General features: G+C 42.1%; 2 protein-coding genes across 3 annotated transcripts in view; both read left to right on the forward strand.

Annotated features, from left to right (window-relative positions):
- The first annotated feature begins 6,686 nt into the window (after positions 1-6,686).
- Positions 6,687-44,888, forward strand: pamr1b (peptidase domain containing associated with muscle regeneration 1b). The gene is made up of 14 exons (XM_084396379.1): positions 6,687-7,081; positions 15,806-15,982; positions 16,956-17,081; positions 18,995-19,109; positions 23,424-23,641; positions 33,279-33,386; positions 33,617-33,787; positions 33,962-34,150; positions 35,113-35,934; positions 37,974-38,159; positions 40,602-40,668; positions 40,855-41,087; positions 43,164-43,507; positions 43,744-44,888. The coding sequence occupies exons 1-14, from the start codon at positions 6,958-6,960 to the stop codon at positions 44,296-44,298; spliced, it is 3,435 nt and encodes a 1,144-aa protein (XP_084252505.1). The 5' UTR covers positions 6,687-6,957; the 3' UTR covers positions 44,299-44,888.
- A 25,128-nt stretch (positions 44,889-70,016) lies between these two features.
- Positions 70,017-71,865, forward strand: part of slc1a2b (solute carrier family 1 member 2b) — a 58,010-nt gene continuing 56,161 nt past the window's right edge. For both annotated transcript variants that reach the window (XM_084397303.1, XM_084397302.1), the window contains exon 1: positions 70,017-70,257. The gene's annotated coding sequence lies outside the window, so the exon portion shown is untranslated. The remainder of the gene's footprint in view (positions 70,258-71,865) is intronic.

Here is a 71,865-nt window from a genome sequence, read left to right on the forward strand (position 1 = left end):
TCGGGGGCTGAAGATAATTTTATGGACGCTAGATTTGCTCACCAACTTCAGCTCCCCATCTCACCACTCACGCACAAGATATCCGTCACTGCTCTTAATGGCCAGGAACTTCCCAGGATTTCTCACATTACTGAATCCATTTCACTCATTACATCTGGCAACCATACTGAGACTATAACCTTTCTCCTCATGGACTCACCGCTCGCACCTATAGTACTTGGCCATCCCTGGCTCGCTCAACACAACCCCAGAGTCGACTGGGGTCACAATTCTGTATCTGCTTGGAGTAATACGTGTCACGAGTCATGTCTAGTGTCTGCCTGTTCGTCTGTACCTGTTTCTGTGTTCCAGGAGGAGGCAGTGAATTTGTCTAACGTGCCCGAGGAGTACCAGGACCTGAAGGAGGTGTTCAGTAAGTCCCGCGCTGCTTCTCTCCCTCCGCATCGTCCCTATGACTGTGCCATAGATTTAGTGCCAGGTGAGTCTCCGCCTAACGGCAAGTTATATTCGCTTTCTGTTCCAGAAAAGGAGGTTAAGGAGAAATATATTTCTTATTCTCTAGCTTCCAAATTCATTCTCCCTTCCTCATCTCCAGCGGGGGCGGGGTTCTTTTTTGTGGGGAAAAAGGATGGGTCTCTGCGACCGTGTATTGATTATCGGGGGTTGAACAACATCACGGTAAAGAATACTCATCCTTTGCCGTTGATGTCTTCAGCCTTCGAGCGGTTACAGGGAGCATCCATCTTCACAAAATTGGATTTATGTAACGCTTATCATTTGGTCCGCATAAGGAAGGGTGATGAATGGAAGACCGCGTTCAATACCCCCAGGGGGCATTTTGAATACTTGGTCATGCCTTTCGGGCTGTCCAACTCCCCAGCGGTCTTCCAGGCACTCGTCAATGACGTGCTGAGAGACATGGTTGATCAGTTCATATATGTTTACCTGGATGAGAGATTGATTTTTTCATCTTCTCTCCAAGAACACGTTCAGCACGTCAGACGAGTGCTTCAGAGGTTTCAAAGCAGCTTTAAAGAAAATGCATGTCTACATTACAATTTAGAGTGATCTGTTATCAGAGGTGACTATCTAAGTTATGTATTTCAGAAATGTATGTATACAAATCACACAGTTAACTAAAATTTATTAATTTAAACAATGTATTAATTTAAGGCAGAAACAATAAGCTGATTGAAGTAATGAATACATGTTTGTTAACAAATGATTAGGATATATAGAAAAATTTTATCAGGAAGGCTAATGTAACCCAGGCTCAAAAACATTCGTAGTCCGAGTTTTATGAATACAGTTAGACTAAACAACCAAGAAATATGAAGCAAATAATAAATAAGATTAAAAGTTGAAATACAAACTATTTCACATTAGATATGGTTTATTATATATTATAATATAAGGCAATGTAAATAATTGCAATAAAATATTATTCTATTTTGAGCTCTTTGTCTGTGCTGCGCAGGTGAGCAGCCAATCGACTGTAATTAGGTCAAGCTGACTCCGCCCCCCTGGGGAAGAGAAGAAAGCACATCAAATTTTTGAAGAGGTTATTGTGGCAGCAATATATGTTACAATTTTAAAATATGTAGGCTAGGCTATTATAGTTTGGATTATTTTTTATAATATCCAATAGTCCTAATAAATGTAATTTCAACTATTTCTGAAGTGCTTCTTTAATAAAGATCACCGCTTTCTCACATAAACAGCCCCTGCACGAGAGAATAATTGATTCTCGAGCCATCGATATCAACAAATTCAGCACCATCGCCACGGACAGTACCCAGTAACGTCGCACGTAAGAAGGTATATCTTAAGCAGCTTTCTAAGGTATAGTTCGGGGAACACACTTAGAAGCATAAACAACTTTGGTAAGGTATATCTTTCGAGTCTTCTTAGCGCGCTAAGAGTGAGCGTTATCGGGGAACCAGGCCCAGGTCTTTAACTGTAGAGGATGAAGTTACAGTACATCCTTCTAAATTCAAATTATATTCTAAGAGATTCTGTGTACAGGTTTTTGGTCCAATAAGTAATATCTCAGTCTTATCTGAATTTAATAGAAGAAAATGAAAGGTCATCCAATATTTTATATCTTTAACACACTCTGTCAACTTGGATAATTTAGAGATTTCAACTGGTAGTGATGAAATATATAATTGAGTATCATTGGCATAATATTGGAAACTAATTCCATGTTTTCTTATAATATCACCAAGTGGCTATATTGAAAATAGCAGAGGGCCTAACACAGATCCTTGCAGCACTCCATAATTTACTGACGTTATCTTAGATTTTTTTCCCCGTTTAAATAGACAAAATGTTAACGGTCTGATAGGTACGATCTAAACCAGCTTAATGCCTGTCCCTGAATACCAGTGTAATTGTGTAGTCAATCTAAGAGTATTTTATGATTTATAATGTCGAACACAGCACTCAAGATCAAGTAAAACTAGTACTGAAATACAGCCTTGGATACAGCTATAGAAGTCATTTCTAAATCATTTGTAATTTTAATGAGCACGGTTTCTGTGCTATAGTTGTAAAGCACTACAATTGTTCTTGAGGGGCGATAATTAAGGCTGAATCATAAAGTGCTGTCAAAGGTTGTACATTTACAATTGTATTTCTGATGCTTTTGATTTTCTTAGTGAAGAAATTCATAAAGTCATCACTACTAAACTGTGATGGAATATTTTGTTCAGGTGATGTCTGTTTATTTTTTAAATTAGCCACTGTACTAAATAAAATAATTTTCTATTAGTTTGCTGAGATGCTCGGCCCTGGCTGCTTTTAGAGCCTTTTTATAATGGGATATAATATATAGTGCTGTCTTTCCACGTGATTCTAAAGACCTCTAAATGAGTTTGTTTCCATTAATGCTCTAGATTATGAGTTTCTCTCTTGATAGCATGTATAGCACTGTTGTACCATGGTGCATTACCTTTGTCTCTATCCTTTTTTAATCTGACCCTTGGCTTTTGGGGCCCAAGGTGGTCGCCTACCTTTGCCTAATGTTGAGTCCGCCTCGGGTTTGCTCACTACCACAGTGTTTGTGGCAGAACAACTGACCAAAACCAAAGTCCCTGTCAAGGAAAGTTGATTCACATGGCGGCCATATTTGCAACACCTCCGGGCAGCTATTTTGGGCATCCAAGACCTAGTACTATGTATTTCAATGGGGGATCCCTGAAATCTCAAAAGATGCTTGCCGGACAGTTAAATGACATTTCAAATGTTACAGCAACAAAATCTGACATGAACTATACCATAAATGTTGTTTCTTATGCTTGAATGGCGTTAAAAGGGCTTATTTTTCAGGCTAAACCAGCCAATGCACATGTGAAGTCCTAAGCATGTGTCTCAGGTTTCTATGGGAACCGGAGCTTCTAACGGCAGCTGCAGTGATGCAAGGACTTTACAAATCAGCGACTGGCTCTTTTACCTAGAAGACGGGACGTATTCCACCATATTGTGAGTCAAAGTTTCTCCCATTCATAAGTAATAGGAGTGAAGCATCCTTCTATATCTATAGTGTTTGCCAAAACCGAAACGGAGAAGTACTGTTTTCTCCAAAATGGCTGGATGCTGGAGGAATATATGGAGGGCTTCCTAGAGCTCTACAACGAGACATGCTGGGATGATGAAACACTCAACCAGCTCTTCTGGAAAGGGATATCCTTGGTGCTGTTGTGGGAGGATCACTGTCCTTTGACCGAGTTCGCTGATTACACCTTGCAATCCTCCCTCACAATAGTTGTTGAGGACAGTAACAACATCTCCAACTCCACAGCACATGTTCCTTTGATAGAAGTAATCTCTCTGCCTTCTCCAGACAGGACTCTTCGTTCCAGCACCCCAGACCTGACCTCATCGCCTGAGCCCACCACGGATATTGAGCCCAAGCCAACTCCTGGCATGGACCAAGTTCGAGAGCTGCCTCCCACAATGGAGCCAGAACCTGCCAACGCATCCGTCCAGGAGCTAGAGCCGGAAGGCAACTCTTTGGCCAGAGCAAGTCACCTTCATTCTGCGCTCCCTCAGTTCTGTCGTGGTTCGAAATTACTCTGGCTCCCATGGGCTCCCTCGTCCCTCCAGCCCCACCTTGGGCACTCTTAATCCTGGTTCCCCAGCGGATATCCCGGCCTCCTGCTGCGCCTCAGCCCTTCACCCCTTCAGCTCCACCGGGTTCTTCCTTTCCTTACAGTCTCACCCCGCTCTGCCAGGCAACTATCTTCGCCTCAGTCGCCCAACCCGGTGGTGTTCCCTTCCGGTCTGTGACTTTGCGATGGGCAGTCGTCCTCACGCATTTGCAGGGTCTCCACTGTCGTTTGCTCCGTCTCCGTTGGTTGGCCCCAGGCTCCGTTCAAGAGACCTATCAGGGCTCTGCCTTGGCCTCTGTCAGTGCTGCTATCGTGTTCACATTGACTGACTCCTCCTATTTCGTGTCCCACGCCTGCCCCTCATCCTCCTCCGAAATCCACTCCCTCCCTCCCTCCCTCCCTCCCTCCCTCCCTCCCTCCCTCCATCCATCATTGTACTGTTAGATTCAGCACCTTATGGGAGGGAGGAGAACTGTTAGGGTTCTGTCTTGTTTAATTGTTTTTTGTTCATGTGTCTTGGTTTACTGTAACCCTTTCAGTTTAGTCTGCATTGTGCCTTAGTTTATTTTCTGATTACGTTTACCTGTTTTTCATTTGGTTCCTTTGTTTACTTGTGTATACATACTCCATGTTCTGTTTAGTCCTTTGTCGGTTCTCATTTTTGATAAATGAGGTTTGTGTATGTCTTCTCTGTGTATATTCCTGATTCTACTCTCTGAGTTCATTAAAGTTTGAGTTTTCCTGCAACATGCATTTGCTCACTGCCACAACTGTACGGACCGTACAGAGAACACTACAATAATATGAAATTATTTGTATATCTATTTTGGCTTTACTTAAACTTCAAAGCAGCACTTTAACTTTAACAGCACTTTAACACCCTCAAACATGCACTATTTATCTTGCGGAGTGCACTGAATAATATTTTTGCAATCAGGCTTTGTGAGTGTGACCGTTTATGCCTAGAATACAATAGACTAGACTAGAATAGAATAGAACAGAATAAAATAAAATGCAATGCAAAAAATATATTTCCTTAATCAGTTATTTTTGTTTTATTTTTTTATCTTAAATATCTGAACATCCTAAAAACAAGATACATTTACTTAATTACAAAATTAGAACTCATTGACAAATTTATTTTTCTTCTTTTATGCACAAAACTACACATGACTACACATTGTTTGATTCCTGTTTACCGTTTTTCTTAATTGCTAAAACACTAAAACCCATTGACTGAACAAAGTTCTCAGTTGCCTGAACTCATTTAGCTAATTGTGCAGTCTGTTGTCAATACCTTAAACCATTGCACATGGTAAAACACAATTTGCAGATCTCACTTAGACTTTTCAGCAAAACTCTAAACACGTTCTCATTCTCAGAACACATTCTGCACTCTAATGCACATGCCATCCATACTGGCAAACACAAGTGGCAACAATCAAATACAAATAGAGAATACACGTCATTGATTGAACACAACCACTCAAAATTGATTTAACCTGTTTCAAATGATGCCCAAAGACAAGAAGAAGCACACTGATCACATGTTTACTCCTTTGGTTTTTGTCCCTGTTAGTATTGTATACTGTACAATGAACAAATTGTATGGCCCTGAACATTGTGCTTTTCATTTGTTAACAGCACTGACTGCTCAATAGATTTTCACTGGTTGCAGGTTCATATCAACAAAGAACAAGAATTACAGTATCACAGAGAGAAAGGACACGTTTGTGAGATGCAGGGTACAGTACTGTAGAAATAGGGGTACAAGGAGGAAGAACAAAAAATAAAATTGCAAAGAGCAAAGCAGAGTAGTAATTTCTGATCAATTTTGAGCTACTATGATAGAACATGTTTTCGTTCATCAAAAGACAATGACGGAAAAATATGAAATTTGTTTTGAGATTAAAAATGTACTTCTCCCTGAGAACTATATGTTTTGAACAGCGTGTTTTCTATTTTTTGGTGTATTGTTTACTGACTGCTTGATAGTGTATATCATTTTGATCACTTTGTTTATGATTTGAGAGCAGTGTTTGATTTTGAACACAGCTAAAACTGTTTTGAGGCGAAAGTTTCATTTTGCAAGAGGAGTCAGAGGTTTTGTAAATAGTGCTTGAAGATTAAGTTTTGTGTTTAATGTTTTCAGAAAATGGAGCAAAGTTTCAGAAATTGTGTTTTAGCTATTGAGAAAAACTGTAAAACAAGTTTATTTTTCTTTATTTTACTTATTTTTCTTAAACATTCCTAATTAATTTTTTTGTAGCATAGCATATAAGAGAAATATGTGTGTCTGTATGTGTGTCCGTGTGTGTGTGGTTCAGGGGACACAAAGATGGCAATAGGCCTATCCAAAATCCTTTTCGTTGTGGGGACATTTTATGAGGAAAACAGTTTATAAATCATACTGATGTTTTTTAAAACATGAAAACCCAACGTCTGTCTGTGTGTGTGAGTGTGTGTACTTTTATTCTGTAACAGTGAGTGTGTTCTAACAGCAGAGCTGATGATTAGTGGAGACTCTTACAAAGCTGGACTCTGAAACCTGAAACCAAGGGAGGGGAGAGAAACAGAGAAGGAAAAATCACAGAAAAAGAGACACAGAGATAGGAACTTTCACTTTTGAGTATAGCAGATTTAAAGAGACAAAGAAGATGTGGTTTGGGACCGAGAGAAACTGAGGGGAGTATGCAGGGCGAGAGAGAGAGAGAGAGAGAGAGAGAGAGAGAGAGAGAGAGAGAGAGAGAGAGGGAAAATGTGAGTCAAGAGGGAGGGAAGTACAGAGTAGAGGTGATGTCAAAGCAGCTGAGCTCAAAGAGTAAACAGAGCTTCAGACGGCAGCATGTGTTTATCTGTACCGCTGCAGGGCCGCAGCCAGCGGAGCCGTCACAATCTTCTCTCTCTGCCCGGCTTCACCCTACTCATCATCTTCCTCCTGTTGGCCCAGGGGACGGCCTGGCCATATGGTGAGTCTAATTTAACTGCTTTTAAAGAGTCATGGAGAGTCACACTCTTTTGTCGTCTGAGAGTCAAGGTCATGAACTGTTCCTCTCTATTTGTGTGTGTCTCTTTCTCTCTTTTTTTATGAGGTATAGAAACTGTTCCAGTCTGTCTTTGTGATTGAAAACCCTGTAAAATGTTACAGTTATTTGTTGTTTTGCATTACCTTAATGAATTATATTCTCTTTGTTGATGCTTTAAAAAAATCTCCCATCCGATTTAATGTAATGAAAAACTTATTGTCAAATTCCAAAGTGGGAAAAAGGCACATGTGTAAAAGTGATTTGTCTACTCATATTAATTAAACCTTTAGATAGAACAGACAAAATTTATTGGTGTTGCTCTGTATGTGGTTCAAATCTAGTAATGTAAGCTGAGGCCATGAACTTCACTATTCCCATTCAAGGGATTTTCCTGGATTGATTTTACAGACCCCAAGATGCTGTTTCTGGCTCAGATAAAGACACAGATCATTGCCTTTGTATTCCGATGCACATCACCCTTTGGAACCAATCAGCCAAAAAAATTAATAATAATAATTCAATGGAACTTTTCACATTCACATCCTCAACTCACATTTGAAAACAAGTAGTTCAATTAAAGGTTATGCCTTACTGTAACTCAAGGATACACTGTGAGTGCTAGATTTGCACAAAACATTCCCCAGTAGAGGCTAGTTAGGCAACAAAGACATTCATATTGCACTGTGGTTTCCTCTTTGCGTGGGTGAAAGTATATAGAGCTTAGCGGTGGTTATTCGGAGTGAGAGTTTTTTGTTCCATGGCTGCTAATACATTCAGGCCTGAGGAATATCACTAATAACACTAACATGTCAAGAAACACTGATAGCAATAGATGCTGCAGTCACACTGTATTAAACTCAATCAGGGATAATTCACTTTGAATTATTACGCTTGCTAAAAGCACAGTTTGTTTGCGCACATTATCTCTAATTCCTTAAATGATGTAGATCAGGGCATAGATCTTAAGGAAAGGGTTTCTCAGCCCTGTTCCTTGAGCCCCAGCATTGCACATTTTCTATGTTTCCCTAATCAAACACACCTGATTCAGGTCATCAGGTCATTGGTAAAGATCCAATGACAAAAATTAGACGTTCAAAATACTCCAGGAACAGGGTTGAGAGCCAGTGCTTTAGGAAAACCTTGGGCAACTTCTGGGCCGTATTCAGAAAGTTGCTAGTTCTCTCCAAGTACTACCCCAGAACTGCCAAAAACAATCCAATTATATATTTTTTTATCAAGGAAATATGGAGTAATGAAGAAAATGGTTTTTGCAGTGAGGGAACTGAACCTATTATTTTGAAGGTATGCCTAAATGTAGTTTTGTAACTTTATAGCTTTGAACCTTAACTAGAAATTGGACACGAACCTACTTCGGCTAGACTGTCGGCATTACAATTCAGTATATCAATGCTTTGAAATGTATAACTATAATAAGATCATTACATGTAATTCTCTCCATGAGATAAACTGTACATCCTAAGCTCTGAAACTCCTGTGGTCTTCTTGCTAACACACTGAAACGGTTACAGACACCTCCCACACTACTGTTCCCTGTGTTTCTGCAGTACGCAAATACACGCAAACACGAGGTCATCCGGCGATTAGATCACAGCGCTGGAATATTTTCTCTCTTCCATGTCTAATGTGTATAAAAGTGTATTTTGCATTTACTCAACCTTGCAGGCTAAACTAATCCTGGACGTTTTGTTGTCGTTGTTTTTCCCTGGTCTGTGTGGGTGTTACAGTTTGTCATGTAAACCCACAAAAATGTTGTTGTTCAGAAAGTTTTGGGGGGGAGTTATGGGTTGTGAAAGACTATAGTCAGCTGAGCAATGTTTTCATCCAGCTTGAGGAACACAGAACTTGATTTATTGGTAAAGAAATTATTGGAAATCATTTCAACAACAAAACACCTCAAGAAACTACATTTAAAGACTAAACAGCAACTGTTAATTTCATTGTGTTCTCCAAAAGAATTCCAATTCATTCCTGAGACATCCAAAGCAAATCTGGCAAAGTTGTCTCAAAGCAACACCCAGCCTCTTCACTAAAGGCTTCACTTTACTGGTTCTCAAGAGGAGAATGAATCAACCATAACACAACAAACAGCTGTTACCATGGAAAAATACCACAGTGTGTACAAGAGACAAAGCTCACAACTGCACACACAACCTGACATCATACAGTATAAAGCAGGAGTGGCCAGCCTGGAGGCTTCTCTCCGTCCAAAATCTTTCTGCAAAAATTCGGTTGCAACCCTGCTCCAACATTACCATCCACATAATCCAGAATGCCTCGATTATAATTGTGTTTTATTAGGCTTGGAGCTGAACTCTGCAGTGTGGCGGCCCTCCAGGAGCTGGGTTGATATAAAGAAAGATCCTGCTATAAAGCAAATACTGTAAATACTATAAAGTTATCTAAACTATGGTAAACAACAAGGACAATTAGTCTTCTTGTAAAGTGTTGCCATTTAATTTACCTTACAAACACCTTTTGATGATGCTTTGTGCTTTGCTGAACTAACCTGTGCTTCTGAGTTGTTGGCACCTATATTTTCCACTGACAGAAGTGGCAGCTTTTGCACGTCAGACATTCTGCTTCGAATGAAAACCAACTGGGACAGAAAGGGTCGGCACTAGCAGTCGGCAGAGTTGGCAGGGGTGTCAAGCTCAGTTCCTGCAGAGTTTACTTCCAACCCTAGTAGGTAGTAGTTTTCGAATAAGCCTGAAGGACTTGATTAGCTGGATCAGGTCAGTTTAATGAGGGGTAGAGCTGAACTCTGCTGGGATGTGGCCCTCCAGTTGGCCTCCACATTAGGGAGGGCCTTCATTAATATTTGGTAACCCACCAACTAAGACAGGTGGCAAAAGATGGGTTCTTGAACAAGTCCAACCCTATCCAAGCAAAAACTATTTACTTTATATGATGTGCCTAAACGCACACATACTTCAGGTGCAAAATATGGAGGACCAAATCTGCAGAAATTAAAAACAAACACATACATAAATAAATAAATAACTTTAAAAATAGGAAAATAAATAAAGGAATAAATTAAATTAATTAAATAAAATGAATCCTGAATATATTTATGTATCACATTTTTCTTTCATATATTATTTTCTGTATTTTTTTCTGTATTTACTTTTATTTTTAACTGTTATAAATGTATTCTTTTTTTATGCATTCATTTATTTTTAACCCTCTATGGGACTAATTATGAAATTACAGGTGTTGTGCTACTATATTTCAGTTGGAAATGCAGATGCAATTTCGCTGCCTAGAAAGTAATGAAACCATGTCTTAGTGTTTCAAAATGCATTAAAAACATTTGTTTCTTTCTTGGAATTCCAAAGCAATGATTGTAGCACAAGTGAAAATCAGTCTTTTTCAGTGCATTTTGACCTATTTAGTCATAGTTTTTGGAGCATTTGCTTGTCAGTGTACAAGGCCAATAGGCAGTGGCATCTTTCCTGACCTCTGGTTGTAGTATGGATGATATTTTCCAAACTGGTATAGGATAATGTACCCAAATGTCTGTCTTCAACAACAATCTATGACGTATATTCTTCCTCTCTGCCATCACTATCCCTGCTTCCAGGGCTGTCCCAAGCATGGGGTCTAATACGGCCCAGTGCGAGGTGGCGGATGCGTGCAGTAAAAATGACCAAAAACTTTACCATTTGGATGTACAATGATTTTTTTATTATTATTTTTTTTTTTTTTTTTTTTTTTACATGCATTTCCTTGTCTAATATGAACTCAAAATGGAGCCTAGACAGCATGTAACCTGACATGTGCTAATGTCTCCTTCACTTCCTTGTCAAGCATGTGATGTAATATGATAATAAAACTTATTTTGGTTGAATATTATTATTCTTTTTTTTATGCAATTTTCTCTGTGTCATTTATAAATGATGATACACCATAGAGAGTAAAATGTATTTATTGCTATGTATATGTATTTATTTCCAGATTGATTTATCTATTCTTTTACTTAATGAGGTTTGCTACAGGATGAGCCAGATCAATTGGATAGTTATTTTTATCGATTCTCATTATTATGTACAATAATTTTGTAGCAACCACAGTTTTCCAGAAAAAGAAACACAAAGCTGAATCCAGCATTTTATGTGCTCCTTCCTCACGGCATCATCATCAAGCCTGGAACCATCAGGACCGTCGTCAGATTTTAGATTGATGACACCCAGTGGACGGCTGGTTTCTACTGGAATGCCTGTTTATGTTATAATCACAGAGAAAATCTTGCAATCTCTGCAATAACTGAAAGTTATTTGGGTTACGTTTACCAACCAACGACTTCTACAAAGAACAGAATAATCTAGGGCCGTGTTTCCCAAAAGTATCATGAGCCCAGGAGACTGTATTGACCTTTGGTGCAAGTGGTTTACTATTACCTGAGGCTCACAATGCGTTTGGGAGTCAAGATTTTCTCAGTGATTAATAAAATAAACAGGCATTAGACTAGAACCTTTGCTACCGCCCACTGGGTGTCTAGGCGTCATCAACCTAGAATCTGACGTCGTCGATGGTTCGGGGATTGATGACGATGCTGTGAGGAAGGTTAACCTCCACATAAGCAGCTGGATGCGGACACGTCAAAATAATTTGATAATGTGAATTGGTGAAAATTTGGAACTCTTCAGTTTATCTGACTCAACCCGTAGCAAACTCTGATCTTTATCGCTCATGCTGGGTACACACCAAAAGATTTTTTACATCTTATAAGATTTTTAAAATGTGATAGACCACAAACATGAGGACAAAAAATCCTAGATTTAACCGTTTTGCTCCTATAGTGTGTGGTGTGCCATGATGTGACAAAGACAGCAACAGATTCTCAACCAGAGTCTCGACTGTGAACACAGGAAATCTCGCAAAATCTCGCAAGACTTCAGAATAAGCATGGCGGACGATATGCAGGAAGAAACTGCGATGTTAGTGTTTGGAATGATTTTCACAGAAAATTCACGGAAACAAAAGAAAAGGGATCAACAAGCTGATCCTCCATCTCTGCTGTCCACATCAATTTCAATTTGTGCTGCGCCATGACTGCGTTTGTTATGCTTCCGTCTTCCATCATCTCGCTTTCTGATTGGATATTGTTTCGTTTCACGTGATAATCTCCAGAGCGTGCGCGCGTTTGTCCTCGGGGCTCTGTCCTTCTGATCGTAAATATTTAACATGTGTCCGACGTTCTTCCGAGCAGGTTCGGACACTCTTAACACACCTCACACCAAGGGAAAACCTGATAAAATAATCTGTAGAACCATCAAGATAATCTGGACATAGCTAGGATTGTCGGAAGGGGGGAAATTCGGCCCAAAATCAGCCCGATTATCTTTTGGTGTCTACCAAGCATTAGTTAGATCTGACACTTAACACTTCTATACTTGACCTCTCAATCAATGATGCACTGGAGCTACGCTAGGACCGCCTCCCTCATGTTTATCAAATACATGTTTTCTTTACTTTCCTATTTGTTCATTTATTTATTTATCTATCTTTGGGCTCCTTACTAACCTGATTTACCTTTAATAAAGTATTTATTATGTATATTTGTGAAACTTATTGTAAAGTGTGACATTTCTACATTACTTGGTGTGTTAATAATGTTTGTAGTGTAACATAGCTGACGAGGCCAATGATGAGCTTGCAAGCAGACGAAGACAATGACGTAGCGAACCCAAGTGCAGTTTATTTACAGTGAAAATCCAAAATCCAAGAACATGAAACATAGACTATGTACAAAATCCAATAGGCTATGTGAAACAAACCATAAACTGGAACAAAAACTTAACTTGGCAATGGACAAAGACCTGGCACATAGTTACTTCAATAAACGACCAAGTAACAGGGCAAACATGAGGGCTTAATTAAGACAATTACCCAATGACAACATAGGACACATGACATGGCAAAACCAGGAACATGACAATGGGAAAACTTCTAAATAAAGGACATGAAACAAAACTCAAAACAAGACATGACATGTAGGCTCTTTACTAACATTATTTAAAATAAAAGAGCATATTGAGGGGAAACGCTGGACTTTTTATTGTAAAGCAAAAATTGCTAAACATTTATTAAAACCATACAAACATGTCAACATTTTCTGAGCCAAATCTTTAATACATAATGGGAAGACTGCCAAGCCATCATTGCAGCCTGTTTTGCACAGACAAATGGCGAAATTGTACATACAAAGTCCTTAATTTGTTCCACATTGGTCGTCTCTTGAAAAACCGTTCAGTGAGGAAGGAAAAATTCCATTCATTTCTTCCATGATAAATTGATTTTTAGCAATGACATATAAAACATTCAAGGCAAAAATGTTCCTAATCTTCAAGGCGGATAGCATACATGTCTGTAGAAGTCATCAGTAAGTGTGACTTTATATTCACACAAAAATCTACATCAACAGCTGATTTCTGACAGATTATATTTCCCATGATCCTCCCTGGCACCCGGTCACACACAGACTCACTTAACTGGATCTTTGCTTTGTGAGATTGATAATGTTTTGTCTTCAGTATCAATTCCAAGTCATCTCCTTGTCTCTTCCAGGTAATCTCCTCTGTGCTTCTCATCTCATCTGCTGTGTGTGTGTGTGTGTGTGTGTGTGTGTGTGTGTGTATCACTCTCTGCCTGATAGATAAGATTAAAGCTATCACTCAGTTTGTTCACTCCATGGTCTGTCATCAAAGTCATTACTAACCTGCCATGTGTTAATCCTGCTGTTGGTTTAATAAACTTACTATTGCTGCAGTGTCCCTGCTCTCTGTAAACCTGTGGAAACCCTGACAGAAGGCCATACCCAACCGAAATGAACCCAGCAGGATTTTACATTCACTCCCACAAAGACATTCTCCTCTCCCTTGCACAATATGGCCATCCACTGAAAGACTACGAGAAGGAGTTCCTCGAGTCAGCCACCTGGTATCCTGGAGCGATAGCACCTTAAAATGTCATGAACAAATGACATACGTCAGTTTAACCAAAAGAATAAAGGCATAGTTACTTTGTTGCACTCCATATATGAACGATATGATCCGCGTTGTTGAACTCATCGCTGTGCTTCCGCGCAGTAACCGCTCTCATGCGCACCCAGAGCCAAAGCCGAGTCTGACCAGGTGTGTGAGCCGGCCCATTGTCCACCCTAGAGCCATTGTCTGTCCCGGAGCCTGAACCTGCCTTCCAAATACCCCCGGATACTAAGCATGAGCCCACTGCAGACACGGAGCCAGAGCCTGTTGGCATGTCTGATCAAGTGCAAGAACTGGCACCCATGTCCATCCCTATAGGGCTTTCAGTGGAGCCAGATGGCACCGAGAGGTTTCCCATCAATCCTCCTTGATTTCCCCATGGTTGGACTATTGGATTCCCTGGTCACCTCCTGTTCCCAAGCCTTACCTCCTCTGTTACCTCCTTTGTTGCCGCTGGATTTGCCCAGCCCCAAGTCTCCTTCGTCGCTGCCGGTTCTGCCCAGTCTCCCGCTCCCCCCTCCTCTGACTACGCCTTCAAGCTCCTTGGCCCTGCCTTCGCTGGTCCCATCAAGCACTCCTCCTCTGGTTCTGCCCAGCTCTGCCTCCTTGCCTCCAGCTCCACCATTGTCCTCACTCCCACTGGCTTCACCCAGATCCCGTGAACCAGGGGTTCTGCTTTGGCCCTCCAGCCCAGCGGTGTCATCCTGGGTCTTTGTCTCCTTGGCTCTGCCGGGGTCTCCACCTCTCCCACCTCCACTTCAGTCGGTTGGGCTCCTGACTCCTCTCTCCGTCTGTTCTGCCATGGGTCTTCGTCCTGATGACTCTGCTCTGGGTCTCCTCCCTCCCTCCACTCCCTCATGGACTGTTCTGCCAAAAGTGCATAATAAACACTTAATAAAAATCATGTTAGTGAAGAGCCCACAAACATTAGAAACACATTAACTGATGTTCAAATGGTTTCCACTTCAAGCTCATAAAATTCTTAATTGCTTTCAGGTAACTTTAATAAAGTGCTGCTCATTGTCTATAAGTGTTGTTAATTGTTAGTTCATGGTAACTAATGCATTAACAGATGATAAAAATGTAAGATATTAATATTTAGAAATGCATTAGTATATGTGCTATAAGTGTCATGGTTAGTTCAGATGAAGATGACGAAAAAGGTCCAAACAGGTTTCTACAAACAAAATATACTTTAAATAAACCAAACTCAGGCAATCCAAACGCGAGAAGGCAACGTAACAGTGTGTCTACACACAAACAATACCAGACACTGAAGTGAGCAAGAAGAGGAACTTAAATACACAGTGATGATGAGACAATGACAAACAGCTGTGATGATTAATGAGTGTCCATGACAACTAACGATTAGCGGGAATCTAGGAACAATGGAAACGTAGGAAACAGGCGACTAACGAATGCAAACTAAAAGTCCATGAAAACAAAACTAAGCACACAGAACGTCACAGAAAGTTAACATTAACAAAGATTAACTAATGCTGTATACTGATCTTGTTCCTTCTTAAACTTCTTGTTAACTAATGCAACAATTACCATTAACAATTGCAACTTTAGTGTAAAGTTAAAAGGGTATATTCATTTTGATTATAATGTGTGCCATCAGTATGTACTGCCTATGATATTGTGTGTTGCTTGTTAGATTACAGGTTCCTGTACAGCTACTGTCCAGGGCCCGAGTGGAGCGTGATGTGCAGGGGATGCTGTGAATATGACGTCATCCACTGTAAATGCCCTCTTCAGGGGTATCCCGTAGGTTACGCAGTGCCATGCTGTCGTAATGCTGCAAATGAATGCGATCCCTGCATCATACATCCAGGTGAGCAGATAACACACAAACACGTTTGCAGATATTTCTCAATTTTCTCTTCTTGTGATGCATGTCTTGGTTTGTTCATGGTTTTTCACTTTTAATCGCTTCAGTTGATCCTATATTTTTAATAATTCTGCAGCTCAAAAGCAATCAAACACCTGGCAGAAATATAAATGTCATATATGTCCTTCAGTCCGTCCTGGTTTATGATTTGTTGATTTTGCTAACATTTTTCTCTGGACCCTTGTAAACAAAGAAAAGAGTCAGTGCATTCCTTCCATTTGGATTTAATGGTTAAAGGATTTTTTTTTTTCCTGAGCAATAATGTTTGTCACATTCTTGACTGTGTGATGTCTATAAAGAATTTTACAGCAACAGGAAAATTAAATGGTCTGGTCTTAAAAAAAATGTCTGTACATGCGAACAGCCAGATGTTTGTAATCTAAAAAAATTCCTGAATTGCTGTTTACAGTCAGAAATGTGGATTCAGGCTCTGTCTCAGAACTTTCCCAGACTGTATCAGTAGGTATCATAGGTACTCCTGTCTCAAAGTGTCAGATTTTGCTGTATTCTGAAATGTCTTTGCCAAAACGTGAGGCAGCAGTGCATGTATCATTCATACAAGAAAATCTCATAATTTAGTATGGCGAGTTCAATGAAAAACTTTGCAATTTTGCAGATAATGCTGATTTGAAGAATAATTCCAGTTCATTACAGCCTAATAAGACTAGATACAACGTCAGTACTCTCACCCTACAATTCCACCATGGAGTGTATTAAAGGTCACACCACATGGAGAACACATTCTGTATGTTCTGGTAATATTACTGGCCATCTCCCAAATGACGAACGGTGGTGGCATCTTTGTGTCATAGAAAACACGCAAGCTCTTTGCATCTTCTTCGCTAGTTCATTAGAACTAAATCCCAATCTTCAATGCCTCTTTCTAAATCTAGGGCTTTTGCTTTTTCCACTTCAGGCTGCAGCATATTTGAGAACTGCAAGCGCTGTAACAACGGCACATGGGGCCCAAGGGATGATTTCTTTATAAAAGGGCAGTACTGTGCAGAGTGTCGCCCAGGATGGTCCGGTGGGGATTGTTTAAGTAAGTTCCTTACAATCTGCAGTGTTCATGCATTCAGAGTAATGACAGATTTAAAAGTCATCTGGGAATTTCTTTCTCTGGATCATGACTGTGAAATATTCAGTCTTTGCTTGCTTGCTTAAAGATGACTTGTGAAATGCTTGTATTTTAATGCAGTTTTTCCTGTATCAATAATCAGCCAGCTTACCCAGATAAGTAAGGGATAATATACATCCAGCCGGTTGTTATCTCAGAATAAACCCCGACAGGGTGATCAGGATCAGGTCTTGCATCAGCCTGAAGGGGGTTTATTCTGAGATAACAACCGGCTAGATGTAGCCTGGAAATCCAGACCTAAATCTAAAAGATTAATGGTCTGGTGTCGACTAATGAAAATCGCCCAGCTCGAGGGGCGGCACCAAGCGTGCATTTGAAAATCTCGCTGCACGCAATTGGATAACACTACGACCAATCACAACAATAAACCACAGCTACCAGCGGAGCTGACCTTATTAGACATTCTCTGATTATACTCTTACCGTATCCGGTCGGTGAAACAGCAAAAACATCCTTCTTGCAAAGGAACGATTCGAGCGGCGTCTTCTGTTCCTGTTTTAGATAAAAAGCCAAGTCTAACTCGTTCATTGTAGCGGCCAAAGCCGTTTCAAACAACTGGTATTCATCCATAGCCATCTTGCAAAGTTTACTAATGACTTCGCCGTCACAGCGCTGTGGTCATCTCGCCTCTGGCCCGCCTAGATCAGATAACCCGATGTGATTGGTGCAGCTCAGATCGAGGGGCATATTTAATGAGCATCATTATTCGACACCAGAGTAACTCGCTGAGCAAATTCAACTTGTGCTCTCACGAGAACTATGGATTACCAGGGTAGGCAAGATGTACATTATCCCGATTATTAAACGGATACTTGCCATGTAAGTAAACAATTAGACCACGGACTGAGCAGTTGCAGCGCCGCAAGATCAAACAAGTGTAGAAAACAGTAGTCACAAAATGGCAGCAGCTGCATTTGTATAAAACAAGAGAGAGCGAGTCCACGATACTGGATGGCATAGTTAAATAACTGCACACAAAATATTGATTTGACTGAGTTTTAATATTTTATTAGCTCACCAAATGCAAAACTTGCACGAAGAAAAAACATTCCTAGCAAGCGCATAGCGCTGCTAACTTCAGTGACCCGGATGAGCCTGCGTTTCTGTTTTCAGCAGTTGTTATCTGAACATACAGATCTTCCATATGGAGCAGCTTTAAGGCTAATCCACACGCACCGACAGAAGCCGACCAATGCTGCCAATCACCAGATTAGTATGTCACTTCTCATACATTCCACAACCCAACGAACACGGACTGAACATGTTTAGTTGGCGAAAAACAAGCGTCGAGCAATGCCGACAGGAGCAACACATTGATTTGACAAAACTTGATAAACGTCCCCTCCAAAGGGAGTCAATCTCTCCAACAGAAAACACCTTGTTTGTAGTCCTGCCATTATTTCAGCACTACAACCTTTTGTTGAGCTCTCATCACTTTTCTAACTACTGAACTACTGCTTTCTGAACCCTGCAAATGACACGGTTATAACATCACTTCTGAAATGTAAGAGAGGTAGAAAATGATGAATTAGCACTGTACTGTGCAAGTCATGGTTGTGAAGGTGGCTCGAGTCAGTCAGCATGTTCTTTTTGACTTGTTATCAAAAAGTTTGCAATGCCTCCGGATACTCGCTGGTAAGGGGTGTTATGTTATGTTAAGTGGTAGACCAATCACAACAGACTGGGGGCAGCTGACCAATCAGATCAGAGTTTTAAATGTGTAATGTTTTTGTAACTGGACAATTCACAAAGTTGGGTATTTTGCATTTAATGTGTACATTTGACATCAATTTGACTGACTATGTCTCCTTTTTGAGCATGTGGAGGGATGATTCATAAGAGGCAGGGTCACCTGGTGCTGGAGAGTTACCCAAACAATGCCCGCTGCGAGTGGACGCTAAAAGTGGACCGGCCTTATACCATTGATCTGAGGTGAGATGAGAACTAATATTATGCACACATGCTGGGTTTCCATGTTTTATGGGACTTTCCATAGACATAATGATTTTTATACTGTACAAACTATCCCTCTGGTGCTCTTTGGTCATTTTTTAATGAAAGATTTTACATTTTTTTTTGTTTTTGTTTTTTGTTTTTCTTCATCGGAATGGTACAAAACTTGGTAAAGGTTTTGCCACTTGCTGTGTGAAAAAAAAAAAAAAAACATGGACATGATTCGAACAGGTTAAATGGTCCTGAAAATAAATAGTCACTATTGTACTCTTTGCGGTCAAAAATGACCACATAGGAAATGAATGGGAGACGAATTTCACCTAGTGAAAACTTTTGGTACTGCGGCCAAATAAAATCTTACTTAAAGCTAATTTTTTGAGATATCAGGCTCAAATTTTGAACACAACTTGTTTAGATTTATGGCTTTGATTTTCTCACAGTTTTAGAGTAAAACATGTTTTTGAAAATATATATTTCATATCATTTTGTTTTTTCATAACAATAAACATAACATTCTGTAATTTTTTATGTTCACGTCTGTGCTCTAAAGAATTCAAGATTTACGACAGTTTAAGTGGGAAATTTAATTTTCAGGTCTATGCTCAAAAAAGTGAATAAATGGATTATAAATACAGCGAAAATATAATTTAGTTCCATTAAAAACCCCTAAAATACCCCCAAAAATACAAAATATTGCATAAAAAACTCAAAGCGAACTAAAATATAGTAGATTTGTTTCATTAAAAAAAAAAAAAAAAAAATCTGTCATTTTTGACCGACATGTGAAGAGGACCAGAGGGCTATATATATTTTAACCCTAAACCCACCCATTATAGAATACTTGTTGGGACATTTTGTCCACAGCTTACAGTTTTAGGTTTGAGGTAGGAACACACACACACACTCACACACACACACACGCAAACACCAAAAACATGGGGAAACAATTTACCCGGTCTTACTCCTATCTTTCTAGTGAGTTAAATATAGAGAAACACTGTTAGAGAGCTGTTTAGTTACACTTTGTTTTATGGTGACGTAGTTACAATGTACTTACCCAGATAAGTATTGAGTAATATTAATTAACTACATGTATTTACTATAGAGTTAGGGTTTGGTTAAAGGTTAGTTACTTGTAATTGTGCATAATTTACTGTTTTACTATGATAAGTACATGTAGTAACCTGTAACTACCTAACTTTAAATTAAAATGCTATCGCTGTTTTTTTAAATGAATAATTTTTTAATGAGGTTTCTTTTTCTTTTTCTTAAAAATTTTCTTTAAGTTCAAAACATTATGTCATAAACGAATTGTCTTTGACAGATTTATGGAACATAGCAGCCTCTGACATGCACAGACAAGACTTCACTGCCAGGAAACCTTATGTTTTCAGTGCAAATGACAGTTTACAATCCTAATGATTATCCCATCTCGGATTCTGCCTGCACTGGGAGCCTATAGCTCTTACTGAACCAAACCAGCATCTGTGTATAATGCAAATGAACAAAGAATTTACAAAAACGTACATATTTGTAAGTGTAGACAGATGTAGAAATGTACAATATGGACTTATTGACAGCATCGGAAGCATAAACAGTTTGATGTATTTACAGCTGTAAAAGTGAAAAAATTGTCCATACCTTTAAATACAACACACCTGCATATAGATATTTTTGAGCCGCTTATCCCTCTCCTATATCTAAACCCAACCCTAACCATTTTATTTTTTACAATATGAAAGTCTTATCCTGATCCACTCTTTTCTCTTTGAGCATATATCACCCGAAATATGATGTGTTGCAGTTTCTTGTAAGTCTCCACTCAGAGGAGTATGGTAAGCTACACAACTTATCGTTCCTTATTCATGGAACCAAAGTTACATACAAAATACATTCTGAAGACACTCGAGCCCAAGCCTTAGAGGAACTCGAAGGGCACCTCATAGACCTTCGAAACAGCTTCTCTTACCCAATGTAACATTCTTTGCTTGGTAGACACAAAACCTTTGCTACAACCACCAAAACAAACAAACAATTAGCAAAACTTGTGCAATCTTTCACTCTTCTGTGACACAAAGGTTGGAGGAGAAGAACTGCATTGTGGTTTTTCAACAACTTGAGCAACCTTGACTACATCGGGAGCAAAAAAAAAAAAAAAGGAGCTCACGGATAAAGCCTGTAAATCTCCAATTTTCTAAACCGGGCTTGGCAACTCTGGCCCTCGAGACCCATATCTGTGGCTCTACTGGAGCCTGACCATCTGGAGCGGAGCCCTGAAATGACACAACAGCAGGGGATATCCGACCCATGGTCTGGTCTAACACAAGCAACAGGAGCACCACCTGTCATAATTACAGTGCCATAAACACCCATGTGGATTGAGAACATATACATGGAATGTGAACTACTCGAGTTAAGACATTTAAGCATCCTGAACATAATGAAATAAAAGAGAGCAAAGGATTGCTGTTAGTCCCATGTTTTACTACATTTCCAACTAGTGAAGTTAGAGGCAGCCAAGAGAGATTGGAAGAGAGCAAGATAAATCTGTAGGCTTGCTTATCATAGCTTCATGTTCCAACATCGGATCCCCAAAGTCCTAACCCATGTGGTGTCTCGACAGCTGCAGTGCTGGAGTGACCGGGGAGAACTGAAGCCAAGAACAAAGCCCTTTCATCCTGAAATCCTCAGACAGTATGATAGCCTACACTAGTAAGAGTGGGCTGAACACCCAAGCACTTATCACACTTATCATGTGTGTCTTCACTCATAATAAAGCGAGTACAAGAAACCACAAACGTACAGAATTGCATCGTGTTCACCCTGAAGAGTAATAATCCACTTGATGTGGCTCGCTGAACATGATGAATCCGGAGAATAAGAAAATAGAAAATAGAAACGTGCAGATAGATCGCCTTCTCGAGAAGATGAATCTGAAGAAAAGCTGAGTGGAGATGGCTGTCACGGGTTGCTTTTGAAGAGTAGCCAATGGAAAATGCGTGATGCAGACTGAATGAGTGATATAGACTTAAAACACACAAAGAGAAACCACAAGCAATACACAAATCTATGTAATGTTAACACGAGACAATGAACAGAAGGGGCAGAGGGCTTCAATCATCATTAGAGCGCCACCCTCAGGATGAATAATGCAAGGACATTAGGACTCTGCCATAAGTGTGTCTGATGTGTTCAGCGATTAGAATATAAAGCTTACAAAATGTTTATTATAAACTAGCGCTAAGACCCAGAATTCCTACTGGCGAATTCAGAACTAGTTGAACTGGTCTTGGCTATTGGACTGCCTGTGCCTACTGGTTCCCGACCTGCATCCGCGCCGCAAATTAATATTAGTCCACTTGTTAAATCATATATTAGTGGTTCATCTACAGGATTTTGGACTCTGCCTCCCCAGACAGAACCATCTTGTGCCTGGATTGTCCCAAAAGTCCTCTGCAGGTGTTGTCTGGATATCCTCACTTTTGATCTCCAACACAGTTCTTATGGAGTTGTAGTGAGTGTCACGGAGTCTGGCAGGAGTTAATTACTCGCCTGCTGAGAGGAAAGAAGTCATGTCAGTGTTCCAGTGTTTGAGAGCCAGGAAAACATTACCTCTCCATTCTAGAGAAAAACAAGACAGCTTTTGTCTCGAAACCTGAATTTGGATTATTTACAGACAAGAACTATTTTTTTTTTAAATATACTGTATATGTTCTCTATTTATATTCTATCAAGAAGTCATACATTTAAACATTTGTTTAAGAAAATAAATATATATTTATGGGAAATAACATATTTATGAGAGTTGATAAAATGGTCAGGAAACTAGTGGGACAATTCTATTTGAGGGGGGAATTCACCAAGAATGAATTGAGCCATAGTTTATTTGCATGTGCTTTCTGTTATTCCCTCAGATTTATCCGCTTCAAATGCACAGGTACCCTAAAGCCACCGGGATGGGGGTGGCGTTGGCGCAGCGGCTTGGCCCGTCATGGCTGCTTGCAGTTATATTTTTATAACACCCAGGACCATCCACATCCATAATTCCCACTAGGGGAGCTAGAGATATATATGCACCTGATTTACTGATGGAAATTTAAAAAAAATTCAAACCTTCCCAAAAAAAATCTGTGTTACTGAACTTGCAGGTTATTCTGAAAGCTTGGTTGTAGAGAATGCAGCAGACTTCTCCAGTGTGCAATACTATACCAGTACATCGTCACACAATCACTGCATGTCCAGGTACCTGAATCATGTCCTTATCACCTGAACACTTTATTCTCTGTGTCTCAGGTTCATGATGCTCAGCTTGGAGTTTGAGCACAGCTGTCAGTATGACTATGTTGAAGTGAGGGATGGAGACAGCTTGAACTCGCGTGTGATTGGTCGTTATTGTGGAAATGAACGACCTCCTCCAATCAAAAGCACTGGCAGTTCCCTGCACATTCTCTTCATCTCAGATGGATACAAGAACTTTGATGGGTTTTTTGCCACCTTCCAGGAGAGCTCAGGTAAGACAGATTAAAGACAATGGGCCTCATTCACCAACCGTTCTTACGAAGAAATGTGTTCTTTAGTCCCACTTACGCACTTTTTACGAAGATTCTGACATTCACTAATGTTTCCTTATGTTGTATTTGTTCTTAGCTAAGAACAAAATCTACACACACTCAAGAGCACTCTTACGCACATTTGAGTGATGACAGTTTGCTCCAAATAATTGGTTACTGCATTTTATTTAATTCTGCAGTCGTTGTTTGGCATTTACCTGTTGCAGTAGAATTTCTATATCAGAATTACTGAAGTTCTTTTTTCATTTGGTGATCGTAGTAGCTTGAGGCGGGGTGCAGGTATCTTTCGGCTCCTTCTCATCTAACTCTATAGTGCTGTGCTTTGCATGCAGATGTTTTCTTAAATTTGAAGTGGTGTTTTTTGCAGTTGACAAGAGTTTTTCACCTATACATAATCTACACTTAACGACAATTTCCTTCTCCTTCGATGATTTCAAAATAATGAGAATACTTCCATCGCAGAAATATAAAGCTACGGCCTGCCATCTCCGTTTCTGACTAGCGCCTGTTCCCGCGCACACATTGAGTGCGTGATTCTACGTGACTATGTTCATTTTAATTCAGTACTTTAATTAAACTGAAAAGTAACTCGCATATTAATATGTAAATTTATAAAGTAATGCGTTACTTTACTCGTTACTTCAGAAAAGTAATCTAATTACGTAATGCACGTTACTTGTAACGCGTTACCCCCAACACTGCAACTAACAATGTGCCACTCTGCAAATATAAGTTGTATAAGTTGCTTGTTTGTGCAGTCGTGGTTGCAGCTGTGCACTGAATGAATTTCAAGAAGGCTCAAATCTCTCAGTCACGGTCCAGCGTGTCACCAAGGCAACAACTATAACACAGGTGTTAATAAATTAACAGACTAAACCCTAACCATAATGGTGCAATACAATAGGGAAGCTAATCGACAGTTACAGAATGTGGAATTTTATAGACCGCTGGATAAATCAATATTCAGTGAGTCTAGAGAAATTAGAGGAACTGGATAGATTTTGCCAGCAACTGGAAGGCAAGCACAGTATGTGAGAAGTCAGGATACACCAAGAGCTACTGTAGGAGATTTTGCATACTACCAAAAATACACAAAGACAAGGCATCATGGCCTTTCCCAGATGTTCCCTCATGTAGGTCTCGGACTGTGGAAGCGAAAGACATGGAGTGGCTGAATGGATACATTTTTATATGAAACCACTTTTCACTAGACACAAGAGCTATTTAAAAGACAAAAATTTTTATTTATTTTTTGCAGGAACCGGTAGAAGTAGTAGTAGAGAATCATGGGTGAGTATAACAGCAGTCTGATAGTTTGATGATGACTTAGCTGGATGATAATGGGGATCTTAATATTGGAGATGCAGATGGATAACGGAGTCCCAGGGGAACCGGAGGATGGACATTGACGACTGAAGATGGCGATCACGGGTAAGTAGTACAGGTATGTAATTCAGGTAGGAAGTCATGCTTGTGAACGTATGCAATGTATGCAACAACGAGACCAGACAAGTGTGGTGTGAATGGTGACTGATCATATAGGGTGATGTAATGAGGGTCAAGTCAAGTCATCTTCATTTATATAGCGCTTTTAACAATGTAGATTGTTTCAAAGCAGCTTTACAGAGGTAAACGTATAATTTAAGGTAACAGAGAATGTTTTGGCTTTATAGCGGTTCTTTAATAAAGTTATTTTACAGCTAAAGTTAGTTTTGATTGATTCGCTTCCGTCGCAATGATCTTTTGTTATTAAATTAGGGGCCGCTAAGACGACACCATTCTCTCTACACAGACTCTAGCCCTTGTATGGTGTTCGGGTCTGTTGGACCCGTTTTCATTTTTTATCAAAAGAAAAATGATACAATTAATTATTTTTTCAAACTGAGACTCATTGGCCTTGGCTCATTTTCTGTGAGGAATATATATCACAACACATTTTTAATGAAAACACACTGTACACCCCCCCTACACATTTATATTACACACAGGATGTTCGGGTCCACTGGACCCGGGGCAAATAAAAGTGTGGAAATTGTAGGTCCTGTGTACCTTTACTCTGTCCTCCTCCTGTCAGGGCCTGCTGTTAGTGTGTGTATGTTCTTGTATATGGTTTATGAGGACACAAATGTGTATAATGACATGGGTATTACAACGTAAACATGGTTTATGACGACATCTGTGTCCTCATACTAAAACATACTAAATGGTGTTTTTTGAAATTCAAAAAATGCCACAATTACATGGTGATTGGTAGGTTTAGTGGTAGGGTTAGTGTAGGGGGATAGATTATACAGTTTGTACATTAGAAAAACCATTATGCCTATGGAGAGTGACCATACACCACATATCCAAGTGAGTGTGTGTGTGTGTGTGTGTGTGTGTGTGTGTGTGTGTGTGTGTGTGTGTGTGTGTGTGTATGTGTGTGTGTGTGGGGAGGGGGGGTGTGTGTTTTGTGTGTGTCTGTGTGTGTGTTGTGGGTGTGTGTGTTATGGGTGTGTGTATGTGTGTGCATGAGTGTGTGTGTGCGTGCGTGTGAGAGAGATTGTGTGTAAGTGTGAAAGAGTGCAAGAGTGAGTTTTGTGCTTCTACTCCTGCCATTCCCACACAAGGTTGCAATTCTTAAATGTGATCTAACAAAGGTAAAGAGAAAATATTGACCATATATGCTGTTTATATTGCTTGTAATTGGGATGAAATAAACATCTGTTGAGTATTTTAACATAACATTTTTGATTGTGTTGAATTAAAAACCCAAAAATGCAGCGGGTCCACCAGACCCACGAACACTGGCTGAGTAACAAGAATATGAACACCACACAAGGGTTAAACGCGAACCTGTGAGAAACACTGATGGCGGTCACATGCGCATTAAGAATTGGTTCTATAGTTATGTGCGTTTGAATATATGTGCGCAGGTTTGTTATTCCCTACAAACCAAGCCTAAACAAATTACTGGTGTTTCCTTATAGTTTTGATTCAGAATTTTATTTTATTTTATCAATTCGGGGTAGATACGCAAATTGAGTTTTCCCGACGACGCTTTATCTGTAGAGTGGGAAAGGGATCCTCCATAGGGAGAGTTGCAGGGTAGTTGCTGGCAGGTGCGGGTGATGGTGGAGTGTGTGCTGGTGGTGAGCAGGGGGGATTCTGGGCATGGTGAATGGAGCTGGTGAGAGTACTCTCCCCTCCCGGAAGGTGCGATCTCGCACAAAAAATGGATTCCAGCCAGAATGGTAGGGTATGTGTCCTGGAGCTGTGTCAGGTGATAGGCAGGTGACTTTGGATACCTCCAGGACGGCACCGGCAACCCAGGGAGGTGCCGACAGCTCAGGAAGCCATGGAGGTACAGGTAGCTCAGTGGACCATGGTGGTGCAGACAGCTCAGGGGACCATGGCAGTTAGGCCTCCGTAGCCTTGACTCCTGGCTCGGCCACGATGGCTGGAGACATGTACCCCCCCACTGGACTCTGGGAAGGGGCTGGAGGCTTCACTGGACTCTTGTCAGGGGCTGGAGCCTTCACTGGACTCTGGTCAGGGGCTGGAGCCTTCACTGGACTCTGGTTAGAGGCTGGAGCCTTCACTGGACTCTGGTCAGAGGCTTGAGAATTCACTGGACTCTGGTCAGGGGCTGGAGCCTTCACTGGACTCTGGTCAGGGGCTGGAGCCTTCACTGGACTCTGGTCAGGGGCTGGAGCCTTCACTGGACTCTGGTCAGGGGCTGGAGCCTTCACTGGACTCTGGTCAGAAGCTGGAGCCTTCACTGGACTCTGGTCAGGGGCTGGAGCCTTCACTGGACTCTGGTCAGGGGCTGGAGCCTTCACTGGACTCTGGTCAGGGGCTGGAGCCTTCACTGGACTCTGGTCAGGGGCTGGAGCCTTCACTGGACTCTGGTCAGAAGCTGGAGCCTTCACTGGACTCTGGTCAGGGGCTGGAGCCTTCACTGGACTCTGGTCAGGAGCTGGAGCCTTCACTGGACTCTGGTCAGGAGCTGGAGCCTTCACTGGACTCTGGTCAGGGGCTGGAGGCTTCACTGGACTCTGGTCAGGGGCTGGAGCCTTCACTGGACTCTGGTCAGGGGCTGGAGCCTTCACTGGACTCTGGTTAGAGGCTGGAGCCTTCACTGGACTCTGGTCAGAGGCTTGAGAATTCACTGGACTCTGGTCAGGGGCTGGAGCCTTCACTGGACTCTGGTCAGGGGCTGGAGCCTTCACTGGACTCTGGTCAGGGGCTGGAGCCTTCACTGGACTCTGGTCAGGGGCTGGAGCCTTCACTGGACTCTGGTCAGAAGCTGGAGCCTTCACTGGACTCTGGTCAGGGGCTGGAGCCTTCACTGGACTCTGGTCAGGGGCTGGAGCCTTCACTGGACTCTGGTCAGAAGCTGGAGCCTTCACTGGACTCTGGTCAGGGGCTGGAGCCTTCACTGGACTCTGGTCAGAGGCTGGAGCCTTCACTGGACTCTGGTCAGAGGCTGGAGCCTTCACTGGACTCTGGTCAGAGGCTGGAGCCTTCACTGGACTCTGGTCAGAGGCTGGAGCCTTCATTGGACTCTGGTCAGGGGCTGGAGCCTTCACTGGACTCTGGTCAGGAGCTGGAGCCTTCACTGGACTCTGGTCAGGGGCTGGAGCCTTCACTGGACTCTGGTCAGGGGCTGGAGCCAGCTGGACTGAAGGGCCGCTGTCCTGCTTCACTTCACAGATGCTGAGTGTAAGGAGAATTATAGGATGTCTGGACACTCATTTATATGACACTTTATTCAACAGGAAGAACACTCGTTCCACGCGTCATACGTCATTATGCTATTTAAACTTCATTGCACATGCGCGGTTTTCGAAAAGGAATAAACCACCCCTTTCAATCCGATTGAAATTTCATTCAGATTGAGCTCAATCGGATCGATTAAGGTGTTTACATGAAGGCTTTTTAATCCGATTGAGCCGTCAATCCGATTACTAATGGATTATTTGGTTGCATGTAAACGTAGCCACAGACTTCCAAAGCTTTGTTCGATCACATGCTTTTTCTGCTCTGCTGTGATTTGTTAGATATGGTGGAGAAAACAAGTCTGACCACCAGATGTCGCTAATGTGCATTGTGTTAAAAGCTTCGAGTAATGAACCGTTTTTTGGCACAATTTGATGAAAGCCTCAAACGCTTCAAAAAGGCTTGGTTTCCCATCACTAAGTACAGGTAGGTAATTCAGGTAGGAAGACAGGCTTGTTACCGTACACAACGACGAGACCAGACAAGCGTGGTGTGGATGGTGACTGCTGATACAGGGTGAGGTAATGAGGGTAATTGCTGGCAGCTGCAGGTGATGGTGGAGTGTGTGCAGGTGGTGAGCAGGGAGGATTCTGGATAGTGTAGTGCTGAAGAGACAGGCATGGTGAATGGAGCTGGTAAGAGTAGGGAGGGAGGTCAAACTTTTTTTCAATGGACATTGAAAGCCTCTACACCAGGGGTGTCCAAACTCAGTCCTGGGGGTCCACTGAGTTTAGCTCCTGCCTGCCCCAACACACCTACCTGGAAGTTTCTAGCATGCCTAGTAAGACCTTGATTATCTGGTTCAGGTGTGTTTAATTGGGGTTGGAGCTAAACTCTGCAGGACAGTGACCCTCCAGGAGCAGGATTGGACATCCCTGCTCTACACAAATGTAGAAACTGAGAGAGACTTGGTGGCGGTGAAGAAATGTTTTGAAAGGTATCCGGACAAAGAAAGACCTAAGGAACTATTTTGAGACTATTAGAGCTGCGTCTCACTAAAAATGACTTTAAAAATTATTGTAATTGATGATACGATCTAAAAACTAAAGGTACCACCATGGGAAAGACATTTGCACCAGCTTATGCAAATATATTTATATATCGCGGAGTGGGCCACTGCGCCGTCATATTGGTATTCTCTAGTATTCCCTCACATTCTATTGAATTAATAGGAAATCATCTGATTTTAATGAGAAAACATAACCTAACGAGTCAGCGTTTTTATATCTGAATTCTCCCTGCACATTCTTACAATGCGTCCTAAACATTTACTTGGTTATTTATTTAAAGGCTGGAATTTACCCTGCTTATTAAAAGTTACATTAATCTTCATCACAGTAGCAAATATCAGATCAGCTGTAGTTATGTAATTATGTTGTTACATAACATAATTGTATTATTTGGACAGTAACTGTAAATGATTCAACAGTGTTTTCATTAATATCATGTATTTTGAAGCAGCTTCACAGCTTATTCAGAGAAATGATGCCGAATGTGTATAGATTTAAAGACACGACGCTTTATATCCAAGCATTTATACTGTCGCACCGAGATGATGAATGGTAAACCTTGGGTCAGTAAGTATTATGTAATAGTGCAATATAGTAATAGGGGATGGTATGTGCTGTAATACATTTATTGTATATTCAAATCAATTTCTGCTAATAATCCCAGATATATGCATAATGATGTACTTCAAAATTATATTTTGTGTTAGTTCAGATACCCGTGTTGGCAGTGTGCCATTGACACACCCTTAACAATTTCTATATATCGCTTATCCTGCCCGAAAAGAACATAAACAATCAATTTACATAAATATATCCTAAAAACTAATCCTGTTCCACTGATGTTGCAAATCAGGTGATTTTAGGTTAATGTTTTGGCTGTAAGTCAATGGTGCCATACTTTCTTTCCTAAAAAAAAAATACAAAATTAAAATTGTGCACACTGAAGATGAGGATGATCACCATCCTTTCCATGATAAAATCCACATTTCCATGATATATTCCTGGGGAAAGAATGAAAAACAGTTAAGCTTAAACTTAAACTTCTTTAGAACCTTTAAAGGGGTAATTCCATGCTTTAACCACTAGATGGAAGTAAGTTTTAAGTCTACATTTTAAACAGGTACAAATCTTAAATTGTTTTTAAGGTTTCTTTGAATTGCATCAGTAGACGTTCAAAACGTCACTGTTTTGAAGCAATTCATTTTATTTTATATTGTTTTATTTATTATTATTATTATTATTTTCTTCTGCTCAACCTTATCTAACCTTCACCAGTGTAAATGCTCTTGCCCCCTCTTGCATTTAGGAAACTGGTGTTCTGAACAACATGCCTATAATACTACTCCGCTGTCTAGATCTGTTAAACAGTTTAGGCTAAACACTTTTGCTGGGGCTGTTAAGAGGGGAAAGGAGAAATGAACAGAGGATTTAGGGCTGCCTTTATCCATAGTGCAGAATGTAAAAAAGGATTGGAGAAACTGCAAGACACTTTGTTGAAGTCTGTGTTTTTACCGGATGATAGAAGCAAGTGTTTTCAGAAGTGGAACCTACCAATCCGAATTTGCTCCCCATGGTCGTTTGAGAGAATCTTGGGAATTAAAAAAATCACTATGAAATACAACAATATAAGTGTCCAAATAATGATATGATTACTTTTGTCCTCTCGTATTAAGTGTCGGGTCCCGTAGAGGTGGAGGAGCATATCCCTAACACACCCCACACATCGGGGAGGGGTAGGGTGACCAGATCTCTCAGAGTCGTATACGGGACGGACAGGCACCTTTACCCCCACCCCACATATGCTCATGACAATAACGTTACCCATTTAAGAAATGTATATAGTCTTACCTAAAAATGCAGAGAACAAGAGGGTGCATCAGCGTCAGTTTCGTACTTTTCGCTGAAAGCAATTTTTGCCAGTGTGCCATTGCCTTTCAAGAGTCTATCGTAAAACGCAGAGTAGTCCAGTCCAAAATGAATCTCCACGGCCAGAGATAAGACTCCAAAGGAGCACAAAGGAAATCATCATCTCGCATGCCACCAGCTTCAGCGAGGATGTCCATCTGCTTTTTAATGTCGGAGGGAATAAATGATTCATCCAGCCTGGCCTGCGAGATCTCTTTCAGGTCATGAATGTGCGAAGCCTCCTCTGTGGCAGATATATTGTCTTGCTGTACTGTCTCCAGTGCGAAGTGAAACGTTCCTGCTTGCCTAAGTGCAAATCCAAGCCAAAGGTTTGTTCAAGGGTTGCTGAATGTGTCTCTTAGAAACTTTGGGCATTTTCTTGAGAAAGAAAGAATGCGCGCAGACCATCGAAAAGGTGCAGAATTCGTTCAAGAGAGAGGAAACGCATGTGACTGTACTGCAGTGATAGTCCAGCGGCACAAAGTCTCAAAAGCCTTTGAGCTCCTCTACACGCACTGTGTAGATATGCAATTATTGTGGATGATGTGTGCATTACAGCCGATGCCCAAAATCTCCCTTCCTAGCTTCAGCTGCAGATTTCTCCAGTCTGGCCTTTACAAGCTCTCTTAACACCGCCAACGGTTTTGTTAGTGTTATCAGCACAGAGAGCAACTACTTTTTGATCGAGGCCATATTTTTCAATGACATGGGAAATATATTTTTATGTTTCCAAATCTGGTCTCACCTGGCAGCGATGAGCATTAAATTATCTTGACTTTTACACCCTCTAGTGGATTAAAGCACGGGGAACAATTTAATGTCTTCGTGTTTGGACACATCCACAGTTAATGTGAGAAAGGAGCACTTGTCCAAATCACGCTGAACTGAACAGATTCGCAAACTTGCTTCACAAAAAAAATAAAAAATAATCACTGACACTTAGATTAGAATACTTACTTTTAGCAGCGCCCACATGCTTTTGTGTGTGCATACAGTATGCTGCATAATGTCGCCGCGGCCTCAGTGAGAAATAGAAAAACGAGTCCAAAAAAGGCTTTTTGAATTGAGTCCAAATCTTAGTGACCTCGGAGTCTACAAGGGGTCTTGGGTCCGTCCATTTGCTGGGAACTGACCAGACACAGGAGAACAAATAGGAGAATCTAATATCTATATTAATAGTAGATAAAAATATACTACAGTTGATCAAAAAACACTAAAGAAAATCATAAAAAAAGTCAATATTGCAAATTAAATTGTTGTGTTGTACAGAAACACATGGCCCAGTTTGTCAGGAATTTGGGTTGAATGAAGAGTGAGGACTCAAGAATGCGGAGTAATGGGCTTTATTAAATAGCAAGATAAACTAAATGAACATAAGCCACCCTATAGGGAAAGAAAACGTGGGAGCTGAACTAGATAATACTGGGGAGGATTAAATAGGGAGCATGTAAACAGAAAATAGGGAAGGATGGGGCAAATAAAGCAATAGCAGCAAGAAGGGTAAGATAATAAACAGTGGAGCACATGGTGTTTGTTTCTTAGTGCCACACAAAACAACACGAACACGCAGACAATGAGAGCTCTCACCGACTGCAAGTCCACACTAAACATGACAGCATGTAAGCAAAAACCCGACCTGTGTGCTACACAGCCGGTTAGAAACAGGAAAGCATGGTGCATGTTGGGACCCTCATGTTTTGGACGACTATATTTCTACTGTGCTTCTGAATAGCAGTTTTCTTGCTAATGATCAATGCAATTTTGTCTTTCAAGAAAACTTATTTTGGTATCCTGTACACATTAATGTATATACTGTTGAGGATGTTTTTGTGTGTCTACAGTATACAATGTATTAATGATGGAACAGAATGACTGACATGTAACTGTATCTATTTGTGTAGAATGCTCTTCCTCTCCATGTATGCATGATGGCACCTGCATCTTACACTCCTCTCACTCCTTCCACTGCGCCTGTCTGGCTGGATATACCGGAAAGAGATGTGAACATGGTGAGAACACTCTGTTCAAAAGAGAAATGTGACATTTAAGAGGATGCTTATCCATATGTAACAGGGTTTAGGTATAGACTCGGATTGCAGCTGATTTGTTGTTGTTTTGTTTAAAATGCATTAACTCTCTATGGTCTCTACCCTTACAGGACAAATTCATGCCATGTATTTTATAAGGTGGCACTTTTTATACCATAACATGTAACGTTTGTATGTGCATGATCTCTCAGTGCTTGAATGCGGAAGGCCTTTGATTCCGGCCCACGGGACTGCAGTGCATCTGGATGTAAGGGTTGGAGGACATGTTCTGTTCCAGTGTGACCCTGGATACACATTAAATGGTTCCCCGATGACCGCCTGTCTGCTGGATGGGTCATGGAGTACACCAACTCCACAGTGTGGTGAGCAACTGAAAACTCATTATAAGGTATAGATCGGGCTGCAAGGCAATAATAATAATGATGATAATTCAATTCCAATTTGTTTTAATCAATTTCTCTTAAAAAGTGTCATCATATGCAGCCTTTAATCGATATGTTTAAAAAAATGTAAGCATGACTGTATCTTTTCACTAGTGCCTTACCACAACTGCGGCATTCCTCCAAAGCCAGAGCATGGTGATCACTTCCTTGTTTATGGACCAAATGATGTACTTATTGCTATACAGTATTTTTGCTATAATCAATACAAACTGAATGGAGCCCCTCAGAGAACATGCCTGGGCAACAACACTTGGAGTGGGACGGCACCAACCTGTGTCAAAGGTACCTGGACTCAGATTTTAGCTAGAAATGTATTTATTGTATGTTAATTAATATTGTCAATTAAGTTGTTATTGTTGTTGTTTCTTCAGAAGCTCTTGGTCCTGAGATGTTTAAAGACAAAAATAAGTTCTTTAAAGTGTTCTTCTGGCGGCACTGAACTACTAAATCATGCTTTAATTTATCTTTATGACTGAAATTAAAACCATTTCTTTGGGCATTTTTTGGCAAATCCGTGGGTGACCAGATGGCCATTAGTCACTGCTTATTACCAGATTATTACCAGTACTTATGCTCTCAAGCATACAAGATCTTCAATAGCTAAGTTTCCATCCACCTACTGAAAAAAAAAACACTGGATGGAAACGCAAACATTCTAAAAATGCACATTAAAATATTTTGCACTCAACTGAGGCAGATAAAAAATGTTATCCGATAAGAAAAGGTGCATAAATTACAATGGTAACACATTTACATAATAAATTCCTCAAATGGGCATTAAAAAAGTCACGTGAGTTTGCGCGATGGGATGATATAACTGGACTAACCAGCGGACCGATCTCATTGCACCGCATCTGAAATGCTGTTTTGGTCGTTCTGAAATGTCTGAGCAAAGTCTGTCGTCAAAGTGGTTCGGTATAATGATCTCCCAGAACTGACTCACACGACTGCGTTCCCAAACAGCAGGCATCTGAAAGCAAGATAACATGACGTGTTTATTCCATTTCATCTGCGTGCTCAGAGACTCAAGTCATTTATAATATTTGAAAAAAAGACTTACAGTCGCTTCTCCCACTGCAGCAAACTAACATTTTCTTAGTGATATTTGGTGCCAGTTTATCAGAAAGTGGCGATTTTCTTCCTTTCATCTCGCTGGATGGAAATAAATATGCAAATTTCCACATGGAAACATATGCAGCTAGTGCAGTGCTTTAATTAAACCTTTGAATTTCTTCTACTTACAGAGCTAGACATCATTTCTGGAGCAGATCATGAACAGAACAAAGGCAAACACAAACATACTGGACAAGATGAAGCGGGCCATACCAAGAACAAAACTTCAGAAGAAGAAGAAAATGAGTCAAAACCAGACAAAGATAGACCAAAAAAACCTACCGCTGGAAAGGATGATGGAGGACTAGATTTAGAGCTTGGAAAAGATATAGGCAAAGATATTGGGAGTAATTTTGTACAAGAAAAGCCTAAAGTTGAAAATAAGGATACTGACATCAGCATTAACACAATTGGAAAGAAAGAAACTGGAGGGGATATGGATAATCTTAAACTCCTTGACAAAGATGGAAATCTAGATATTAGAGAAAAAGATGGAAGTCCAACAAAAGATTTGGGCATGGATATCTTAGATATTGTGTTGATAGACAATAATCAGACAGCAAAGGACAAAACCAAATATGGCGGCATGGACAAAGGACAAAAAATAACCGATGGACCCCAATACACGATATTAACCGAAGATGAGAATGAAAACATTCTTTATGAAATAGATATCATACACAGGGGGAATAACACTGAATTTTTAAAAAGGAATGACATAGAAGAGAATTTGGGGACACTGCCTCAAAAAGAAACTGAAGAACTCCCCACAGCTTCTACTGGCAATAACAGCACAGCAATCCTTCCAACAGCGAGCACAACAACCGAAAGAGTGACATCGAGGCTTAAACCTGTGGACAAGGTCAGAGTGGATACAGTAAATGAACAGACAGCAGAGCAAGTTTTGCAACAAGAAACAAATAGAGAATCTCAATCAAACCTAAAGAATGAAGGTGAATATCCACATGCATCTTAAACATTTCTACAATGATACACATTCATTAGACTGTTTCTTTGGGTTAGAATGAAAACAAACACTATTTTTACAGAGAAATGTATGCAACTAATAATCTTTTATAGTGAAGTAGGTGCTGGTTGAACATGTTTGAGAATCTAGCTGCATTCTCCTCAAGTGTTGTTCAGAACTCTTCCTTTAGAGTCTTCAGCTTGTCAAAGGATAGTCTATAATGGCGCTGTCCAAAATTTGACAATTGATGTGGACTTGGATGCCCTGTTTTATGATTCAGAACTCTTTTGGCTACTGTTCACCTTTGTAAGAAGCTGTACTGATGCAGACTTCACAACTACCCGACATTATATTGTGTATTATGTCACCAAAGTATAATCTTCAGAGGACGACCATAGGCCCTGTGGGTGGCATTGAGGACAGGGCTAATGTGACATCTGATACAGAGATTTAAATTAAGCTTAATTAAATTAATTAAGGTGCAAAAGATGATATGGGAAATGCTAACTCTAGCCTGCTAGCATTGATCCCACCCTCCCTTCAAATCGCCGTCCAAAGCCACGCCTCTTCCAAAACACATGAATGCGCACTAGGGTTGTGCCGATGGACGATATCATCGTCCATCGTGATGGCTGACCGACATCACGATGGAGAGCCACCATCGTGATGCCACGCCCCCCACCCTGTCAGACCAGCCCAGTCTCACGGCAGTTCGTTTTCGTGTGTACACCAGTGGTTGGGAACCTATTGGCTCGCAAGGTCTCTCACCCTTTACCAACAAACGATAAAAAAAATGAAGACGTGTGTGTTCAGTGCTGTTCGCGAGTGTCACGAGTCACCACAGCAATCAACCAAACGCTTACGTTTCTGTGTTAACCTAACAGTTACAGCTCCTGCACTGGGATTCAAGCAGAACAGCTTGTTTAAGGTGATGGCGAAATTCATTTTAAACAGCAATGAAAATGTAAAAGTAGGCTTTATAAACTTTAATATAGGCTATCCTTTTATTGAAACGGGTGCTTTGCTGTGCAAAGAGAAACATTTCACCCGTTGGCCGCTGGTACTTTCACTTTTGCCGCAGAGACCCTTTATGTCCTATAAATGTATCGTATTGTTGATAATCCGCACAGATTTCAGTTGACGATTATGTAAAGTTCATAACAAAACATGAATGAGAAAGAAAAGAGCAGGATGTGCTATTGAAAAGAAATATTAAAAGCACGATAAGTCGCGAAAGAGAACTGAATTCTGACAGGATGGTGCGCGCGCGCTCCGAGCGCAACATGGTCAAGTGGTCTTTGTCTTCGGTTGCGCGCCTGAACGGCCAAATAAACAGAAATATTTCAAAATGCCAAGCCGAGTATTCCCGTGGCGTAAACACAGTAGATGTAGGCTAAGTAGCTACAATGTGCACTCTCCCTGTCTCTTCGTGATCGTCAGCACCCCCCCCCCCCCCGACGATATCATCGTCCATCGCTATGTTTTACTGTAAACATCGTCAACTGCCAATTTAGGGGACATCGCCCAACCCTAATGCACACAGACCAGAAGCGAGACGACCAGAGACAACGTTATTGGATCACATCACGTGTCATGAGAAATGAAACTGTGCGATGCTTTTGAGAATCGCAGCACTGATAATTTAGCATAGGAATTTAATTTCTTTCCTCCATCTCTCATTTTTTCAAAAGTCTTTTTACACAGGTTTTTTTTTTTTTTTTTTTTGCCCCAAGCAGTTGTAATTACATGGATGAAAATGTTGGGCGTTATTCAAGGGGATTTTGTTGAAAACTATTGACTGGACAAATATTAGCCACTGAAGGTCATGTTTATGGGACTAATAACGTGCATTGGCCACACATAAGTAATACACCTGCTTTGAGCACTGTTATTGTTCTCAGATAGGGTGCAATAACCCAAACCCAGATAACAATAACCACCGAAACCATTGCAATGTTTACATTGAAGTTTTCTTTCTTACTTTTTTTTCTTTCACACTCTCACACTTCCTCTTCTCTGTCTCAGAGGGTGAAGGAAGATTGTGTCCTCGACTGGCACCATTGTATCAGGGTTACTATGAGTCGGTGCCTGGCCTCATTCCTGAAACAGTGGAGTTCTTCTGTAACCAGTCGTACGGTCTGAGTGGCAGCTATCGCAGGACGTGTCAGTCTAACGGCACCTGGTCTGGCACCCAGCCCGTCTGCATCAGAGGTCAGTGCAGTCTTAGAATTTCTCTCTTTCAAATATATAAAAGGGGGGATTAGAATAATTGAGAATAGCTTAATTTTAAAACACATGATGTAAGACCCATTATGTTGTATTGAATGTTTGTTGTGATTCCATTGTTTGACACTGTGGGTCTACTTTGTATATACTGTAAATGAATAAGTATGCTAAACTTATTCTAAATGAAGTCACAATAGCCCTGTTGAAACCCCGCCAGCAGATGGACATTCTCAAAACGTTCCTAGTCCTGAAACTGACACACAAGCTGGTGTTGGGATGTGCCCATCGAAACACTCTCGGCCTAAGGACACGCCACTGGGCTTTCTGTATGCACCAATAAAAACTGGTGGCTTGGGAATTCCCAATTTGGGGACCTCAATTCCATTGCTACAGAAAACTTGATTTGGCAAACTCCTCTCAGGTAATAATTCCATTGAAAGAGCCCTGACTGAACAACCATCTTTTAAGACAATTCTGCGCAAGATTAATCTGCAAAGCAGAATTGGTAAATAAACTGCAGAGGAAGCAAAGACAGAGTGGACGAAACAGCTCCAAGTCTCTGTGGACGGGAAAGACTGTGAATGAAGATGTGGATAGAACAAGTTATCACTGGCTCAAAAAACTTAGCAATGTCTTCTACTGTCTTCATTTACGGAGCATTTAACTTTGTGAATTTAATTTCCTAAATATAAAAGCAAGGGCTGCCAGAGGGAGGAATAAGACTTTGGAAGATACAAGATGTAGAGGGGCCTGTCACACAAAGTAGACATTAAATCACATTCTCCAGGTGTGTGAAGTAACTCACGATGACCTACATGAGGAACTTGAATGCTAACGTAAAGTACCTTGCCATTCTAGATGACCTGCAATAGCAGCGACGACCTCGCCACAGCTCACTATTAGCGCCTCTTTAGGCGCCTCAAGCTCAAGTGGAACTCCATTTCCACCACTAATGATGATGACTTGATAACTTGATGTCAATTGCCAGAGAGTAAGAGAAGTCATGTGTATAATTGAGAGAAGCACAACAAGTTTTGACCGTGTCAGGACATGTGCTTGTGGGATTACTATGTGTCTGTGTATCAGAACTGTGAGTTTAAAATGACATCTTCAAGCTTTGTCATAAATAAATTTGATAAACTCAGTACTGGACTGGAGGTGTGTCTTGTTCGATCTCACACATCAGAAACAGCCCTGCAACATCTCTAATGCCTGCTATAGACTGTGCAATTTCGGCAATCCTATAAGATCATTACAAATATCACTGCAAGACATGGATCTAATAAACTTGGGTACGACGTATGTAGACTGTACGATGATGACACCTATTGAAATGTAGGTTACGACGCAAGTTATTATAGAAGAATGAATGAAGGTGAATCACAATTGTGGTTTCTATGTGCACTGAAAAAAAGAGGAGGAAGTGAAAAATCAGAATATGGACTCGCACATGGCTAGGGAAAAGAGGCAAACTTAGCATGCCAATTTTGCAAATGGAGCTTGAGGTAAGTAGTACCATATCGCGTTGATTAATACGCCATTTCACGTTGCATTTTTATTGGCTGGTCAGTAAACGTAACTCGTAACAGCAAACACCCTGTGAGATGATCATGCTGAATTTCTGACACTGTCAGAAAATTATTGCAGGCTATCTTTGGTTGCAAGACCGTGACAATGGCCGTCTTTGAACCTCACTCACTGTATGACGAAGCACACCGTTTAGGAGCCACAGATACAGAAATCACAACGATTGCTCATCTTTCATCTGGGACAGCCCAAAATCCCACGTGTACTGGGCGTCATGGTCCGTTGTCACTTCACATGGTGCTGCTCTGTACCAATCACTTTAGTGTCTGGTTAAGTTTGACTTTTACATGAAACTTGCAATCTACACCCAAGTGTGATAACAGACTAAAATACTAAGTTTCACATTAAAACAACTGCTAAAGTGGTGTAGATAAGGGGGTGGTTAGGAGGTTATTATATACAGAGACATGTGGGCAAATGTGGCCCAGATTCCAAGGTTACTACACTTTTCAAAAGTAATCCTGATATTTTTTTAAGACCACAGACCAATCATTACCTCAGTAAAACTTCTCAGCTGAAAGATGATGCTTTTTTGCAGAATAGTGCACAGTGTTACTATACTGAGGCATGAGGACATACAGGGTCACTAGCACCTTAGTTTTCCCAGGCAGTTTCCAGTCCAGAAACTGACCAGGCTCAACCATGCTTAGCTTCGATGGGAAACAAGGCGAGGGTTACAGCGCGATCGCTGCTGGCAAATGTTTCCGCATTAACAACACACATTTTTGAGAAACCCTAAGATATTTAGAGTATTAAAACTCAAAGTGTTTTCATAAATACTGTGCTGACATCAGTATTTATGAAAACTAAGCTGTGTTTTGTTTGCGTTCTTGTTCGCAGCCTGTCGAGAGCCCAAAGTATCTGTGCTGGTCAAACAGAGAGTTCTTCCTCCCCACATCCCTTCCAGGTATTTCACTCCTGACGGCAAAACCTGTTACATCAACACATATGCAAATTTAGTTTAACTGGTTTTCCATTTAATATTGTGATATAATTCTCCCATTCCTTCCAAAGCGACATTTTCAAGTAACACAGTTTATGTAATATGTGACCTATAAACTGTATTTCATTTATGCTGTATGTTTTTCTTCAGGAAAACACCTGTGCATAAGTTTTATTCTTCTTCTGGGGCAACCAATTTCTTAAGCGAAGTGTGGCCCACCCAGACCCCTTTCAGCCTCCCCCCGCTCCCACAGGGGTTTCACCATCTCTACACACACATCGAGTACGAGTGTATGTCACCGTACTACCAGCACTCTGGAAGTGCACGCAGAACCTGTCTGAAGATGGGAAAGTGGAGTGGACGTCATGTCTCTTGTTCACCAGGTGAGGGCGCACAAGACCCAAAACAAACAGCACTGCAAGAGGTGTAGCGGGCTTTGTTAAAAGGATAACTCATTCAAAAACTCTTTCTTCATTTAATCACCCTCACGTCCTTCCAATCCTGTATGACATAGATCAGCCTAAAAGCACCACAAAAGTAGTCCAGATATAACTTGTGCATTATATTCCAAATTCTGCACATATTCAAAGTCTTGATGCTCAAGGTCTCATACAACAGGTTTACATGCATCAAAGGTCAAAAAACACTTTCATGCTCTCATAATATACATTGCACATCACCACATTTTTCAATGATTCTCAAACGACTCATCGGATGAATCAGTCCCTCTAAATCCCTTCTTTCCACGAGCTACTCTGCTCTGATTGGCCAGACAGCTCAGTCTGCTGTGATTGGTCTACTCTGCTCTGATTGGCCAGACGCTCAGTCTGTTATGATTGGTCTACTCTACTCTGATTGGCCAGACAGCTCAGTCTGTTATGATTGGTCTACTCTGCTCTGATTGGCCAGACAGCTCAGTCTGTTATGATTGGTCTACTCTGCTCTGATTGGCCAGACGCTCAGTCTGTTATGATTGGTCTACTCTACTCTGATTGGCCAGACAGCTCAGTCTGTTATGATTGGTCTACTCTGCTCTGATTGGCCAGACAGCTCAGTCTGTTATGATTGGTCTACTCTGCTCTGATTGGCCAGACAGCTCAGTCTGTTTGTTTTTCAGGTTTCCTAAAGCTCAGCGATTATACATAGTGTAAAGACAGTAACGATGGCGTCGATAACGATTACCGTATCAATCTGAGCGCGAGTCCAATGATGAAACATTGGAAGAAATAGTTATTCAACCCGAACGTCCATCGCCAGGACGACTCGAGCAGGACGTTTCTCAGTGATACACTATGTTTGAGGTGCATTATGAGATGTTGCAACTTTAATTCCTCATATTTCTAATTTATTGCGGTGCACATGCGGAAACTGTATCAATAACGGTGCATACATTAGCCGAGCTCAAGCGTGAATGACTGATGTAACATAAACGTTTGTGTAAAACAAATCTTGCCCCATCCTTTATCTTTACTCAAAGTGAGAACAACAGACAATCTGCATTAATAGACACAATTTTAGGTAATAATGGCCCACAACTGATTAGCAGAAGTATCTCAGTAAGACAGTTAAAAAGTGTGAGCCAGTAAGCAGGAGACCTACACAATATGAAACACAAAACTACATATTTTGAACACCCGGTAGAAAATATATACATCAATAATTAGTCATACTTACAGGTTGTGATTATGAGAAGCAAGCTGGTCCAAATAAACTGAGAATTGACTCATCTTTCAAGAGCAAGCGTTTTGCAAATCCCACTATAAAACTCAGAGATTTGAGAAGCAGTCGCAGGAAAATGACGTTTGAGGGCAGGTCAAGTTGTTCGCGGGCGGATTACGTACAACATACAACATAGGCGAGCATTATGCAAATATATTTTTTAGTGACTCAGAACTGAATCGAAATACAAACTACTTGTTAAGGTGTTTTAGAGTTGATTTATTCTTTTGGGAGACACTTTACTTTTTCAGCCATATTACACACTGCAGGGAATATTCGGGGGGGGGGGAAATCATAATAGTGGCACTTAAAATAGGTGTTGTATGATTTATAAGCTGTTTTCCACGTGGGGACCAAAATTTTGTTTGAAATTTTGACATTTTCCCCGCAACATTGAACATTACTAGTATTACTATCCTTGTGGGAACATCTGGTCCACAATGTAGGGAATTCATGGACCAAACACACACACACACACACACACACACACACTCTCTCTCTCTCACTTTCTCTCTCTCTCTCTCTCACACACACACACAAAATACACACACACCTATCAGAGTGTCAACACAGGAAAATGCATGAGGTAGTGAAGTAATAAAAGACTAAATTGAGCTCTCCGCGTTATCCATAACAATCCAAATCCTCAAAGTGCTCTTTTATTGCTATATTCCATAATCTCTCAAGTATTCCTTGCTTTTGTTTCTTCTCTTTGTTTCTTTTCTCTCTTTCTATGCCAGTGTGTGGGAAGCTGACGAACTTTGACCCTCAGAACCCTGCAGAAACTAAATGGCCCTGGCTGGCTGCCATCTATCGTTTGCCTGTTGCAAGCAAACTAGGGAAGTTAAGTGTGACGAGGACAATGGGGAAAAACACTGAACCGATGGAAGAAGAGAGTGACATGGATGGTTGGCAGCTTGTTTGCAGCGGAGCCCTGGTGAACCAGCGCAGTGTGGTCGTAGCGGCCCACTGTGTCACAGAACTGGGGAAATTATATCCACTCGACACGGCCAAAATCAGAGTAGTGCTTGGCAAACAGTATCGCAGCGATCTGAGAGTGACCAAGGGACTGCAGCGATTACGGGTCAGTTTGTAGGAACACCAATAGCTAGAAGTTTAGACACACCTACTCATTCTTTATTATTACTACGTTCCACATTTTATACAAAAAAAATTAAATAAAAACTTCAAACAATATCCAAAACACTGCTGGGGGCCTCCAGGAGACCCGGCTTAGAATACAGCTCTCTGGACACTCTGTGTAATAATCATAAGCTTCCAAATCTTTTTTTGTCTCACATCTCATCTCTGATTGGCCAGGTTTCCTCCATCACTCTTCATCCAAACTATGATCCCCTGGTGCTGGACTCAGACGTGGCCGTGCTGAAGCTCTTGGACAAGGCTCGTATTGGAGAACATGTGAAACCGATCTGCCTTCCGAGCGCTCAGGATACAGTAGAAGACTCCAGACAGGGGATGGTGACGGGCTGGTCCCTCTTACCTGACCAAGAGGCTGGAAATGTTGAGAAAGCACGCGTGGGCCGTGTGATTCTGGGGGACATTGTTCACTGTGAGCAGCAATATGCCAATTATGGTCTTCCTATTAGTGTGTCTGAAAACATGCTGTGTGGGCGACAGGGCGCGGGCGCGGATCAGTCCAACATTTGCCCTGCCGACACTGGAGGCGTTCTCATCTTCCCAGCGGACTCTTCGGTCTCCAGTCTCACTCCTCCACATGGACAGGGTTCACAAGAGTGGAAACTTTTAGGGTTGGTCAGTTTCGGACATGATTCTTCAAACTGCAACCCAGAGCTTTACACCGTGTACACTAATGTTGCTAATTTTGTCAACTTTATAGAGGGAAATATGACATAGGCTGACATGCAATATTACATCTTGTCTCTGTCTCATTTATATTATGTCATGCATTTCCTTCTATCCCTTATAATACTGCATTATGGGGTAATGTATACACTGGACCATGCAGTGCACAGATGTATAGGACATGGACTTATACTTTAAACATTAAGTCCGAACACAACATGAACATCTACCAGCACTTCCTACAGACAGTATGTGCTGGTCCTCGGCTTCTCAGGTGATGTAAAATAAGTCACATCTAGTGATAGTTGGTTTGCCTATAAATCTTTAAATTGTACATAAATTGTAATGTTGTATTTAGCATTGTAAGCATTATTGAAAGGTGTACATATTTACATATAATAACATATATTGTCATTGGCCAGACCATAACTCATAGTAATATGGACTGCAGTGACATTTCCTCTGAGGAGGCAAGTGAAAAATAAAAGGGAAAATAATTAACAGAACAAAATGAAAACTAATAAAATATTACAACATGACACATTTGTCTAAAATGACAGCCCATCAGATACACCGGTGAATACAATTTTAGAGCTTATTGTCTTCTCAGAAGTCGTTAAAGTGTGATTTGAATATGAGGGAAAATGGCAAGATATAAAAGAGAAGTCACTGGAGAGGAAGCAACGCCTCTATTGAGCTGTGATCGGCCTCTGGGCCAAATCAGAATAAACTGGAAACACAAAATGTGTGAAGCCGTTTTAGCAACCATTCATCTCAGTTCAATGAATTGATGTACTTCATTGCCTGTGATTAATTCTGATGTTTATAGAGGATTTATTGTCTAATGGTTCAAAAAGAAGCATTAGTTCACACTCTCATCTAATACTTTACTGAGGTCCATGATGGAGGCTTGAGACTCGAGTCGATTACTAAATTCCTACATGGACTATCTAATCAAATTGGAACTTTTTGTGCCAATTTTTCTTTTCAAAGCTAAAGAAATATTTAGAAGGTGCAGCCATCTGTTCAGTACATACATGTAATGTGTATTTGAAGTGAATAAAAACTGAGGTAGTATTAAGGGGATGGAGGCGTGCTGAGATAAGCAGCTGTTGAAAACCCCTTGTGATGTGATGAGATGCGATGCTACTCCTGAACATTTAAATCTTCAGTTAATAGAAAATAGATATACAAATATTGTTTCTGTATTACTATAGTTATTACTTTTAAATAAATGTAAAAACTTTATAATACTAAGCAATATAGAATTGGTTGCTTGTTGGTAGTGTAAGGTAAGCGTTGCTTCATTTACCCAGAAAATGTGTAACATCAGCATGTTCTTTATAGACAGGTTACAGTCGAATTAAAGACAGATCTCTGCATATGCATTAGAGCAGATCCATGCAAATGTCAACCTTGGCATGAAAAAATAAAGTTTTTACCAAACAAAACCCTTTATAAACCCTTGTTTCTTCCTCTCTATGACATTTTTGGTGTTAACCACTTACATTTTTTTTAAAGGAACACTCCGACTTTTTGGGACTTTAGCTTATTCACAGTATCCCCCAGAGTTAGATAAGTCCAAACATACCTTTTTCATTTCTGTGCGTTCTGTAAGTGTTATTTGACGCACCCACCGCTAGCCTAGCTTAGCACAAAGACTGGATGTAAATGGATAAGGTAGCATACTAATCCCAATAAGTGACAAAATAATGCAAACATTTTCCTATTTACATGTTGTGATCTGTATAGTCACAGCGTGTACAAATAACAAGGCTATATGAGACAGAGACCATTTTTAATCGTATAAATACTGGGAACTATATTCTCACTAGGCGTAGGAGCACAGCTACTTGGGCGGAGTGATTAGCGCAGCACACGAGACGCCCTGTTGATGGTTCCGTAAACAAAACAAACATGACTAACTAGCTAGTAGCGAACGTGACTCGTGATCATGGCTGACTTTGAGGAATTGTCAGAGGAATTTTACTGGGTATCAAACCAAGATCCAGAACCATATAGTTTTGAGCCAGAATACACAGACGAGGAGTTACAAACTTTGGAAGCTGTAAGACAAGATACAGCGAACACCCATGATTGTAAACTATAAATTTACTATCTAGTAATTGCTGACTCTATTACTCCAACTCTGAGCGAACTCTCTGCTCCTCACCACAGGGCGTCTCGTGTGCTGCGCTAATCACTCCGCCCAAGTAGCTGTGCTCCTACGCCTAGTGAGAATATAGTTCCCAGTATTTATACGATTAAAAATAATCTCTGTCTCATATAGCCTTGTTTTTTGTACACGCTGTGACTATACAGATCACAACATGTAAATAGGAAAATGTTTGCATTATTTTGTCACTTATTGGGATTAGTATGCTACCTTATCCAATTACATCCAGTCTTTGTGCTAAGCTAGGCTAGCGGTGGGTGCGTCAAATAACACTTACAGAACGCACAGAAATGAAAAAGGTATGTTTGGACTTATCTAACTCTGGGGGATACTGTGAATAAGCTAAAGTCCCAAAAAGTCGGAGTGTTCCTTTAAACCTACCTTTCACTTTTTCAGTGACTCCTTCCCAATTTTTCTGTATGTTCATTTCATATTTCAAATACACTCCTAAGTACTTAACTAATCATTTACAAAACATGAATATTCGTTTTATAAATGTTTAATAAATTATGTTTTTTTGTATGTATGCAGCAATTAGAGGGTGCAGAAAGTGTTGTAAATGCCTTGAATACACATGTAGTGTGTAGTGTAGTGTAGTGTAGTGTGTAGTGTAGTGTAGTGTAGTGTGTATTGTAGTGTAGTGTAGTGTAGTGTAGTGTAGTGTGTAGTGTAGTGTAGTGTAGTGTAGTGTGTAGTGTAGTGTGTACTGCAGTGTAAGTGCTGACTGGTGAGGGTATAGACAGCTGTCTTCTGTAGTGTGTAGTGTGTAGTGTAGTGTAGTGTAGTGTGTAGTGTACTGTAGTGTAGTGTAGTGTAGTGTAGTGTAGTGTAGTGTGTAGTGTAGTGTGTACTGTAGTGTAGTGTGTACTGTAGTGTGTAGTGTAGTGTGTACTGCAGTGTAAGTGCTGACTGGTGAGGGTATAGACAGCTGTCTTCTGTAGTGTGTAGTGTAGTGTGTAGTGTAGTGTAGTTTAGTGTAGTGTAGTGTGTACTGTAGTGTAAGTGCTTACTGGTGAGGGTATAGACAGCTGTCTTCTGTAGTGTGTAGTGTGTTGTGTAGTGTACTGTAGTGTAGTGTGTACTGTAGTGTAAGTGCTGACTGGTGAGGGTATGGACAGCTGTCTTTTGTAGTGTGTAGTGTACTGTAGTGTAGTGTAGTGTAGTGTGTACTGCAGTGTAAGTGCTGACTGGTGAGGGTATAGACAGCTGTCTTCTGTAGTGTGTAGTGTAGTGTGTACTGCAGTGTAAGTGCTGACTGGTGAGGGTATAGACAGCTGTCTTCTGTAGTGTAGTGAGTAGTGTAGTGTGTAGTGTAGTGTAGTGTGTAGTGTAGTGTGTACTGCAGTGTAAGTGATGACTGGTGAGGGTATAGACAGCTGTCCTCTGTAGTGTGTAGTGTAGTGTGTAGGGTAGGGTGTAGTGTGTACTGCAGTGTAAGTGCTGACTGGTGAGGGTATAGACAGCTGTCTTCTGTGGTGTGTAGTGTAGTGTGTAGTGTAGTGTAGTGTAGTGTCTACTGCAGTGTAAGTGCTGACAGGTGAGGGTATAGACAGCTGTCTTCTGTAGTGTGTAGTGTAGTGTAGTGTGTACTGTAGTGTAAGTGCTTACTGGTGAGGGTATAGACAGCTGTCTTCTGTAGTGTGTAGTGTGTAGTGTACTGTAGTGTAGTGTGTACTGTAGTGTAAGTGCTGACTGGTGAGGGTATAGACAGCTGTCTTTTGTAGTGTGTAGTGTACTGTAGTGTAGTGTGTAGTGTAGTGTGTACTGCAGTGTAAGTGCTGACTGGTGAGGGTATAGACAGCTGTCTTCTGTAGTGTGTAGTGTAGTGTAGTGTGTACTGCAGTGTAAGTGCTGACTGGTGAGGGTATAGACAGCTGTCTTCTGTAGTGTAGTGAGTAGTGTAGTGTGTAGTGTAGTGTAGTGTGTAGTGTAGTGTGTACTGCAGTGTAAGTGATGACTGGTGAGGGTATAGACAGCTGTCTTCTGTAGTGTGTAGTGTAGTGTAGTGTGTAGGGTAGGGTGTAGTGTAGTGTGTACTGCAGTGTAAGTGCTGACTGGTGAGGGTATAGACAGCTGTCTTCTGTGGTGTGTAGTGTAGTGTGTAGTGTAGTGTGTAGTGTAGTGTAGTGTAGTGTCTACTGCAGTGTAAGTGCTGACAGGTGAGGGTATAGACAGCTGTCTTCTGTAGTGTGTAGTGTAGTGTGTAGTGTAGTGTAGTGTAGTGTAGTGTGTACTGCAGTGTAAGTGCTGACTGGTGAGGGTATAGACAGCTGTCTTCTGTAGTGTGCAGTGTAGTGTGTAGTGTAGTGTGTAGTGTAGTGTAGTGTAGTGTGTACTGCAGTGTAAGTGCTGACTGGTGAGGGTATAGACAGCTGTCTTCTGTAGTGTGTAGTGTAGTGTGTAGTGTAGTGTGTAGTGTAGTGTAGTGTGTACTGCAGTGTAAGTGCTGACTGGTGAGGGTATAGACAGCTGTCTTCTGTAGTGTGTAGTGTAGTGTGTAGTGTAGTGTGTAGTGTAGTGTAGTGTAGTATGTACTGCAGTGTAAGTGCTGACTGGTGAGGGTATAGACAGCTGTCTTCTGTTGTGTGTAGTGTAGTGTGTAGTGTAGTGTGTAGTGTAGTGTGTACTGCAGTGTAAGTGCTGACTGGTGAGGGTATAGACAGCTGTCTTCTGTAGTGTGTAGTGTGTAGTGTAGTGTAGTGTAGTATGTACTGCAGTGTAAGTGCTGACTGGTGAGGGTATAGACAGCTGTCTTCTGTAGTGTGTAGTGTAGTGTGTAGTGTGTAGTGTAGTGTAGTGTGTACTGCAGTGTAAGTGCTGACTGGTGAGGGTATAGACAGCTGTCTTCTGTAGTGTGTAGTGTGTAGTGTAGTGTAGTGTAGTGTGTAGGGTAGGGTGTAGTGTAGTGTGTACTGCAGTGTAAGTGCTGACTGGTGAGGGTATAGACAGCTGTCTTCTGTGGTGTGTAGTGTAGTGTGTAGTGTAGTGTGTAGTGTAGTGTAGTGTAGTGTGTACTGCAGTGTAAGTGCTGACTGGTGAGGGTATAGACAGCTGTCTTCTGTAGTGTGTAGTGTAGTGTGTAGTGTAGTGTAGTGTAGTATGTACTGCAGTGTAAGTGCTGACTGGTGAGGGTATAGACAGCTGTCTTCTGTAGTGTGTAGTGTAGTGTGTAGTGTAGTGTAGTGTGTACTGCAGTGTAAGTGCTGACTGGTGAGGGTATAGACAGCTGTCTTCTGTAGTGTGCAGTGTAGTGTGTAGTGTAGTGTGTAGTGTAGTGTAGTGTAGTGTGTAGTGTAGTGTGTACTGCAGTGTAAGTGCTGACTGGTGAGGGTATAGACAGCTGTCTTCTGTAGTGTGTAGTGTAGTGTAGTGTAGTGTGTAGTGTGTAGTGTATTGTGTAGTGTAGTGTAGTGTAGTGTGTAGTGTGTAGTGTAGTGTGTACTGCAGTGTAAGTGCTGACTGGTGAGGCTATAGACAGCTGTCTTCTGTAGTGTAGTGTGTAGTGTAGTGTAGTGTGTACTACAGTGCTGACTGGTGAGGGTATAGACAGCTGTCTTCTGTAGTGTAGTGTGTAGTGTAGTGTAGTGTGTACTGCAGTGTAAGTGCTGACTGGTGAGGCTATAGACAGCTGTCTTCTGTAGTGTAGTGTGTAGTGTAGTGTAGTGTGTACTACAGTGCTGACTGGTGAGGGTATAGACAGCTGTCTTCTGTAGTGTAGTGTGTAGTGTAGTGTAGTGTGTACTGCAGTGTAAGTGCTGACTGGTGAGGCTATAGACAGCTGTCTTCTGTAGTGTAGTATGTAGTGTAGCGTGTAGTGTAGTGTAGTGTAGTGTGTAGTGTGTAGTGTGCTGTGCAGTGTAAGTGCTGACTGGTGAGGGTATAGACAGCTGTCTTCTGTAGTGTAGTGTGTAGTGTAGTGTGTACTACAGTGCTGACTGGTGAGGGTATAGACAGCTGTCTTCTCTGAAACACATGGAGTCTTTAACCACTGTGCACCTGATGTGAGCAAAACATACAAAAAAAGTAACAATTTATTAAACATTGATTAATCATTTACTAATCACTTGTAAATGACTTGTAACAGAACTACAAAACATACATAAAATGTTAGTATATCACTTGCTACTCATTTATGAATGTTTTGTAAATAATTAGTTCATCATTAACTAACCACTTATAAATGACTTACAACTGTTATAAATGAATGTTATTATAAAGTGTTACCAAAAAAAAAAAAAAAAACATTTAATTGTTCCAAATGACTGGTTGTAAGCAACCCTCTCCATCACAAGCAAGTCAGTGCTTCTGGAATTATTAAAATACATCTGGATGAGGTTATTTTCTCACACCACATCTAATAGTTTCTAACATCATGTTTGTAAAGTAGCCTAAAAAAAAGGCCACGTAATTATAAAACAGCAAAGTCTTATCGACAAAAGTCGAGGAGAAAGTTCATCCGTCAAATTAACCGACAGCAGCTTTAAAGGAGAACTTGGTAACTTTTTTAACTTAATAAAACTGTCTAGAAATCATTTGGATGGTTAAACAACCTGTTCTGGTGATATTGGTGACTTTCCCCGCTCCCCCCAGCATTCCCAGGCGGAAAACCAACCTTGCAACTTGTCCACTACCGTCCCGGCAAGATAGAAATTGGAAGTCTCGTGAGAAGCGAAAGCGAGAACGAGAACGAGCGCAAAACACAAATCGCTTTACGGCAATTCGACATAAACACATACGCATGTATGATGTATTACCAGATTATCCACCTCGATAGACAAAGCTCCACATGATTCAGTTGGCTTGCTCCGATCAAAACAAACGCACATGAGCAGCGGTAGAGAAGGGGAGGAGGCCGCCGCAAGTGAGTTTTTTACGACTGTGTTGTGAAATATACCCCCCCCCCCCCACAGCTGTAGGTGTCACGGTGTGGGTTTTGTGTCTTGTTCCTTGTTAGTGTCTGTCATATTATTCCATGCTTGTCATGTGATCCTGCCATGTGTCTTGTCATGTTTAGTTGTTCCTTGTTATGTTGATTAGTCTTCACAGGTGTTTCAGTTTACCACGCCCCCTTGTTATCTTGTTTAGCTTGTGTTCCCTGTGTATATATACCCTGTCTGTTTTAGTATGTGTCACGGAGTCCTTGTAATATATCACACCACTTCCGTTCCCTGTGTTTCCGGTTTATGTTCTTGTTCCTTGTTTGTTTATTTTGTTATATTGGACTGCTAATATGGATTTTGACACCTGCATGGATGACGACGAATTGGATTGCCCTACAAATAAAAACGCTGTATTTGGATCCACCTGTTTCTCTCCCTTTCCTTGGTGTGTGGATCGTGACAGAAGGACTCCGTCACACAATGGATCCAGCAGCATGAACATTTTTCAGGGCCTGGCTTTATGGGCCCGCCAGACTGAAGAGGCCATGGCGCTGAATTCCCCTAAGCACCCTTCGCCACTGATTCCGCCCAGCTCAGAACCTGCACATTGCCATCGGAAACAGAGGAGGAGAAGGAAGACCTCCTCCGTGATTGTTCCGGTGGTCCCGATTCCGGTGGTTCCGAATTCGGTGGTCCCAGTGCCGGTGGTCCCAGTGCCGGAGGTCCCAGTACCGGTGGTCCCAATTCCGGTGGTCCAGAGTCAAGTGGCACCAAAACACAGGAGGAGGAGAAAGGCTCTCTCCGTAACTGTTCCGGTGATCCCATTTCCGGTGGTCCCTGTTCCGGTGGTCCCTGTTCCAGTGATCCCGAGTCCGGTGGCTCCTAACACGGAGACCATCCCGGAGGTGACTACCGTCCCTGACGTACCGCCCAGGCGTCTTGCTCTGCCCGCACCACCCAGACGTCATGCTCTACTGGCCCCGCCCGAGCTGCTCGCACTGCCTGCACCACCCCAGCGATCCGTCACGTCTGCCCAGCCAGAGACTGTTCATGTCACGTCTGCCCAGCCAGAGACTGTTCACGTCACATCTGCCGGGCCTGTGTCTTCGGACAAGATGGCCGCCGCCGAGCCTGTTCACGTCACGCCTGCCGAGCCTGTGTCTTCGGACAAGATGGCCGTCGCCGAGCCTGTTCACGTCACACCTGCCGAGCCTGTGTCTTCGGACAAGATGGCCACCACCGAGCCTGTTCACGTCACGCCTGCTGAGCCTGTGTCTTCGGACAAGAGGGCCGCCGCCGAGAGTGTTCAGGTCACGTTTGCCGAGCCTGTGTCCCCTGACAAGATGGCCGCTGTCGAGCCTGTGTCTGTTCCTGAGCCGGTGGTGTCTGTTCCTGAGCCGGTGGTGTCTGTTCCTGTTCCTGAGCCGGTGGTGTCGGTTCCTGTTCCTGAGCCGGTGGTGTCTGTTCCTGTTCCTGAGCCGGTGGTGTCTGTTTCTGTTCCTGAGCCGGTGGTGTCTGTTTCTGTTCCTGAGCCGGTGGTGTCTGTTCCTGTTCCTGAGCCGGAGCCAGTGGTGTCTGTTCCTGAGCCGGAGCCAGTGGTGTCTGTTCCTGAGCCGGAGCCAGTGGTGTCTGTTCCTGAGCCGGAGCCAGTGGTGTCTGTTCCTGAGCCGGAGCCAGTGGTGTCTGTTCCTGAGCCAGTGGTGTCTGTTCCTGAGCCGGAGCCAGCGTCTGTTCCTGAGCCGGAGCCAGCGTCTGTTCCTGAGCCGGAGCCAGCGTCTGTTCCTGAGCCGGAGCCAGCGTCTGTTCCTGAGCCGGAGCCAGCGTCTGTTCCTGAGCCGGAGCCAGCGTCTGTTCCTGAGCCGGAGCCAGCGTCTGTTCCTGAGCCGGAGCCAGCGTCTGTTCCTGAGCCGGAGCCAGCGTCTGTTCCTGAGCCGGAGCCAGCGTCTGTTCCTGAGCCGGAGCCAGCGTCTGTTCCTGAGCCGGAGCCAGCGTCTGTTCCTGAGCCGGAGCCAGCGTCTGTTCCTGAGCCGGAGCCAGCGTCTGTTCCTGAGCCGGAGCCAGCGTCTGTTCCTGTGCCTGTTCCTGAGCCGGAGCCAGTGTCTGTTCCTGAGCTGGTGTCTGTTCCTGAGCCGGAGCCTGTTCCTGAGCCGGAGCCAGCGTCTGTTCCTGAGCCGGAGCCAGCGTCTGTTCCTGAGCCGGAGCCAGCGTCTGTTCCTGAGCCGGAGCCAGCGTCTGTTCCTGAGCCGGAGCCAGCGTCTGTTCCTGAGCCGGAGCCAGCGTCTGTTCCTGAGCCGGAGCCAGCGTCTGTTCCTGAGCCGGAGCCAGCGTCTGTTCCTGAGCCGGAGCCAGCGTCTGTTCCTGAGCCGGAGCCAGCGTCTGTTCCTGAGCCGGAGCCAGCGTCTGTTCCTGTGCCTGTTCCTGAGCCGGAGCCAGTGTCTGTTCCTGAGCCGGTGTCTGTTCCTGAGCCGGAGCCTGTTCCTGAGCCGGAGCCAGTGATTGTTCCTGAGCCTGTGTCTGTTCCTGAGCCTGAGCCTGTGTCTGTTCCTGAGCCTGTGTCTGTTCCTGAGCCTGTGTCTGTTCCTGAGCCTGTGTCTGTTCCTGAGCCTGTGTCTGTTCCTGAGCCTGTGTCTGTTCCTGAGCCTGTGTCTGTTCCTGAGCCTGTGTCTGTTCCTGAGCCTGAGCCTGTGTCTGTGTCTGTGTCTGTGTCTGTGTCTGTGTCTGTGTCTGGGTCTGGGTCTGTGTCTGGGTCTGTGTCTGTTCCTGAGCCTGTGTCTGTGTCTGTGTCTGTGTTTGTGTCTGTGTCTGAACCTGAGCCGGTGGTGCCAGTTCCAGTGCCTGAGCCGGTGGTGCCAGTTCCAGTGCCTGAGCCGGTGGTGCCAGTTCCAGTGCCTGAGCCGGTGGTGCCAGTTCCAGTGCCTGAGCCGGTGGTGCCAGTTCCAGTGCCTGAGCCGGTGGTGCCAGTTCCAGTAGTTCCAGTGCCTGAGCCGGTGGTGCCAGTTCCAGTAGTTCCAGTGCCTGAGCCGGTGGTGCCAGTTCCAGTAGTTCCAGTGCCTGAGCCGGTGGTGCCAGTTCCAGTAGTTCTTCCAGTGCCTGAGCCGGTGGTGCCAGTTCCAGTGCCTGAGCGGGTGGTACCAGTTCCAGTGCCAGTTCCAGTTCCTGAGCCGTTGGTGCCAGTTCCAGTTCCTGAGCCATTGGTGTCTGTTCCAGTTCCTGCGCCGTGGCCGACCGAGGGGTCTTCACCAACCTGGCCGCCCGAGGGGTCTTCACCGCCGTGGCCGCCCGAGGGAGAGTCTCCGCCCTGGCCGCCCGAGGGAGAGTCTCCGCCCTGGCCGCCCGAGGGACAGTCTCCGCCCTGGCCGCCCGAGGGACAGTCTCCGCCCTGGCCGCCCGAGGGACAGTCTCCGCCCTGGCCGCCCGAGGGACAGTCTCCGCCCTGGCCGCCCGAGGGACAGTCTCCGCCCTGGCCGCCCGAGGGACAGTCTCCGCCCTGGCCGCCCGAGGGAGAGTCTCCGCCCTGGCCGCCCGAGGGGTCTTCACCGCCGTGGCCGCCCGAGGGGTCTTCACCGCCGTGGCCGCCCGAGGGACAGTCTCCGCCCTGGCCGCCCGAGGGAGAGTCTCCGCCCTGGCCGCCCGAGGCAAAGTCTCCGCCGTGGCCGCCCGATGGACTGTCTGCTCCGCCCTGGCCGCCCGATGGACTGTCTGCTCCGCCCTGGCCGCCCGGTGGACTGTCTGCTCCGCCCTGGCCGCCCGGTGGACTGTCTGCTCCGCCCTGGCCGCCGGATGAACTGTCACTCCCTGTCCCCGTTTCCCTCCATGGACCTGGCCCCCCTTCCCTCCCCCTGATCCTCCACCACTCCACCTCCCGCCTGGATTTTTGTTTGGTCTGTCACGTCTTGTAGCGTCTGGTAGCCGCTCCGTAGAGGGGAGGTTATGTCACGGTGTGGGTTTTGTGTCTTGTTCCTTGTTAGTGTCTGTCATATTATTCCATGCTTGTCATGTGATCCTGCCATGTGTCTTGTCATGTTTAGTTGTTCCTTGTTATGTTGATTAGTCTTCACAGGTGTTTCAGTTTACCACGCCCCCTTGTTATCTTGTTTAGCTTGTGTTCCCTGTGTATATATACCCTGTCTGTTTTAGTATGTGTCACGGAGTCCTTGTAATATATCACACCACTTCCGTTCCCTGTGTTTCCGGTTTATGTTCTTGTTCCTTGTTTGTTTATTTTGTTATATTGGACTGCTAATATGGATTTTGACACCTGCATGGATGACGACGAATTGGATTGCCCTACAAATAAAAACGCTGTATTTGGATCCACCTGTTTCTCTCCCTTTCCTTGGTGTGTGGATCGTGACAGTAGGGGGAGCTCGTGGGGAAAACATGCGACAACAAAAGGGAAAATCAGCGAAGAAGTGACTAGAGTTCGCTAGAGTTGCCGAGTTCTCCTTTAAAGCCTGAGTGACAGGTGGAAGACTGTCTGGATCTGGGTGTTACCGAACCAAAGAGTGGCTCATGTATGACGTTAGAGTCTTGTTGTCCAGTCCGGTTCCAGCAGGGCTTTGTCGATTGTTTTATGTTTTATTATTGTTTTATTATGTTTTATTATGTTTTATTATGATCGATCGTTGGACACCACCGGTAAACTTGTAACACACCTGTTCCTGGCTGATCCGCTTTGCTTGGCTGATACACCCATCTCAGGAAGTCGTCAATCTCCTCAGGGTAAAAGTGCATCCTCCACACTCCTTATCAGTGAGTTCCTCATTGAATCTGAACAGCTTTAAAGCACAGTTTACTCTTGTAGTAGACGATGCACACAAGGGCATTACTAATTTCTTAGTTGGTTGGACAAAACAAGCATCACCTAATGTTACTAACATAGTAACATAGTAACTAGTTCAGACAGTGATGATATAGAAGTAATCTGAAATTGGACCTCACCACTTCTGGTCCATGCAGCGAGATGGGACAACGCTTGTGGCTGAACATGGTTGGATGGCATGTGGGATGAGGCAACCTGGGAAGGTTCCTGGAGGTGGTCGCTTCGACGGAGACGTACTCTGATTGGCTAGATTCCTGTAAATTACCAACCACTTGCACCTGCAATAGACAATATTCTACAATGTATAACTGGCAAACCATTGTTTATAGAGCAACATCACAATTGGGAGTTTGCAGAATTGACTTTTTTTGTACAGAATGGTATTTATATTTCCAATACACCAATCTGATAGCATCAAGCATTCAGGCAGCGGTCTTATCTCTCTTAGCAAGAGATGTACAACTTGGAAGGGGTCAAAGATTGGAAAATCAGTGTTTTTGTCACAGAAACAAAAAAAATTACGATATCAGATGCATTCTGGCAACAAAGACACTAAATTATATTTGTATTGTGGCTTTAGGACTCATTTCACTTTTGGAATTGTCAATGCATGTGTATTTAATTGGAATACAACTGTAATTCTCATAGTATTTCCCTTGCCTGTCACCGTGATTTTGCCAAGTAAGAAATGTTCCTAGATCAACATATTTTGTTGATCCTGGAACAAAGTTCCTATCCAAAAATGTAATCCTATCCCATAACTTATCCCTGAAATCTGAGGGAAATGATAGGTGAATAACACTGATGTGGAAGCACCTAACCCTGGTTGTAAGCCTAAACCTGACATAAACTGTGAACTTTTCCCTCAAATCTGATTTTTTTTCAAATCTGACAAAGATGTTGATCCATCCAGGAACACGTTGTACTTGGTGAAATCACGCTTGTATTATGTGTATTATGATGTATCATAATTGTATTACGATGGATGACAGCATTACATATTGTATGTGCTTAAAAGCAGAAGTTAAAGCTAGGGATGTGCAGATGAAACCCTATGAAGACTTGAGGCTTTCATTCATGATGCCAGGCAAACAAATCAAACCTTAAATACATTGCAATTTGTCACCTTAACCCCATCTTGTGGTGGACAACAGTTATTTCAGACACTGAAATTGGTGACAGTGAAACAAATAATCAAACGAAATATGTTGTTTTTCTTTTTTCTAGTTCTGATATTTATGCTTCCATTTTTAAAAACCTGTATTGGTTATAGGCTGGGATAGGCTCCAGCATCCTGATGACCCTCTGATGGATATTAATCCAATGTTACCTGAAACATCACCCTTTAAAAATTATTCCCCATGTTTTGACCAAAAACACAAAATTAACCATTTCATGCATAAATTATGACAACCTCAGTCAAGATTTTTTTTCATTTTTTTTTTATGTTTTTATTGCTTTTTTGGAATGAACATTTTTAACACATTTTTTAAAAGAGATTTAAAGCAGATTGAGACCTTCATACAAGTTTGCATGTATTTGATATCAGAACATGTTTCTTTATATATCTGCTACTCATAACATAGATAACATAGGGCCATAGCCCAGGCTCTTAGTCAATTGAACCTTTCTCTGCCTTATTATGAAAGTACATGATTTATTATAGGGAATGATCATTAATATGAATAAATTAATGAATAAAAAACAATTTCCATAACAGTTACCCCCTTTTGATTATTATCTTAATCACCCACAAGTATAATACATTCTTCCATACATATTACATCAGACATGTTAATTATTTCAGTTTCGAAACATATCAAGACATGTGCATCTCTGGTTGATTCAGCAAGCTATACAAATACAAATAGTTAAAAGTAAAATAAAATCCCTCATATCATCATCCTTAGAAAAGCTACTGGCATAATTGTTAATTTCATTGTCATGGATAGTCCCTGTAGTATAATCAAACAAGTAAAGATTTATCTGAAGTCGGGCTGAATGAATAAACACTGCGCACTCCTGGCACTAGGTCAGGCTCTCAGTCACCGCATTTAAACAAGAAATAGTATAGATATTCAGAATAGGAAAAAACAAATCTCTTAACTCAATTAATACATTTCACTGTACCTTCCACTGGTCGTGTCGTCATCGCATTTCTGTGGTTTTGGGTTTACATCTTTCAATTGATCCTCATAATCAGACATTTGAATCATTTGGTATGAGACTGTGTTTTTCACCAGCCTCTCCACTAAAGATGAAATACACTGAATTACACATTACAGCAACATCAAAACTCCTATCAGTATTACTGGCGAGAGGGTGTGACATATCCAGTAACCCCATCCTCCCCACAAATTAGTGAACCATTCAAACCATGAATTATCAGCACGTAATTTTTCACGTAAAAGAGAGGCTCTTTTATGGCCATCCACATATGTGCGATGATATTGGTCACATTATTACTGTAATCAGGAATGTAATGTAAAAACAACACGAAGTTCCCAACATCTTAAGTACCCCGCACTTATCGGCTGTAAGCATGTCTAGGACCAATCCTGAATGACAGCATCCCTCATTTGTTTCATTTCGTCATTAATCATGGTCAAAGCATTTTCAGTGCTATTAGCTACTGCTAAAACAGTCCAAGCTAACCCATTGATTTTGTTAAAGGGTAACTAAACCCTAAAACAACTTTTTTTAGTTAATGATCTGTAAGACTGGGGCTTTATTAATGCTGTTCATTGATTCAAGTAATTTTTTTGACATTTGGGTTTAAAGTGTTTTAATTCTACAATATATGGGGCCCTATCTTGCACCCAGCGCAACTGACTTTGTACAGCGACGCATGTATCATTCCTATTTTGCACCCGCGCACAGCGGACTTTTCCCTCCACAGCCGCCGTCGGTTAACTAAGAAATACACTTGCGCTCCCCGGGCAGTTCAGCGCAAAAGAGGAGGCGTGTTCCAGCGCAAACGTTCCCTCATGCTATTTTACAGGTTTAGAAAACAATTGCGCCACTGACCGGAAAAAACTAGTTTAAAGTCAGTGGCGTAAAGTCAGTAAAATCCCGCCGGTATAATAGCAACAGCGCCCAAGACCCGCCCACAAAGTTACTTGCGTTTCGCGCTTGATACTTGCGTTTCAGATCGTTAAAATAGGGCCCATGGTGTAAAAAAAAGTCTGAGTGCTGCCCTCTTCAGGTTGAACAGTGGCTACTGCAGTTTAATTTTCCTATTGGAAGTTGTGGTGCCCTCTGACGAGAGGGAACCAGCTAACCACGCCCTTGCCTGCAGAGAGATGCGTCTCAGATGCACGATCCCTCTCCACTGCCTACTTTTACAGCATTTTTCAAATATTGCCAGTGGGTGGATTGGCTCTGACCAGGAGTTTAGTTACCCTTTAAGTGCTGCAGTTGTACCTCCACCTAAGAAAATTGACCACCCCACATTTGCCCCAGGCGTTGTCCAAGGATCAGATAAAACATACCCATCATATTTGTCTGGCTTTCGTTTTACTCTACCCCTGGAATGTTCAGTGTCTCTTGGCAAATACACAGAGGTGTCCGCATTTATTAGTGCTGGGTAACAGCACCCTGCCCACCCCTGTTGTGGGAGATAATGGTATGCTCTGTCACCGCACACCCATACCGCTGCTGGGAAAGTGTAATTTGATCTGTTGAATGGGCATTCAGAATACACAGGTTTGTTACCGTATGTTGAAGAACAGGTCATCATTGTGACATTCTCAAGATCAATTCTTACCCTGCATTCAGACCACCCTACTGTCATTTTGGATTTCTCTGAACAAACAGACTCATCACCTTGCATATGATTCACTGTCAGTGGTGGTAGTGCCTAGCCTAGAAATCTAGACATACCCTAGCGGCAGCAAAATTGATTTTGCAGCCAGGGTCGTCTAGTAACTCTGGTTAGAGCTGGAAAAACCAAACTCTAGTCAGGCCAATCACATCGTGTATAGAGTCGGTGGGCGGGCTTAACATAATGACGACAGAGTTGTGACGGTTCCGTGTGAATTCCCTGCTACTTGAAAACAAAGAATGGCTGCTGCTTCTGGCAAACAGCAGTCTTTCGAATCACCTTTGGCCGTGACTCTGGAACTAAAACACTGTGGTTGGTTGTAGCGCTATCCTATTGCGTGCAGAGGGAATTTGAAAGACAAGCGTTTATCCCGCCCCTCGGACTGAGCCGTGCCAATGGTGAACTGCTAGACCTAACATGTTGATGTAGGTCTGGCTTGCCAGGCTAGGTAGTACCATTTTCAGGCTGTCGTATTCTGATGACACACTACACTTGTGCATAGGCTGATTTGTCAGTGTCCTCCTTCCAGGTCTGCTGCTGCTCACAGTACTTGCATCATTTGCTTTGGTATCTGACACGCAGTTTCATTCACAGTCTCTACAGTCAGAGGGGCCGCTCTCCAGGTACGAGACAGCTGCAAACACAGCCAGCAGCAAGTGTTTGAATGAATGAATGAATGAAATACACTTTATTGTCCCCAAAGGGGAAATTTGTGTTGGACTCAAGGTGTTTACATTGACAAAACCATTTGAAACATAAACAGAAAATTCTACAATACACATTAAAAAAATAAAATAAAAAATAATAATAATAATACTAATAGTAATAATTCCTATACACACCCTTAAAAAAATACTCATTCATCATTTAACATTTTAATTGAAAAAGGAATAAAAGACTTCTTAAAACGGTTATACCTACACATAGGATATCTGTATCGTCTTCCAGAAGGTAACAATTCTACCCTGTATGCAGAACATGCAATGGATCAGCAAAAATTGTATGTGCTTCTCTCAGAACCAATTGTTCACACAGTGACTCAAGTGACAAAAGTTCCTTTCTCCCAATGGTCTTCTTCCCTATTTTAACCAAGCGTTCAAGCTTGTTTACGCTCAGTTCCTTTTTCTGTAACAGTGCCAGAGTGCAGTCTTTGTTTCCCTGACATTTCAACATGGCTTTCTGTACCACAGGATTCATACATCCTTTCTCCACAGCCTCATCCATCCACGCTGTTTCATCTCTTGTAGCAAGCTGGAAAACAGGTTTGACTAGGGGTTTCATAGAATTGGGGCCTGGATGGCTGACTGTTGATTCAACACAGTTCTTCACAAACAGGACCACTGAAGCCCATGATTGATTCAAGGATTTAGACAGAGATAATTGTGGAACAGACTGTACTAGATAAAAAGGCAATTGTGTCTTTGTTAAGCAAACATATATAGCACACATATCTTTAGTCCAAAATATTTTACTAAGTTTCAACTTTTCTCCCCCTTCTAGTTTTAACCAGTCCTCCTCATATGTGGACTCATCATGTGATGTGCAGTGCAGGTCAGTTGGTATCATAATCTCTGTCACCTGACATGGTTCGATCTTTTGCCAGTTCACACATTGTTTGAGCCCAAATTATATTTTCAATATGCCACTCATATGCCCATTGGGGCTCTCTGTACTCAATTAGAGGACAACATACCTGTTCCTCAATCACTGTAATCCCAGACGAGTCTGCAACAAGTGTTACATTTAACATACACATCAAATCTCGACCCATAAGAGGTGTAGGGCATGTTGGTGAAAAAAGAAAAGCATGTTGTAGGCATTGGCCCGTCTCAGTTTCACATTGCAAAGGGACAGTAAACATGTCCATAATTTGGTGCCCTGAGGCAGAACGAGTTATCAATGTGGCTTCAGATAATAATGGTTTGCATGGCAGATCACCTGCAATAGGGCCAGCTGCAGGTCTCTCTCTGATTTGGCTTTAGTCTTCTCCTTCTTTGATGTCTGTTGCAGTGCATGAGTTAAAACTGTGGCCAAGTGTCCGGTTGCAGCCCTCTATCAGAGGGTTCATCCAGCCCGCTGTGTTTGTTGAATGTCTCATGCAGTCGAACATAATAGTCCTGGACTGACTCTTCTCTTTTCTGGCAGCAATTGTCAATCTTTGCCATGTCCACTCATGGTGGCAATGCAGTTTTCTTGGCTGTGGCCAGGTCTGTGACCACCTGGCGATATGGGGTGTTGGATCCATCCTCCCAGTTTCTGTGTGCTCTCTGTCAATCTTCCTGTGGCAGGCGTCCGCTGACCTTGTGCCAGTTAGCTGTCCCCAGCTTCACTGCCAGCAGTCTACGTAGTTCTGACATGGTGGGGCTGAATTCTTGGCAGAACACGATCAGTTCAGAGGAGAACTTGTCTCCTGAGTCCTCAGGGCTCGGCAGATGAGCCATCGCTTCCTTCATGTCGTTCACTGTCCATGGCCCCGAAACTTCGATCATTGGAGCCAGAAGTTCTTCATCTTCTTTGCTTTGTTGCTGCCCTAGGTCTTGATTCTGACCTTGAGATCTTGTCTGCACAGGGGTATGTCTGATGGAAGACTTGTATTTGGTTTCCCCCTGGGAGCTCCGGCCTTCCCCTGAAGATAAGGGAGAGCCCCCTCCTGAAGCTCCATCTTCGGCGACGTGTGGTAGTTGGTGTGGTCTTCTTGGTGGAGAGCAGTCGAGGTCAGGGTCCACTTTTAGGGCTTGCAGCTCAGCCGTAGCATAGTGATGATATGGGGGTGCTTATCTATGTCTCTCATACACTTGTTACCATACTACTTTCTCATCTGTCAGAAAACTGGTGTTTCATATCATATTTTTCACAGCTGCTTGTTTTACTCTGAGATTTTCCCTTGGTGACTTACTCTGTGTCTGAGGTATTCTTTTCGTGCGCCTAAGTAGTCTATTGGACGTCTCCAATAGACCAGATTTTTCCCTAAAATCGGACAGGAGGAGCTCTAGGACTGACTTACGGGGTAACCTCGGGTTCACTGCCCCATCAGTAAACACCCCAAAAACCCATTTGTGTGGAAGATCTAGGAATGGAATCGATCCAGTCCGCACCCCACAGAACCTCTAGTTTAATTACACATCAAACTCTCTACTCCACCACAGTCTCAGGTCATCAGCATGGTTTAATCTCTCAATTTCCCCAATTAATAATTTTTCTCTGAACAATTTATGTTTGTCTCTTACCCAGTTCTCTCAATGCCAATTCTCGGTCGGCCCCTCTCTCTCAAGTTTACGAGGTAGGACTGGAACTGCTCAGTCCAGGTGGCCAAACACCTTCCGCTCTCGGGTCTAGAAGGTACATCCAAGGAATCCCACTTCTGACACCAAATTGTTGTGACAAATAAACAATAAACAATTCTGAATAAGAGACAAATGTTCAATCAATGATTATAATGGTTTATTTCTTGCAAGAAAGGCTCACAGTCTCGCAGTCAGTCCGGAGAATGTGAGAGTGCGCGCCCAGAGAGGAGGCTCTCTCCATCTTTATATCTCTGCTACTCATAACTAGGGCTGTCACTTTTGTGAAAAAATCCTGTTCGATTTTTGAGACATATGTGTTCATTGAATCGATTGTAAAATCGATTTTTCATGTCTAAAGACGTTTCCATTTTAAACGCCAAATATGGGCAAATCCACGGACAACTAACAGGCATTAGGACGAACGTAAAGAGGGCGCTTGAGACGCGCACAAGTCAGCAATATTCCTGTTGATTTATTGGCGAGAAGTTTCGTGCACAATGACAAACAGGAGTGCAACATTCTCGAAAAGCAATAAGCAGAGTGGACTGCCATAACATCACTGACACACATCACCGCAGTCTTCAACATGCCTGTGTTTACGGTTAGAAATGTCAAACAAATGTTGCCTAAGTAGTCGATTGTTGACCGTAGCCTGAATCTGTATCTGTATGCATGAGACTGTCTGAATACTGGCAGAATTCACATTTTTGTAGTAAAAATAGAAACATTATGCAGAAGTATAATGTGTGTTTGTCATGGTGTGTTCACACCGGACGCGAATAGCGCGTCAGGCGCGAGTGATTTCAATGTTAAGTAAATGCAAAGACGCGTTATGCGCGTAAAAAATTCCTGCGGCGCGAATGAGGTGTCAGAGTTGCTGTGTGATGCGCGTTCGCTGCGGGCGTATCGTGATGAGCTGGACGCGTTCCGAGAAAAGACCGTTAAAATCGATTCCCTATTTTCGTTTTCCAAACTTGTGTTGGCTGGTCCGATCGATTGTGCAATCGATTTTCGAACGTAAAGTGACAGCCCTACTCATAACATAGATAACATAGGGCCATAGCCCAGGCTCTTAGCCAATTGAACCTTTCTCTGCCTTATTATGAAAGTACATGATTTATTATAGGGAAAGATCATTAATATGAATAAAATAATGAATAAAAAACAATTTCCATAACATAAGGCATAATGCATTACAAGTAACGTGTATTATGTTATGAGATTACTTTTTGTTGTAATGTGTAAAGTAACGCATTACAAGTAACATTTATTATTTTATGAGATTACTTTTTGATGTAACGCGTATAGGAAGGCATTACAAGTATTGTGCATTATGTTATGAGATTACTTTTTGATATGATGTTTTATTAACAAAGTTCGGGAGGAGCACGTTCAAATAATCAAGCAATCAATCAATCAACTCATCAAACAATTACCATGTCTACCCTATCAGCATGAGAGGAAGCATATATATTCACTCTGTCAACTCACCTAACTTCCTTGACAGTTTTCAGCATCCCTCCACCACCCCGACTCCTCACTCTTGGCTTGTTCTTTCACAGCCAGGAATACGGGGGGAGTACTCTGGGTTCGGGCCAAATACCGAGCCCGGAGCCCTCTCCTCGGACAGCACGCCAAATACGCATTTATTCTATCTGACTTATTTGTAAGTGTGAACTCGTGAAGTAATACATAAAGTAACGCATTACAAGTAATGTGCATCATTATATGAGATTACTTTTTGATGTAACGGGTAAAGTAACGCATTACAAGTAACATGCATTATGTTATCAGATTACATTCTGATGTAACGCGTAAAGTAACACACTGTCAGGAAATACCAGAGACAACGACAGCAAGATGGTGAGTATAACACAGGTTCATTTCTGCAGCGTGGCAGAAGCGGGACAGGCAGGTAAACAAACCAGATATGTCAGATTAGTCTTTGTCTGTGTTGCAGGTGATGTTGGAGCTTGTGGATACGTGACATGTGATGGTGAAGAGTACACACTTCCAGGGATCATCCAAAACAGGTAAAGGATACAGGAAAGGGAAGTGGCTTCCTGGCAGAGAAATTAAACCTTGGAGAAACACATAATTGCATAATCAGATTACTTTATGATGTAACTGCAAATTACATTCTAATAACTCAAATATATTTATTTACTGCCAAAAACTTTCAGAGTGAAGTATTTTCAAGAACAACAGTCACAGTAATATAATGAATTGTAGCTTAAATATAGCTAGTGATGCATGATAATCAGAATTTAAAATCAATACTTGGAAGATTTAACAATTATTTGACTCTTTAGATGTTACTTGATGCAACAACATTTTATTTTACCTGCAAAAGTCTACTTGGATAGAAGGAATGAATGGATATTCTGGAGCAACTAGGCATTTCGGTTTCTTGGTTTGGAGAAGCAAAAGTCCACATACAAAGGCTTGCCACTGGGTGGCAGTGAACAGGATGATCCAGTAAGGTCCAATGTAGGGGTTGATGTACAACTATGCCATCAAAACCCATGCATACACAAGAAAATGGCTTTTTGAATAGCTGTCCACTGACCTCTATACGTGAAAGAGTTAAATTATTCAAGTGCAAAGGATTATGGGTATTCCCACCAGCCACAATGCTTCTCCAATGAGCGTGCTTAGTAATACTGTAAATGCAACAATGTGAGGTTTAAAGTGCTTAGCCTTTATAGCTTTACAAAAGCAAACTCAAACTGTCCACTCGACAGAAGTCTGGCAGAACAGATAAAAGCGTCTTTACATGTGGTACTTAAAGTGCTTAATCAGAGTGTGTAGAGGCAAACAGTTTGTGCGTGACATCCTTTCCCTTGTAATATCAAAATTGTGTTTAAAGGGGACCTTTTATGCAAAATTCACTTGTATATGGTGTTTGAACATAAAAATGTGTTTGCAGTGTGTGTACACAACCACCCTAATGATACATTTTTTTTTTAAATCCCCATAAATCATAAGCAGTGTCTCAGAACAAGCCGTTCGCAGATTCTGGGAAAACTGACATCACTTTGCATAGGCCCCTCCCACGACTCTTGACTGACACTGCTGTATTAGCATAGACCCGCCCTGAGTGAGCTGGACACAGTCCGCTATTGTTTCGCCGCCGGAGCTGCTGTAGACAAGAATGTCTCCTAAGCGATTGAGGTGTTTTGTTGTTGGATTTAAGAATGCACATAGCAGTCTTCACGTACTCCTGACATCTGAGCCGCTGAAGACGCAGTGGATTACTTTTGTTTTTGAAGGGAATGCGCCCCCCATTCTACCTAAATGTGTTTATGTTTGCGTGAATCATTTTACACCAGACTACTTTATGAAAGAGGGTCAGTACAAAGCAGGCTTTGCTAAAAAGTTGTCACTCTTCTTGAAAGGGGGCCAGGAGCAGCAGCTCATTTGCATTTAAAGGGATACACACACAAACAGCGTGTTTTTGCTCACACCCCAAAAGTGACCCCAAAATTACCCATTAACATGCTGTAAAAATGATCTGTGGAGTATTTTGAGCTAAAACTTCACATACACACTCTGGGGACATCAGAGACTTATTTTAGATCTTTTAAACTAGAAGATATGTTACAGTGATAAAGCAATATATGAAATGTAATATATAAAAATAGAAATATATAAACTGACACAAAGTCATTTCATTGAGAAAGCATATTGTTTGTAAATACACATTGTAAATAATGACTAGACAATGGACACCTGTGAAAAATGAAACAATGAACCAATGACAACATGACAACACAGAACACATGGCAGGATCACATGACTAGAACAGGGGATCACATGACAGACATGAAACAAGAACATGAAACAAAACCAAAATGTGACAGATCCCTGTCTCGAAGTCATTTGTTGTATTTATGGACTCTTATTTTGAAGTGTGTTTTCTGTTCACTTAGTTGCAATGCTTCCCCTTTCCTATTTGCCTTTGGCAGTTTCTCAATATGCGCTCTTGTCTGTACTTGTGTTATTGTGTACTTGTGAAACGTCATCAGTCGCTGCCCAAGTACTGTTCCAATCCAATGTTCACATCTAGCCAAGTCCAGTTCAAATCCCTGGATGTGTTCTGATCCGCCTCTTTTATCGAGGATGCATCGAGAAGTGACTTGTGCGGACTTGAGACAGCCAGGTATCCCAGAATGCATCTCGCACCAATCAGCAAGCTTCTGTTATTGTGTCACGAAATGTAGATTTAAGAGTTTTTCAGGCTAGAATGTAGTTGTGTAAAGCTCAAATCTGTGGTTTATTTATAAAGAGCGGCTTTTTTAATTTTTTATTCAACACCTGCGCTAAGGTTTGTGTTCTCGAGCACCAAACACTGTTGTGTGGATGAGCAGTCGGAGCACATTAAGGGTTTTCTGTTAGAACAGTGTCGTGTTAGCGGCCCCTAAGTTAATAACTAATGATCTGTACGATGGAAGTGAATCAATCAAAACTAACTTTAGCTGGACAATAACTTTATTCTAGAGCTGCTGTAAAGACAAAACACTCTGTTACTGTAATCTCCTGTTATCACTGTAAAGCTGCTTTGAAACAATCTATAATGTTAAAAGCGCTGTATAAATGAAGGTGACTTGACTTCAGTTGTGAGATCCAGGCGATCAGCGGTCGCTCAGCGCTCATGTACCCGCCGAGATCACCCTTTCCTCGGCTAGTCCTGCTGACGTTTGCCGCTGGCTCTGATGTCTCAGGTTCGTCTTGTGTATATCTGGCAAATCGTGTTGAGCAGTCCCATCAGCTCAGCCTGTCCCTCCTGGCTCCCCGATCTGTCTTGCCTCCACTACATGGCCTGGCCCTCCATCCCTCCATCCCTCCATCCTCCCCTGTTCCGCCTCTGCTTTGAAATGCGGTTCCAATCAGCTTTTTTACAGATGCATCTCAGTCTGAACGCTCTGACTGCTCAATTCAGATTTAAAATAGTCTTTTGTGTCACACTCTTAGCATGACTCACAACCACAACATCAAACCAGGGACGGAAATGGCAGAAGTATTCATACATTTATCCATATACACATATATTGTACCAGTGTCGCTGAGTTTTACATGTGCGACGGAGGAGTTTTGCACCGTGAATCGACAGAGAACGAGATGATGCACGTCCATTTTTCCTGCATCTGTTTTAAAAGCCTCGTCACATACACGCGTAATGACGTCGTCACCAAAGCAACCCATGCAGATAGAGTGATTATTTCTGGACACACAAATCTTATTTCATCCCTCGCAATTAATAGAGCGGACAGTCTCCCTGAAGAGAAAAATCAGATTAGCCTGCAGTCTGAAAATAGCCTTAGACATATTATAATGGGTTTATGTGAATTGTTATGTGAAGTTCATTACAATTAAAAGATAAACGCATCAGTATTGATGTATATCAGTGATACTGGCCTTTCTCAGGGTAATCCTTTAAAAAGATCCCATTAAACAAACATTTTAAATACTGTCTTTATGTTGTTTCCACATTAATTTTGAGATTTGATGTGAAAATATATTTTGGATTACAAATTTTAAGATTCGGTGTGATTATTCATAAATAATCATAATTTTATTTATTGATTTATTTTAAGGTGTGATTTATTCACAGCTCCTGCCCTTGCCCCTGGGGGACCATTATAGCTTTATTGGGCTTTAATGCATCTTTAACACATCAATCTCTCGTCACGTCGGCGCTCGGAGGCTCGAGGAATGAGCTCTTCATACACCGCTGTCAATGAGCAATATATGAGGAAAGAGCCCTGAACACCCCCTCCCCCTCTCTCTCTCTCTTTTTCTCTCTCAGACCACAACAAATGAGCAATAAAATACTGAAGAATATCCAAAACAATGTAAACTATTTTTTATATGTTCATATATGGGAGATTTGAAGTGGGAGTGCTTAATATAATCTCTAAGCTTAAAGTTACCATTACTATCCTCTTTTCTTATAGTAAAGCTTTATCCTGCAGCAATAAAGAGACCTCATAACCTCTAGCAATGCCAAAGAGCAATGCTGTCTGAAAGTGAACGGAGGATGGATGATTTATATGTTTTTGTTCATGCCACATATGAACACAATTATTCAAAACACATGCAATATGCAGATAGAGTCTAAACCAGAGCATAATCGTGCTGCTGATTCAGCTGGACGTCGCATGTCAAACCTCTTAAAGCACTGAACTTACCAATGTGTGCCATTCTGAAAACTGAAGTCTTAATTTCAGAGAAGTGACACTTCTATTTATTTATTTACCTATGTGCATTATTATTTTTATTGCCTTTGCTATACCTTTAAGGTTCAGCTGAAATGTTTGAACTGATAGTTGTTTAATGGTTTAAATGTAGTTTGCATAATGTGTTAGATTTAGAATTTGCATAAATTTGCGTAATGGTAGCAGTGCCACTGATCCACGTTAGGATTTATTTACCCTAAATTCTCGCTGAATTCATTAACTAAGGAATAGGCCAATTGTTGGCGACAATGTACGATATGATTCGTATAAAATATGCCAATTTATCGGGGAAAAAAGAAGCCGCTCCGCTCCTGGATCCAGGGCAGATCGCAGGAAAGCGTGGGAATGAGATTGTAGAAATTCACAATTTACCTTCTTGCCTCGCTTTCCTTTCTGCTCTCTTTCCATTCTTTTATCTCGGACTCTGCATTCCTGACTCCACACTTACTGCTGTCAGTAACGCATGTCAGTTCTGAAGGAATGAGTTTTCCTGGCGAATGTGAGCGGAATCCCTGAAGAGTGTGAAGACAGGAGGAGGCTGGAGCGAGGCGGGGCAGGAGGAGTGTGTACACACACCGCCTGTGTTCTCACTGAGGTAGTCTTCCTTCAGTGTGACTGTAGATGTGCTCGGAGCACCGGATTATCCACACAACACACACCACACAACACACAACGCAGAACGCGCTCCCGACGCGTCACATCCTCACCAAAGCGCATGAGAGAAACCGAGCAAAGAGTGAAGAAAACAGCGACATTCACCCGTTCCTGAGTCTTCCAGGTCGACAGGTGAGTGAGAGCTGTTCAGGCGGTGTGTGTGTGTGTGTGTGTGTGTGTGACCCATAGTGGTAGCTGTAAATATGTCATTCATAGATTCATACTTGCATTAACATGTATTAATGCGCTCAGTATATTTGAAATATGTCGTTGCATCTTTCTTTCTTTCTGGATTAAGCACACAATCATAAGAAAACTGGTCACACTTTATATCAAGTGTATTTAACTAGCCTACAATGTAATTCAATTTAAATGAATAATTTGCTACGATACAATTGTTGTGGACATACATGTATTTAAAATTGTACTTATATATAAAAATACCTGCGTGTAATTACATCTGTAATTTATTTCTGTAATTACATCTGTTAAATGAACCCCTTAAACCCACACATACCTGTGCTAATCGTACCGTATCCTCCTCAATAACAGCACATGTGATTTACAGTACATCAACACAATAAATACATTTAACTTAATTATTGTAAGTAGTTAAAGACACCTAATATAGTGTTATAAAATCAGCTACTAAATGAGTGTCATCATTAATTGTGCTCACGTACATTCAACTGTTGTCAAATGTGCATTTTACTCGAGATATCTGCATTCACTGCAAAATTCCTGTAACTATTAACTTAATAGTAATAATAATAATAAGAGGAAACAGAAATGTAAGGTTATCCAGCAGGATCTGGGGTCATTTAGTGTTGGTTTTTAAACCCAGCTTTATTTATTTCTGACTGGGACCGCTTGACTAATGTGTGATTTTAGGAGAAGTGTGAGAGAGCCTTCATGCAAATAATCCATTATGTTCATTCTGGTGGAGATCAAAAGAGGCTCCAGAGTGACAAAACGTTCAGTACAAGTCCTCCATTCATTGTGTGTGTGTGTGTGTGTATAGATGCTTAATGTGTTTATGCTGTACCTCCAGTGATTCATGTTATTTTTATTCTAACCTATCAGCGACACAGACAGAATAAAACCATTTTTGAAAGTACCTTTATTTTAGCTTGATTTCTGCAGGTTGTGTCATACTTTGATTTGGCAACACGATGGATTATGAGGCGTTGTGTGCCTGATTTCCTCCCCCACTCGTGTCACATCGGTGCTGGGGGTCAGAGGTCAGCGTGAAGGCAGGTGTGATGGGCTGAAATGAGCGCGGGGGGTTGGTGTGTCGAGTCGAAATCAATGTAAAGTGCATCCTGGGGAAATAGAGCATGCCGTGAAGACTCATCAGGTACATCTGTGTGTTCAGCGTGAGGAACCGTTCAGTTCATGGCTCTGCGTTTACTGAGGAGGAGATCAAGTGACTGGGGTAGGGTTGTGTTTCTGGACACGCATGCTGAACACATTCCCGTTACTGAGCGTCTGTCGGCTCACAGAGGAGGAAGAAACGAGGCCAATTAAAGTGAAAAGCAGGATGCCGAAAACTAGTGTATAAATGGTGTGAGAGAGAAATTTAAAACAGCTTAAGGAGTGTTAGAAGTGAAAAGATGAGGGGAAGAAAGGCTGAGCCACAAATAAATGTGTGTGTTTTTCGGCGTGAGTAATCCTCCTGGGAAAACGCCGGCGCTGCCAAAGTGCCATCCAACTCCTTTCTCCGTGCGCTCTTCATCACCC

This window comes from Rutilus rutilus (assembly GCF_951802725.1).
Source record: "Rutilus rutilus genome assembly, chromosome: 23".
NCBI lineage: Eukaryota > Metazoa > Chordata > Actinopteri > Cypriniformes > Leuciscidae > Rutilus > Rutilus rutilus.

Bases quoted from the DNA above. Each gene is read 5' to 3' on its own strand.
- pamr1b (XM_084396379.1), top strand. From the start codon at position 6,958: ATGTGTTTATCTGTACCGCTGCAGGGCCGCAGCCAGCGGAGCCGTCAC. The intron at 23,642-33,278 runs GTAAGACAGATT...CTATTTGTGTAG, and splicing joins CACCTTCCAGGAGAGCTCAG to AATGCTCTTCCTCTCCATGT. The intron at 40,669-40,854 runs GTATTTCACTCC...GTTTTTCTTCAG, and splicing joins CCTCCCCACATCCCTTCCAG to GAAAACACCTGTGCATAAGT.